Raw genomic sequence first — 71,928 nt, 5'->3', positions numbered from 1 at the left:
GTGCATTTCAATATAATTTATCTATTAAATAAAAAAAAATGTGTGAGTACTGAAGTTGAGTGCGCGCCATTCTCCTAAAGTGGCATCAACTTTGATACCAGCTAAGGTTCCTTTTTGTAATGCGTTAGCATTACGAGTGCCAAATTGTATGTGTGTGGAGTATGGGAAGCCCACCGTGCGGTTTAGGTAGAGAGAGGATGGGATAGTTTAGAAGAGCGTGTGTATATAGTAAATTATGGTGTTTTATGGGTGCCAAAATCACGACATGATTATGAGGCACGGTGTAGTGCGGAATTACGGATTAATTTTGACCATCTGGGGTTGTCTAATGTGCGCCCAAATCTAAGCAACCGGGTATTTTTGCATTTCGCCTCCATCGAAATGCGACCGTCGTGGCCGGGATTTGATCGCGCAACCTCGTGCTTAGCAGCGCAATACCAAAGCAACTAAACAAACATATATAGAGCAACCGACGGGGGAGCACTCCGGACCCCCGTCATTGGAACTTCGCTTCTCGAAGAGGTAGGACGTGTGTCGAGTGAGCACACTTGGCGATGTGGTGAACGCAGTTTGAATCATGCATCTAGGACCTCAATAAAGTGCGACGTAATTCCCTTGCATTTCTCTCAAATTTAAAGCTCAATCGCCACTCTATCTTTTTTTTCTTTCTCCAGTCTGCCGGAAACATTTAGGTTTTGGCATAGAATCATCATGGTGAATACTAACGTAGTGCTAATGCAAACGTTACTTACAGTGATGACGCGAACGTAGCTAGAAAGACTCGCATGTCGTAGGGTCCTACATACTGCCGCGAAATATTGTAAGCCCTAACGGGGTCTACGTGGTGTCACTGATATTACTAGTGAGAAAAAGGAAAAAAGAGCAGTGGCTGCCGTTCTGCACGCTGCTGACGTTGTCTTCAGAATACGGCAAAATTAGCTAATTTCAGCCTTCAGAAATGGAACCTGGTACTGCTGACTCACTGAGACAGAAGCTTACCGGTTGAAAAAAAAAAACTACGAGGCTGACAGTTGGCAGCGCCAGGTTGTGTCTAACTGAAACTGGAAGCTTATAAAGCTGGAACTAAGGGAATAATGTATGCGTGATTAGTTGACAGTGTCGTCAGGTTTCACATTAAAACTGGTACAACGCGTGGAGTCATTGTGCGGGAAGTAGTAGGCAGTCAAATGAGTGCGCATCCTCGGTTCGACCGCAAAGTTGTGCACTCCTAAAGACCTCTACTATGTGTTACACTGCGCACGTTGGTCGCGCTTGATCAACCATGCGTGATTATCTGTAGGCAGGAACAGAGCCATTTTCATGGTGACGATTCGCGTGCTGTTGCTGCTCACCGGAAGGTCGAAAGACAAAGGTTATACCAGGGTCACGGGCAGGCTGTCATATGGTGCAGCTTGTCGACGTTTTCTAAGGTTCAAGGTTATCCTCGCTTTGGCAAAGACTTCAGTGCCTGAATTCGGTTCACCTTCAGCGGGGTCGATACAAATCAAATCAGCCTTATTTCTCCAACAGAGAGGTGCAAAGGATTTCCGGGATAAAACTGCTTTAGGAAGCTTAACAGAGTCCCTGAAAACCCCTGTACGTTAGCAGGTACTGTATTTGATGGTACCTACAATTGCTAAGAAGCACGTCAGAAGGCTCGGTTTTGTGTATCGGTGTTTATGAGATCTCATCGAAAACCTTGCAGCACCACCTTAAACAGGTTGGGAGATGGAAATAGGAGGCAGCGTAAATTTTCATTTGGTTGCTGCTGGGGGTGCATAGCTTGAGGGCTCCGCGCCAGCCAATGAGAGAAGCGATCATGCAAATTCACGCATCCGTGCATCGTGCCTCAAATACGCGTTATAACTAGTCATACCATCTCTTCACTCTAAAGCATCTGAAAACACATTGTAGCTCTCAATGCATCGTTAATGTATTGCGATATTCCTTTCATTTAGCACCAGAAAGCCCGAAAAATCTGACACCGAGGAAGCTTAGCAGTACTTGATTACATTTATCTCTAACCACGGATACTACATTCGTAAAACCAAACGATTAAATGTTATTTGAGGTAAAACACATTAGTAGAGTAGATGATTAATTAACAGCTGCATGTTCTACGCTATCCCAGACTGAAAGTTCACTATAGTTTTTCACATTAAGTTTTACACGCCATCAGCGCTTTGAGGTATCGAACTCAAATTATCAAGTGGGATGCGTTGGGAATTTTGCGGTTAATCAACAATGTCGTCCGGCCAAAATGGCTACTTCCCTAATGTGACTAAAAATACAAGTGAATGATAATAATTAATATACGAGAAAGAGTTCAGGCTAACACATATGTGGTTCCCGAGAGACTATAATGGCTCTATTTGACTCTTTACTTCATCATACGGCGTCGGCAGCCTCTGCCATTTCCTATTACGACATTGCGGAGACATGGAAGGCTTCGCCTGCCACACAAGCATACAGTTTTTTTTTATCAAACGAATGTGAAAAAACGCATCATGGGTGAGGCCAATAATTAGTCCGAGCCTCCAACAAAAAGGTCTTATTGTCGACGTGAAGGCACGCGTTACTAATAATCACTTTGGGGCCTCGGCTGAGAAACAGAGTGTTAATGGCGGAAGTGCATTAAGCATAGCCTTATTATGCATGCAGTGACGGTGCTGTTATTACCAAGAACTAATGTTCCACTTGATTGTGCTGATACCAATTGGAAACAGCAGCATCAACCGACACAATGCAAACTAAGGAACGAAATAGGCGTCACATCACTTCCCTCCCAACTTCAGATCAATAGGAAAGCATCCCTCCTCCTACCGCCCTTTATATATATATATATATATATATATATATATATATATATCAACGAGAAGAAAGGGGTTAACGAAGGGGCCCGATATTTATTAGTCAAGAATTACATATGAACGAGATTTTATATATTCAAGATTTACATATAAACATAAACACAAATTTACTGTAATGCACATTAGGCAATGTTTAAAACAATTGAAAGGAATTAGGTGAAATGCGCATGACTAAGCGAAAAAAAGGGAGAACAACTCTGAGATTTTGGAGGTCGGATGACAATGCCTCGAGGGTATGGTGTTACCTACGCATTACCTGTTATGGATGTTGGCCTGCATGAAAGTAATAATTTTTTACACAAACAGGGTGGGAGTTGCCGGCTAAAAAGTTCCTAATTTTGCTATTTGACTAGGCACATCAACGATTTCAAGATATGTTATAAAGACCAACTGTTGGGCTTCGCGACAAGGTAGTACATAATCATTGCTTTCTAGGTATGGTATTTGATTGACCTGGCGATAAAATTTACTAGCTCATTATTTTACATGATTCGAAGAAATAAAGTGATCGATGTCGTACAAGTGTTGTCACACATGGCTGGAGCACGATGAGAAAGTTCTACGAAGAGATTATCGTACAGGACGCCTACTCAATGGTGACTAGAAGTGAGATATGATGCAGGTGACTGTTTACAGAAAGTTTAATTGTAGTACACTGGAGTGACGATGAATTTTATTGAATGTTTAGAATGCTGCACTTATTCATTTATAGGGCGTATGAAACGTAAACAATAAGCAAGCAACGAACAAACCTTTCTCGTTTTCCTCCTCCCCGCGTCTCCGCACACAACCACCCCCACCATTACGTACAGGAATGGTTTATGCTCAGACGTGGGCGGTGGAAGTTGGCTATTTTTCCCGCAGAACATGTGTGTGAAATATTTTACTTTTTTTTCTATACATCGCTTGTTTATTGGAGTGGTGAACAGTTCGTCTCAGATAAGTACTAGGGTCGTGGGACCGAACCCCGGCCGCGGCGGCCGCATTTCGATGGGGGCGGAATTCATGAACACCTGTGTAGTTAGATTCAGGTGCACATTAAAGAACCCTGGTGGTCGAAATTTCCGGAGTCCTCCACTACGGCGTGCCTCATAATGAGAAAGTGGTTTTGGCATGTAAAAACCCATAATTTATTTTAATTTTTTAACTAGAGTTGCTTATAACATTTGAGTTCTATAATGTAGCAAAATAAATTTAGTGATATGTGGCAGTTATATAATTCATTTGATATAATAATTTTGCGGAAGCCCGCAAGATGGATAGAAACAAGGAAAAATGAGACAGCCACCCAATCGCAGCAACTGCTACAAAGAAAAACCATACCAGTTTCTCGAAAGAAAAGCCTCTCAGTTGAAGTAAAATTCGTCCTGGTCGCGGACTCGGGCCCGGCGCAGCCGCTCTTTGTTTCCTTTGGAGCAATTGTTACGATTTGGTGGATGTCTCATTTTCCCTTCATTAATTTTACAATTCATGTACCAGTGTAAATCGGGTGTGGCCCTTGCCTTTATACTTAGGTATGTTCCCACCACGTGCCCGTCACCACATAGAAATAAATTAGCTCGGTGTTTGGCGATGAGCCTTTCTGTTATTTAGTGTAATTTAAATGCCCGGCGGAGGCAGCTGAGCAGCACTCATTTGTTATTTGCTAATAAGTTAATGAATATTGGAAGTTAGGCCTCTATAGGGCTGGCTATCCCAAAGTCCCATGTGCTATTAACAACAACAACAACAACAACAACAACAACAACAACAACAACAACAACAACAACAACAACAACAACAACAACAACAACAACAACAACAACAACAACAACAACAACAACAACAACAACAAACAACCCACAAAGAGCACCGCACACGCTATAACAGAAGTCACAAGCGTGTAAGTACTGTCACCATGGGCACGAACACAGGAAAGCATGGCCTAGTTCTTTTGTTCCAATCACCACATCACACTTGCAGAATCTCGCATCAAAACGTGCATATTACTTGTGCAATGTTTATCACCCGACTGGCCCTCGCACAAACAAGAGATGGCAGAGCACAGAGAGGCCGTTCTTGAGATAGCTGTCCACCAAGAATTCACGAAGAGCACTGACGGCACGCTCCCGCTTATCAGGGCGCGACCATGGTCCAAGCAGTTTTCTCGCTGATACAGGGCTTTCTTCGAAAATGTTCGAACGGTCACTCAGGCGACACCACTGTTGGTCATACTGTAGGCATTCTATGAGTATATTTCTCGTACACTGGACTGCAGCGCTTTTTCAGCACCTTGTCCGCAACCTGACCTTCCTTCATCTTACAGCCGTACCAAAAGCCGAATTACTGAAACGGAGAGGAAAGCTGCCTGTACTAGAGAATATGGTATTCATTTAGTACTTAGGCTTCACTGCCTTATAGGCGCAGTATAACTTCAAGCATCTAAACAGTCCAGGCAGGCCACCATGACCACCGCGAAAATGCATCTGTCTATGCCTTACGCCGCGCAGCCCGGGCCGCCTTGCGGATGATGTGGACGAATTCGTCCGTCACTTCGGCGGGAGCCACTTCGTACAGCCGGCGCAAGAGGATGTCCTTGAACCCTCCGGCTCTGTAGTAGGTCTTGGGAATGAGGTCCCGCACGGCAGATTTCATGACGTCCACGGCCTCTTGCAAATCGTCTCGCATGATGGACGCGTACAGAGTGTCCGATGACTTGCGCAGACTTCCCAGGGAGTGGTCCCTGATCGCGCTGCGCACGCTTGCAGGCAGGAGACTCAGGTCACTTCGCAGGGTCTTCGCCATAATGTCGTGGTTGGCCATGGGAGTCCTGATACGCGTGAGTAAATAGAAGATGCACTGATGAGGCTTGCCATACAGACTTTCAGACAAATAAAACAGAATTCAAGGCACTCGCTTTGATTACTAATCCACGTGGCTTTACGGTTGTGTGTTGTAACGTGAACTGGAATGGCTGTAAGATGTCCAAGCAAAAACTGTTTGCTCGAGACATATAGGGGCGTGTGCAGCAACACCACGCACATACTCACGTGTGTGCGAAGTACATTGATTTTGTTCTTGACAGTTCCGTTCGACATTTCATTTGCCTCTTCACGAGATGTGTGCACGTTTGCAGAATTGTACACTCCAAGACAGCGCACGGAAAGCGAAAGCACTGATGTAGATAACGGCATTTAAAATGTGCCCCAATCATTTTCAACACTTCTGATTGTACTTGGGCTACACGTTTGAATAATATATGAAAAATGCTTCAGTAAAACATGGGTGTTTCGTCTCGCAACCAGCACGTCATCATGTAGAGCGTAAACGTTTTCTTTATTGTTTTTCACAATGTTTAGCATCCAGCATATATATCAAGTGGCTAGACGAGTGCCTTCTCAGCAGGGTGTTCGAATGAAATGTTTTGCATTCTGGTTTTAGTTTCGATCTACCGAAAAAAGCTTCCATTCCGGTTCTGCTCCGGAACGAATAAAAGTCATCCATAGCGGTTCATAACGGTTTTGGTTCGCATGCAAAAATTTTCGAAGCAAGGTAACAATAAAAACATAGTATTTATTTTCCTCAATAAGTGAATTATGAATACTTAGAACATGCTCAGTGTCTTGAGCCGAGGCACTAATCATGATCTCAGGAGTAGCACGTCATCTAGTGTACTCGCCGAAATGCGAGGCCGCTGTTTTAATAAAACGAACACAAATGAACAATAAATCTTCGGTAACAAAGCGTTGCACCCGTAGAGAACAAAATGGTAAGCTCTTCAGTGCGCAAGCCCTGGATTTTGATCCGATGCCGATCTGCTGCTGCGCCGAGTGGCAGGAATGGATTAGAGGAGTGTTTGACCGGCTATCACTCGCAATACCCTTCCTGAGATGCGCGCTTATGCAGACACCTGAGAGACGCGCTCATTCTCACGTTGCCTGACGTCGGCTGTTTCGGATATTGCCGACTTTCTCCTTGAACCGAAAACTGATCAAAAATATTTGTTTCACTACGAAACAAAATAATAAACAACGTTTTGGTTACGTTTTCGTGTCGTTCAAAAATTTTGCTTTGTTTCGTTTTCCGTTTTTGTTTTCGTTCTGTTCCAACACACTTCTACCAAGTATGCTAGACAGGAAATAATTTGTCCCCACATTTGAGGTTCCTGTAGAGAGCTTTCGCATGTAGACCACATTCTGTAAACATGACTAGCCACACCGAAAAATTTGAAATTATAAAATCGTTCAGCGTAGTTTTGATTACAACGCAGACGCAAACAATCTAGCGGGACTAGAAGTTCAGCGAACAGAGTTAATTGGCGCTTGAAGGAATTAAAAACAAAGTACTGCACTGTGTCGTTCCAAAATGGCAGAACACCGTTAGCTCACCTGTATGCACCCGGCTCCACAGTGGTCACGTGTACTCCCCTGTCGTAGTACTGGCGGCGAAGGGAGTCCGCCAGCGATGTGGAAGCGTGCTTGGACATGCAGTAGGTCATGGAGGCCGGCATTGACATTCGTCCTGCGGCAAAGCACACGAGCATGGCATACAGGTTCAAGCCAACGTTACAGGAAGGCATGTCGACGCCGCAGACTTTCAGCCAGAGTGGGAACCGCGAAATAGTGCGGCGTGAATTTCACAGTGTGCGCAGTTACAAGAACTACTTGGTAGCTTCAGCGGTGTTGCTGTTGTACTGCACCGACGGCTAAATTACGGAGTCCAATGTCCCGAAGCAGCGCACAGTCTATGAGAGACGGCGTTAGTTCCAACTACGTGGATATGTTTAACGGGCACGCAAAGTGCGAAACACACGCGTCTTTCAGTACCACTTCATTTGGGCCTAGTTGGTACATAATTCTGAACTAAACGTAACAGCGCAAACACCTAAGACGAGCCACAAAAAGAAAGACCGTGTGTGTTTCGTGTCTTTCTTTTTGTGGCTCGTCTTATGTGTTTGCGCTGTTAGGTTTAGTTCAGAACACGCGTCTTTGACTCCACCAAAATGCGGTCGCCGAAGCAGGAAATGGAATCAGCTACTTCGCACTCTTCAGGGGAACAGCACGTAGCATCTCAGCCCCGAAGGCGAGTCACACCGATAATGATAATTGTGATAGGCCATAGTATAGGTCTACAATACGTATCACTCGCTTAACGCTTTCTGCTACGCAGTTCTTTAATGACGGCCAAATTTCGTTTTACGTGCATTTGAGCAAGAAAACTCAGGGGAAGAACATGGCGGGAATTCCCACTGCAGCTCTTGGCACAATGCCGAATGTGACCTCTATATCTAATGCTATGTTTTTTTAGACTAGCTTGGAATTAACACGGTCTCAGTACCAAGAGTGCCATTTTGGGCACTGTCAACTACAGTCATCATGGCGTTTTGAGCCAATCAGAGAAGCCGCTGCATCTCTATGGGCCGATCAGAGTTGACAAGAACGTGAATACGACATTAAGACGGAATTTGCCGGCGTTCATAGTAGCACTCCCGGTACACCAAATGGTGTGTTCCAATTATGGCTCTCTTTAAAAAGAGCATTCTGGGTACTAATAAGACAGCTTCAAGCGCATATAATGGAACGCATACGTGAAAGGTCTGCGTGACTTCACGCCAACGAGCGTCGACAAAACAAAAGCTAAGGAAAGCGTATACTATCGCTATATTTTAGCACTTTACATCAGCAAACCTACGAAAACCGCGACGTAACTTACATTAAGTACACAAAGACAGCGTAACTGTATATTTCGTTTAGCCCAGGCAATCTCCTCGTCGAGTTTTCAAGCATTCTGCTCAGCTGCGCTCTTGTTTGGGCAGGAAAGTGGCCTGCATCGTTTTCTGGTGTACTCGTAAAGCCGTCTGTTTTGCTAGCTTCGTCAGAATTGAAATGTCACTTGAGACGCCGTGCGGACCGGATTTTGTGTGGGACACTTCAGGGGGACCGTCGCTGTAAGCTTGGCTGTCTGGCTAGCCGTCTCCACAATTCGCATGTCGCCCGCACTTACCTAGAAGACTGGTGACAATGACGAGTCTGCTGCCGGGAGTCTTGCGCATGAGCGGGAGGAACGCCCTGGCGACGCGAATCACGCCGAAGGTATTCACTTCGAACACGTACTGTATGCGGCTCATGGGCTGCCACTCAATGTAGCCGAGACTTGGAACGCCGGCGTTGGCCACCACAGCCCATAGCTCTGCGAAAACGAAGGACGAGGTGGGCGGGAATCACTCACGGCCAGACAATCCAATGCCCCATGAATGAGTTCCTATTCCTTAGGAGTAGGCGTACACTCTGATTAAGGGTGACACCTTTAAAGGCAAGCGGCCCCCTTTGTCGTAATTACCTTCAAGAACCACGGGGGCTTTGAAGTTTTATTTATCTTTTGTCTCATTAGATCACGTTCGTTTAGGGTAGGCTTGATAAGTTAGTCGGTGAATATTAAAATTTGCAGCAAAACTAGCACACTGCATAGCGAGGCGTCGTGCTATGCCACGTGCTGCTCTAAGGCACCAGTTGCCACAGCTGCACATTGTTGGGCCATCCTGATTTTACTCTTATTGATGTAACCTTGATGCCGGAAATTACTTTGCGTTTGATTTAAATATTGTGGATTGTAAAGAGTGCCAAATACCGTTTAAAATGGGAAAAATGCGCGCATTCATAAATTCCCAGAGTTTAGTGAGCTAACACGACCTAAGATCAAAATGATAATTTGTGTATGAAGGCAAAGCGCGTGAAGCGCGGAGACGGAGACGCTGCAGGACGTGATTAGTGTGAAAGCAAATATTCCTATAGCTATAATACGAATAATCAAGAATAACTTGTAATTTTAAAAATCGTAATGGGGCTACTTCACTCTTTTCTCACTTTTTTAGTCAAGTTCCTTGACCCGTCAACCGTGGTAGATATGGGCCAATACTTGGAATCATAATTATAGTGCGGAAATCGATTCAGTTCATGTTCAATTGCAAAAGAATTGAAAGCTTGGTGAGTTGGAGAATATTCATTGTGCCCTTGCAGCATGAAAATTACAACCGATGACAACGACAAAGGAGCTCTACTTGTGCCCTTCCTACTTGCGCCCTTGGTCCTTTGAAACTTTACCATGAAACCATGTTCAAGCTCATGAACTTTTTCGTTGCAACAATGATTGGTAATCGACTGCGACAGCAAAATCACCAAGTACTCTATGGTAAGTACTTAAATATATCGATTTACACGGAGTTAAGATATCGAGCGCGATTGGAATTCGTGGGAAATTTGACAGAATGCAAGAAATAATTACTGAATCAGTTTGCCTTCCTGAGAGATTTCAGCGGTTGAGCATGGTGTTCAGACATAAAGCACCATCTTTACGCAAAAGAACTCAGGACGTACCTCTTTTGTCAAGGCTCATTTCCACGGCTTCTAATGCCGCCTCGACATCTTTATCTTTCGTAACGTCCATTTGCAGCACTGTTACGTTGGCCACTCCGCGAAGAATTTTGGCCCCTTCTCCAGCGGCATTTAGACACCCCGCGTAGACGAAGAAGCCTCCAGCTGCCAGTTGTTTAGCCAAGATGTGACCAAGACCGGTATCACAGCCTGTGATAGAAGCATAATAATCTCGTGATGTACTACGACATTCCTATCCTTTGTGTTTGTTACTGTTATGATTCTTTTATTCGGTACGTAACAGTAATAACTAATGCTAACCAATAAAATGCAAAAGTGCTTGTTTGTGACACTTGCCAACCCGTACTTTCTTGTTATACACATTTTACACCATCGTGCCCTTTAAACAACGCACCAACATTACTGAATAAGTTTACTGAAAAAATGAGGTCTTTTCAATACTAGCACATATTTTGCCATGTCAGTTTCAATTTCAATATATTTATGCATTCTATAATTGCATTTACCGAGGAATATATCCTACCAATTTCAGGATACCCAGGAAGCATTAGCATCGTGAGCTGAAATATTGGTAGAATTACGTTTTAAACGGGTGATAAAATACAATGAAACGAGGGTTGTTTTAAGTATACTGATTCCGTTCTTTGTAGAGCGCTTATTAATGCTACAGGAGTCGGAAGAGCTCTTAGAACATCGAGGGTGTAATACAGGATAGAAGAAACCAATGATTTTGTGCACTACCTGTTGGTTCTACACAACCATACATAGGTAGTAACGCATTGAATAAGTCACTTGGATAGCTGTACAACGAAAGAACAAATTACGGGTAACGGTAAATTCCCAGGGAGTGTGACTCTCTGTGAATCTGCTTTGCAGACTGCTTTGCAGTAAGCTACAAATGTCAAATTACTTGGCTCTAGTTTAGCTATTTTATCTATTAGTACTTATTAGCTTTGTTCGCTATTATTTTTACTTTAGCTGTCTGCGGAAGCGCCTGGTCACAGAGCGAACGGCAAAGGAAAGTATGGAAAATAGTTCGAGAGCACACACACATACATACAGTTTCGAAGGTGAGCAAACCAATTATCGCATGAAGTGTGAAATTGACAGTTCTGCATTTGCGTGAGCATACCCTAACAACTACAAAATCTTTATGTACGAACGCGGAAAGAGACAGTTTCAAAGACTCGCAGTGGCTACGACAGTGCGTACTTTTGTAAGCAGGCCGATCCAATCAGGTTGGCTCGAATCATTCATAATCAATAAACTTCGCACACTGAGCCGAAACGAGCAAAAATAATGAAATGGAGCGTAATAAATTGTATCATGAGGCACTTATACAACGGAAGGCTTGCACTAGGCGATCATAACAGGAAACCACGATTTATTTATAAGCAATGCTATCTATAAAGTTTCAGTTGGCATGGGCCGCGAAGGTAGAAGTGAGCCTTTGGCATTGGCATCAGATCACCTTTCAGTGCTCGCCTTGCGACATCATGCCGAAAGCAATAGTAACCTAAATGAAAAGTTCATTGTGCTCAAGAGTAGTTTCCGGTGTTGTGTTGAGCTTTGGGGCTACAAACTTGAAGAAAGCATCGGTTATGTCAAGGAATGACTCAAGGATGGAATACGGCGTAGGTCCGTAGCTAGGCATCACGCTGGGAAGGAAAAGGTCTGTACAGAAACTGCTGTATATTGGCAATGTCACTGTTTTCAAAGTCGTTTGGTAGAAGTATATACGAAGGCTCGTATTTGACATGCTGGCTCCCTTCTGACGATGACCGCAGAAACATAGCAGCAAAACTTGTCGCATTACCCTGTTTCTGACACAATACTCTTCCGTGCCACATTAATCTTAGCATAACAGGAAAGCGCATTCTAAAAGCGGTCTACGTGTTGGGCTCGTGATGTTAAAACGGCATTGAACGAACAAAATGAGCGAGAAAAAGCACTCACTTACCTGTGACTAGAACGCTCTTGCCATGGGGCTCGACGGATCCATTGAGGAAAAGCCTTCGAATGTGCCACACTGACCAGTACGACACAAACACTGCCAATGCTGCCAAGCCAAAGCCCGTGACGAATTCTAGCATGTGATACGGCAGTCGCCAGCCAAGCAGCCAGATAAGGGCCGCAGTTGGCACCGCAATTTGAGTGACGGTCGCCATTCTCTCTGCTAGAAGTCCGAGGATGCAGATGAGCAGTTATATAATAGTAACCTGACAAATCTGCCCAGCAGCTGTCACGCCGTAATAATAAGTAAAAGCTTCGCAACTTGGAATAAGCTGGAAAGACTAGGTCTTGAAGTTCCAGAGGAAACCTGACTGTGCTTGAAAGCTGCGATGGCCTTTTTGTCCCAAGGTAAGCACTTGTGAGTAGCTCAAGAAAACATAAAACAAACTATTTTTAGTGGCTAGCCATCTGGAGAGGCAATAATACATAGGTTTCTTGCGTCTTTAGTTAGGATAAACAGTCCGAGCAGAGTTGTAAGGGCCGACAGTTCTGTACTGCTGCCCACCAAAGTTACGAATCGTTTTTCAAAGTGCTTGCTCGTCTTTTATGTTCCTCCCGCCGGGAAAGACGTGACTATAACAGCGTCCGAAGAGATCTGAGGCTAGTAATTTGATGATATAACACGTGTGCCGTAATGGTGGTCACTCCAGCAGCCGCGTTCTCTTAAGTAGCGGAGACCATCCATGAAGTCTACTTGTCTGTTCCTAGTTGCACCACACTTTTTGAATTACGCTCTTGTAATCACCCCCTTATCTTTTTTGGAAAATCTGTTCTATTATGCGATGATGCTTTCGCTTGGTAGGTTCGCCGTCTCGAAAAGCGAGAACCCAGGATATTGTTAAGGCACTCCTTTGCTCATTGCTTTTTAAATCAGACCGTCAGCGCAAAGTCGGAACAAAAAAAAATAGAGTCTGTGGGAAGCATACGAATAATCCTGTTCACAATTTGTCCATGACAAAGAGTCCTTGAGGCAACCACGTAGCCTCGGAAGGCTCATTTGATGCAGTATTAAGGTTTCGTTCTCAAGTAGGAGGTCTCTGAGAGGCGGTATCCTTGTGGTGACCTGATAGGTTAATGACATGATAGATTCCGCGCGATATTTCGGAATCTTTATGAGTGTGTCGGACGAACGCTGCGGCTATATTTGAGTTCGGAGCTGTTGAAATTGAAACATCCGTGATGCAGATGAACGATAAGTACAGTGACTGTTCAGCATCCCATGCCAATATTTGTTCAAAAGGTCAGCGCCTTTAGCTTTAAAAACCACGACATTGATACAAATTTTCTTTATTGGCACTTAGCAACTGTTTTCTCGAACTTACTGCGCCCTTGGCACAGCCTGTACATTTTGTAAGGACTCACTGCAGAACGTCTAGCCTTCTTATGGGTTCGTTCTTTGGCTGCATAGCGTCTACATGCAGACTAAATAACAGATTAGCAATTCTATCTTCAATTTTTGCGGTCTACATGTTTCCAAACGCACTCTTTGAAGTGTGCATGCAGAAAAATATTCTACAGGGAGTGGGAGGTATTAACACACACTCTTTAGAAAGCCTACTGCTAGTCGCCTAATTACCTGGAGTAGCCGGACAGGTTATTCCCTAGGTTAACATCTACATCCCTCTTTGAAGGTGTTCACACTATCCGTTGGGAGTATATTATCCTGATTCAACCGTACCGCACTTCCTTGTTTCAAGCGCACCTTATCCACAGAAAAAGAAAAGACCGGGATCTTCTATCCCGGTGCAAGAAAATTGCTGTTTCGCTTATACAGCTAGACAGGAGCGCGATAGTAGGCGCAGTATTAAACGCAGTACGCCTTGCCATATTACGCCTGTCTTTGTATTGTTAGCAGTACGTAAGCATTCGCAGATTATCTTCGTGCTGTAGAAATCATGGCGCATATTTTGTTGCAGTGTGCCGGTTACAGCGACCAAACGACATATATTTGAGTAGAATTAACTTGCTTCCCTAAATTCACTATATCTAGGAAGCATACTAGGTCCTATGCCTTTTCTTTCAAATTAATTCAATGGTTAAGTTTTCCCCTCCTTTCAAGGAATTGACTTAAAGCTTTAACGTATCTAAATAACTAGCATAACCACTGTCTTACCTGTACATAGCATGCTCACATATTTTCTTGCTTTTTTTGCCAGCCTCCTGTTCCTAAAACCTTCCTGTCCCCGATACCCTTTTCTATGCAGAGTAGCATGCAAACGCCTACATGTAGGCTGGCAAAGTTCTCTGTATTTCACAAACGCGTTTTCTTACTCTCTGTATTTTTCCGCAGATTCACGTGAACAATCTGCGTTCAATAATAAGCCTTTCTTCAAGGTGGAATGCTGTCCATATTCTATTCATTTGTGGAGGTGTTACTTCCCTGGGGTGGACAAATGAATAGTGACCACTCACTTTGGGGAATAGTACAGATCAGTGATAGAGGCATGGCTTCTTTTTCCATCTTCTTCACTTCTGCGTCTCGCATCTGAACGCATGCTGCGTTAAAATTTCTTGAGCTTGGAGAAGGTTTGGAGATCAGCTGTAGGGCGAGGCGTATTCCAATCGGCTCTCCAGGCACTATAATCTTTTGTGCTGTAGCCTCGGCAGAAGCTTATCGGCAGAATATTATGGGCAGAAAGTCTTGCATGGTTCTGAGCTGTATCGGTTGGAGTAAACGTTTTCTGATGCGTGCGGGGCAATTTCCTTTCGAGTAAAAGATGAAGACGCCAACTTTATTCATTGTGGTGGTGGCATTTCCTGTCGTGAATTAGAAGGAGGTGGCCAATTTTTTTTTCATCCTCTTTCCTATCCGGATTTTACGTTTTACTTCTGGCTCCATTTAATTTATTGCACCTCCGTGCTCGTTTATAGGTAAATGAGCTCCAGTGAGCGGAGTCTGCCAGAAGAAGCAGCTATTTGCATTGCCGCGGTGTTCAAGCGCAGTATTTCTTTGTCCCGCAGCATGGGCGAATTGATTGAGCGGTGAGACTTGCGACTGTCATCCTGCGGGAACGGAGTTAGAACCCACTCAGGGAACTGCGCATCTTTACTTTATAACCCTCTCGCAAAGCAATTCGGAGTTCGGGTGACGCATGTCTGCGGATATGAAAAGGGTCAGGGGAACGAGCCCTTAGCAGCTAGCGTTGTAAATAGTTCCCGAGTCAAGCGTTTAGCCTGACCAGTGCCACACTTTCACGTTAAACACAGGAACTGGGCGGAGAGAAATTTTACTTCCCATTGTTTCCTCATTATAAGGACAATAAGCGACGAAGAACACAATGACAATAACCGGAGAAAAAGAAAATGGCCTGAGTACGATAACAATGGAACCTCCTGGGACGGCGACGTGGTAGGACGATGTCAAGGAGGGCCCGTCGACCGTGGGCTCAGTGAATGGACCGTATCACGTAGGCGTATCACGTAACCGTATCACGTAGTCTGTGAAAGGCTCGCTCATGTCGATTGTCGAAGCCTTTGAAGGACGGCGTATATTCGTTGAAGGCACCTGAAATTTTATGGGTGGTAGTCGTAAAGGAGGTGCTTAGAAACAGTTCATAGCCAATTCCATTTCTCTGCACCAACCCGTTGATTAAAGAAAAAGTGTCCCGTTGGCACTAAACGATGTTTCAGAACGCGCGTCCCATACCCCCCTCAGGCCCTGCTGGGCGTCTGTACATAATTATGCCTGACTGCTTCCTTCGTGAAACAAAAGTATCGATAGATTTTGAGTGGTTTGAGAAAATGAGGTAGTTAGGAATAGTTCACAACTGATTTCGCTTCTATACAAACAGCAGTTTTTTTTAAAGTGCCACGTATATGTCCCACTTACCCAAAGGTCTTTTTTTTAAAAGTGGGACTCATTTGTCCCAGTGAACGTCTAGGCTCAATAAAAAATTATATGTAGTAACTTCCCCCAAAGGAGGCCTCAATCAGACATTGAAATAATATATAATACTTTGGCAGTCCAATATATTTGAAACAAAGCTCTTTTTCATGCAGCGCTATAGAGAGGGCTGGCTGACACACCTCGACGTGATTTTTTTATATCCTATGCCTCGCTAATTTCCCTCGTCATCTGGTTTAGGAGTCGGAACAGAATCGATATGCACCCATAATGTACTGCGCACGTGCAATCTCAGGGGCGCTATAAGGTAAACCGATTCCAAGCTGTTTCGAATCTATTGGTGCAGTGAGGCGTCCAAAATTAGTCAAGCATTTTTCGGACATCTACATCACCTGTCCGTCCCGCGACAAAGACCTCCCTATCTGATATGATGTCTACACACTGATTCGGCATGATTAGAACAAACAAAGCAAAAATAATAATTTTCTATTCTACTCCTTCTTTGCCATTAGCCTACCGCTATGGTGTTTATCTCCCTTTTGTTTTTGTCCGTTGTTACCGCTAAATTTTTGACATGAATGACTACGAACTTGCCCAGTTCTCTCTTCTTGATAATAACTGCAGCTTCGTAATTCACCGGCAATAGAAATGTAAAAATTCACGGTAGTTGCGGTGTACGGGGCACGTAATTATTGCCGCGTCTATTACACGCCTATTCGCTTTCTTTCGTGTGCTTAGGATGCAACATGCACCAGGGCGCACGTTGGATTTCCGGCCACACCCACCGTATACTTATGGGACAGAGGAAACAATGTATGAGTGGACGACTGGAAGAAAATACTGGGTTACACCAGACATAGGAATATCTACTGAAATGCTGTGCCTTACAAGCCGAGCAGAATAATTATAGCCACGCAAAAAACATCCTATGTCACAGTCACAGTCACAGTCAGTACAGTTGCAGCCAGTAAAAAAGGCTGACCTGTCATAATAAATAACGATAGAAACTTGTAGGAACGCCAAAGGTGCCACCGAGAACAGGCCGAAAACAACGATTGCAACTCAAAGGAAAACCATAGGTGTCACCAGGGGAAGACACTGAGGTTGACGGCGTTCAATTATGTCGTCGTTATACCGTAGACCGCGCATCAATTTACACTTAATTTTGTCAGCGCATGAAATCTCTGCGCAACATATGTACGACGACAAAGTAATGTGCCAGAAGGGCTGGCAACTGCCGTGGAGGGGACAGACCTGCAATACACCCTCCCCTTCTTTGGGTTCGCTAGTGGGTATTAGTCATACAGGGATAACAACTCAAATAAAATATTTACGTGCCACAAAAAACGGTAGGCACCTCCCCCCACACATAAATGAAAGCTTGTGTGGAACATTAAAATACAATAGCCTCAGATAATAAACGCCATAGGGGCCTTTAAAAATTAATAGCTATTGAAACGAAGCCCTTAGGTCCTATTGAAAACATTCGTAGCCTTTTAAATTTAAGAAATACGTGCCACAAGAACAATAGCCACTTAAAAAAGACATAGGTGTCGTTCAAAACAGCGATAGCCAGTGCAAGAAAACCATGAGGTGCACCCAAAAACAGCGGTAGCGTTCAAGCGCTTCGCAAAACAACGCAAGCAGACAAGACGACAACGCCAATGGTGATGATGTCAATAACAAGCCTGCTAACGACTGCACATTGATTTACACAATGTAACATCGGCTTAAAACCTGACTGAGTCCAAATTATGCTTTTTTTGCAGAGTCTACCGAACAGGCATCAAAGTAAACATAATGAAGACTCCTGAGAAAAACCCGGTGCAGCATTTCAGAGGATATGGTGCTCTGTCGCTCATCACCAGCGAGCGTTCCATTCTCATCACCAGCATTCCATTCCATACCATTCTCATCCCCAGCGAGCGCATTTCGACGAGAGTAGAATTCAAAAACAGTCATGTGGGGTGTGTGTTGGGGGAACAGTAAAGAATTCCATGTGCTCAAAACCGATTGATCCAAAATCCTCGACTACAGCTTCTCTCGGAGCCTCTGTGTTGGAGTGGGAGGCTATGCCCCATCACTGTACAGTCAAACAACACTTGACAAATTAATGCCTAAAAATCAGCGTGCAGTAACCTAAAGAACGGTCATTTTAATACGCCCAGGTGCTCAGGTTTCGGTGCCGTCATTTATGTAGCCGGCGCAAAACGTTATTGTAGCATCGTCACAGCTTCCAGCAATAACTCAAGTGCGGAGAAGTTCTCGAAGTTTCGTTGTCACTATTTTCACGTTTGGTGTGAGCGTCTTCGTTGCGCGACATGTGTCCTTCAGCAAACACCAACCATAGCAAGAAGCAGTTCTTCAGTTTTGGAATCTTGAAATGGCAAGTCTCAAGGAAGGTAAATAGTGTCAAGCGAGAATTGTCGTCGGACAGAACGAACGCTGACACGAAGGTGGAAACTTGAAGCAATCAACAGTAATCGAACGTAAGATGCTTGCCCCGGGAGCCAACGTTCGGCAACTGGAGGATCCCTCATCATGCCCATGACGAAAACAAGTTCAGTTGTCGAAACTAGTAACGTTGGTTGAAAGGCTGGCTCCAGAGACCACCAGCATCTCTTGTTTAGGCGCTGCTTAACATGCCAATTCTCTTTCTCGAGCCTCCGATGTAGAGGTGTTTAACTACGTAACGAAGCTGAGGCGAGAGTGTGCACTGAAGTGAGACCATGCATACGCGACTTCCGGTTTTTTGTCGTGCCGGTTAGCACGTTACAGCATTTGCCATAACTTATACGCCACGTGTCGAGGAAAGTATGCTCCGCTGGGCGTCGGGACCACCTCGGACATTACCCATTGTTCTGCCTAAGTACTTGGTGACTACGTGGGTGAGGTGCCGCATGAGCGTGAAAACTGTCCTCACGTCGCACAGCCACTTGAAACGAGCGCTTTCTGAGACCTTTTGCAATATTGCTGCAACGTTACCATGACTGCAAGAGACATTAAATTGGCTGGTCCGACCAGCTGCACTGAGCAAAGCTAGACAATGTTTTTTAGGCGTTTAGTAAAGTCGGTTCGAATAAAGCCATGTCGAATAAATGCAAGGTCGTATTACAAAAATTTCGCCAGTCTCTTCGAATAGCCAGTAGCAAAAGTAGGCCTAGTGCCAAGATCTTAAATGTTGTCGCTAGGCCTGCTGAGCTGACAACATCTTAAATGTTGCCAACACAGTTCTCATTATAGAGTTGTCAATTTTTCCGTTCTATGAAACCGCAACATTTTAATTAACACGCTCGCACACACACAAAATATTGCAAAGTGTCACAATGCTGTCAATAATTTATTGCAATACTTGTCTTAAGGATTAGCGCAGTATATGAGACAACCCTTATAATACACCTGTTTTGCCAGCTTTGCTCGTCTTTGATGTAGCTCACAGTATCCTGGCAAGTGAAAAAAAACTGCATGGGCAGGAAGATGCAAGCCCGATTTGCTATTTATTTAAACCTGTCATTCGCTTTTGTTGTTGTTTTAAACGAATTCTAGGTCTAAATCATAAACGTGATCAGGGCACTCAACAGTGCATTCGTCCTAACAGATGGAAAAATCCCAATCCCAATGAGCTCAGTGACTGGTGAGAAAAACGACTTCTCTCGCCCCATGAATTTACATACACACCAGCTCAATAGACAGGGCTTCCTATCGATGTTAATACAGATACGGCCATGTAAGGCTATCTATTTACGTCATCGTGGGGGTAAACCGCGAGCCTTGACGCAAGTGCCGCAGAGCAACAAGGGCATGGGTGATCGAAGGCCAGATCTGTTAAACGCCTTTACCAGCGTGTCAGTAGTCCCATTGAAACTGATCACTGGAGATATATTAGCAGGCGGCCCCACAACACTCAAATATTTATGCAAAAGTTCTATTAACGCGATAGCGTTAAGGAGCTCGTGTCGTAGAAAAGCCGGTGTCGTCGGCGTCGTTGTCGGCGTCGGCGGCGTTGACCGTGAGCGATAAATCACGGCAGGCGCTTCATAAATAAAAAGCAACTTCCAAGATTGGCCCGGTGGGAATCGAACCAGGGTCTCCGGAGTGTGAGACGGAGACGCTACCACTCAGCCACGAGTTCGATGCTTCCAAGCGGTGCAAAATTGTCAGTTTTTTTACTGTATACTCTTGACTTGCACGGGGAAGCTTCTATGCCTTAGCACTACGCCCTTCGACATACGTTACGATTTAATTTGTCGCAAGTGCTGTTAGACAGAACGTTCATGTATCAGCAACGTCAGCATTAGTGATAAAGGGAGGTTTGCATTGACTTTCCTTTTCCAGATCCACAAGGCGAGGTCAGGCGATTTTCTCGGCGGAAGTCGCGTTCCAGTAACGGTGCAGTAACGGCTCTTCCAAGTGGCAGAGAAAGCCTGGGACCGAGTTAATTGTTTTTCTTGCGCCTTTCTGAAACTGTTGACAGTAACGATATCATATGCGAGCGCCAACCACGATATGTAAATGCGCTAGCTTGCAGCGCGCGTGAAGGACGAAGCCGACTTATGCTGACTATGCAGATGACCTAAGATATAAACTGCTCCGGGAGAAGCTACGTCGTCACCAGAAAAAGTAAAAAAGAACACAAAATACAAAAACAAAAGATAAAGAACTTGTATCTGATCTATTTTTGCTTTCGCACAAGGCCACGCAGTAACTGGTATCGGAGAAAGCAACCCTGACAGAAAAGTGCGAGGGATATAAGAACTATGCAAAAGGATAGCCAAGTGGCTGGAGCGATAAATGCCTTCGTTATGCGTTCCACTGGCCGTAAATAGCTCTCCTCTGCTTCGTCGAAGCTGAAGCCTAAGTGATTTAATTAGCGCACGAATTCTGAAACATTTGTCTGCACGACAAGGTCATGTTAAAAGAAGGGCCTTTAGTGTTGCTTCGCTGACATCTACTGTTGATGCGGCCATGAGTGCTCTATTACGGGTGATACAGCTTGTGAGAGACATACATGAGTTGATCATACCATTACATCAATTTATCCTTTCTCTTTCTCGTCTTATGTTTCCCTCGCCTTCGTTTGCTGCTGCTGCCTCTATTGTGGTGATTGTAGCTTTGTCCTGGACACGTCATAGAACTCTTCATCTAAAACGCATAATTCTAAAACGCATAATTCTAAACGCATAATTCAAACGCATCTAAACAAATTGCATAATTGCATACCAGTATGGAGTTCATTACCCCTCAAATAAGGATACCACAAAATGTTCTACCATTCTTCATGCTCACCTAGAGATATACTTTTTAATCATTTGAGGGGATTGTTTGCATATTTTACTTAAGTGTCAATATGTCATGTTTTATCCATCTTTACATATTTCTTGGCATACCTAATAGGTAAATTACACACTTGAGATATATTTGTTATGTAAATCATAATAATGAACGTAATTAAAACGCTAGTCGTATGCTTGGCTACCTACGTCACAACTTTTTCAACGTACCTACTAATTTGAAACTTTTGTCATATAAAACATTAATACGACCCAAACTCGAATACGCGACTCCGGTATGGGACCCTGCTCATGGAAACCTAATCACTGACCTCGACATGGTTTAAAATAACTCAGTACGTTTTATTCTTGCTAACTACAACCGCACAGCGAGTATAACTAATATGAAATCTAATCTTTACCTCCCATCGTTGGCATCTCTCAGAAAAGTGTCTCGTATTGCCCTCGTCCACTAGTTGTACCATCATCATACTCCACGAGATCACCTCATCCTCCATCCCATTTATGTATCCCGTCGCATTGATCATCAGTACAAAGTTGGCATTTTGTCATGCAACACTAAAAGTTTTTCACAATCATTCCGGCCGCGAACCACACGTGACTGGAGCCATCTTCCCACCGAAGTTGTAGGCCTTATTAATTATGAACAGTTACGTGAAGCCTTAGAATATTGTGTATACAGGTGCCATATAAACACTCATGTAACCAACTGTATTTGTCTTCTTCATTCTTTTGTATTTGCTACTCCCCCTCTGCAATGCCCTTGGCCCTGAGGGATTTAATAAATGAAATGAAAGAAACTGTGGTTGTAAGCATTTTTTGTAGATATACTGGTTCACATGTCTGTGCTTTAATAATTGTTTAGTATCTTCAATGTCGTTTGTACATAGTTCTTTTTGTTAGGTATATTAAATGTATTTCGATAACATTTGTGCTGTTCACTTGCCCCCACATTTGTAACTTCAAGCCCTCTCTTTAAAATTATTCTACTTGTGTAATTGTAGGAGGTCTCTCTGCTGGTTTTCTGTAAACTCTTGGACCTCCTCCTTTGGTGAGTTTCTACAATGTATACTTAGCTCCACCATGCTTCTTGAAGTAAACTGGACATATGACCGTGGCGGACACTGAGACGCGCATAACCAGCTCACTATTGCATCCTCGCAGATAGAAACCGTTAAGAAAGGCAGTCGAACTCTCGTGCTAACCCTCCGGGCATTTATAGTGCGAGAAGTTCTGCGGCCACAGCACGACACAGCAATGACTAAGCGAAGGTCATCACACTCTTTTTGGGTTTGGTTAGCTTAACAGAGACGTAAAATGTGTATATAAGTGGGAAATGACATACTTCGGGCGTCAAAGACGGAGGCTCGTGACGCTCCAACGGCACCCGACAGCTTTCTAGGTGGGACATGGCTTAGCATTCAGGGCATAGTGACAGGCCATAAAATTATCCTTTCAATCGTTTATTTCTCCACAGCAGCCTCCTCGTAAAGCCTCGGATCATGTCCACTTTCTTCATTGAAAACTTTCAAACTTTTCCATTTTACGGCGGTCACTTCGTTCCATTTGTCGGGTTTCGGCCTCTCTTTTCTGACATTTTTGCTCCTGCGCCTTTTCCGCCGCCATGACTCTCTCAGCATAAATGACTTAAAACGTCATCATCTTTCCGATAGGTCTTTCTTTCTAAACTTTTGAGAATGCCCTGAAATGCTTGTAAAATACGACTTGCAATACATTCAAGAAGCTCCTTTCCCCAATAGGTCCCTGCTTAGCTGAACGGCGCTGTTACGAGAAGGAGTGAACCTGAATTACTTTAGAATTTCAGCTTAAGTGAAATGATGAAAAAAATAGAGTACCCAAAATACTGTCGAGCGTCAAGAGCATTCTACTGCAGAAATTTTTAACACATTTTATCATGCACCGAACGCGAATAGGTGACTGGTTGCGTGAAATGCAAGCACTACATCATGAAAGCTGTACAGTGTCATCGACGTTACCTGATAATGTCGGTGTAGCCATCATGGGTGGAAGTCGCGACGTGGACGGCAGGGCGTGACGCTTCAGCGTTTATGCTGTCTACCGAACAATGCAACATTGACAAGCCTAAAAGGCCAACTCAAGCGACACAAAAACTCCATAATTTACTCTGCGAAAACAACAGCAGGAAATCTTCTTTATGACAAGCGGAACTTTTTACCATGGGCAGGAAGGAGGGTGTGACGCTTCAGGATTGACGCGCTCAGGCTCTGGAGGTAATGTTGAGCCCAACCACCTTGCAGCTACGCAGATAAAAACTCATACGAACTCAGTTGATGCACATGACTTTGTTTCTGAACCGTGCTGAAGGATTCATGTATTGCAGATTCCTGAGGTGTCTTTTCATGAGGATACGTTACATATACGGTATACAACGCAAGAACAGATGAGTGATTTGATCTACAGACTCATTCCGTTCCCTTCAAAGTCTGCATGGTAGTGCGAAATATCGACCGAAGATGGGTGTGATTCGGCTGCTCTTCTAAAGAAGCCGGGGATTGTAACGTCAATAACACCACCGTCTTCAAATGGGGGGCGATTAACTTTAAGGTATTGGACGTGGCGCGGTCGATAACACTCGGAACTTTCTCTCGAAGCCGATTGAAAAATGCCTCGGCACACGTTCACGCCTCAACCATAGCGTACGGCAAGACTCCACTTTTTCCTTCTACCCTTTGGGATTTCGCCGCGTATCACGAGTGTACAGAGGGAAGGTGAAACGTGGACGTAGACGAGACATGGACAAGTTCCGTCCCGCGCAATATGAATCCAACTATAACTACCGTCTACGCATGTGTGCGATGCTGCTCAGGGGACCAGCACACACAACTCGCCTGCGATTCCTTTGTATGCTACCCCGTTAACACCGAAGCAGCTTTCCCCACTTGAGTTTGGGATCATTGTCATTTCGAACTTCAAGGCAACCCCGAAACGCATATCGACACTGCATCAAGGAGAGAAGCAAACCTTGGCCTGAGTCACAAATAAGACAGGAAAGGAAGCGTAATCAGCAATCCCCGAAGTGGAAGGACATCGCAGCGGAGCATCGATGTTCACTTTCATTTATCTATTCGATTACGTGTTTGGGGTGGCTTTTGCTGCTGCTGCTGCTGCTGCTGCTGCTGCTGCTGCTGCTGCTACTGCTGCTCAGAGCATCACGTTTAATTCTGGGGTTCTTACGTGCCGAAACCGCGATCTGATTATGAGGAGGCGCGCCGTAGCGGAGGAGTCCGGAATAATTAGGGCAGCCTGGTGACCTTTATGGCGCACCCAAATCTAAGTGCACGTCCCCAGCCGCTCGCTGTGTTGCTGCAACGTACAGTCGTGAGCACTATGACAGAGCACGCCGAATTTGTTTTCAAGAAACGATTACTCGCGATGTGTGGATTCAAACCTGACATCTTAAACCAAGTAGTTTTCCCGCGGGACATTTCATTTCACCGACTGCTTTTATGCGAGGCCCGTCTGCTTAGCCACTACAAACTCTTGAAGGCGATTTCAGTGCTTGCTTTCGTATTGCTTGAGGGGTACTCAAAGAGATTGAGCTATGTTTCAGTAAGCCGATAAATAATCAAATGATTGGTATTTCCTTTGCTTTTGTGGAGACACTTTTATAATGCTGCGTGGTGTTAGTGCTGCGGCTGTCCAGTAAAGGTGCGAATGTTCTGGGCATAATCAAAATTTATGGCAGTGCCCCTGCTAGACTTACTACAATGATGTATTTTATTTTCTAGCATAGGGAGGTACAGTTTTCCAGACGCATTCCGTGGCTGTTCATAGACGTTGTCGGACTTGTTCAACGAACCTTCCGAATGTGCTTCTCAGCGCCATTGCTTATGATGTGAGACAATATCTTTACTCTGAAAACAATGAAGTATTCGCAAGTCTTTTTCTCCTGCTTAAATCCCTATTTTCGTGAGCGCTTGCACTTCCAGATATCTGACTTGCTCTGTTGGTTAGCGTGACCATACTCTGGGGACGTAGGAGAGGCTAAGAACACTAAGAAAACGTAGTCAAACACGTGACAACCTTTTACACTTGCACAAAAGAGCTGTCAGCACTTCCTTCGTTCTTTTGTTGCTGTCGTCACTGTCTAAATTATTACGCCCTCTTTCGTCCTTACAGGGGGATAACGTGACGAAGACGATGGGACCAGAGCCAATTGCAATCTATAGTTCTTTCAAACCCCGCCCTCCACCCCCTCCTGCAAGAAAACCGGATTAACCGTTCGTGTTTTTCAACACCAATATCATCACGATAGATCAACAGACCCTCTCACCCATACACTGTTACGCCAGTTCTCTTCCACTCCGTCTGGCTGCCGGCGTTCGCTCACGCCGAATCGTTACGCGTATGCGTAGTCGAAGGGCCAAGGTCGCTCCCTGCACCCCCCTTTCCTCCCCGCCCCCCTTAAGTTTTCGCTCGCCGTTCGACGCGCATTCGCTAACTGTGAACTTGCTTTCTTACTCGCATGTTCGCGAACCTTCGCTCGGGGTTGCTACCCTCGCAATGGCGACCTTGACGTTTCCTATGGACAAAAACTGCCGAAGTTGCCCCGACGAAGGACTTTCTCGCCGGCGTGAAGGAGCAGTTCGCCGGGGTGCCAAGGAGTCGATGCCACTTGCGACTTCGGAACACCGGTGAGAGTGAGCGTACTCGTGGTGCTTGGGAAGCGACGAGGACCAGGCTCGAAGGCATGCAGTCCGCGCTTATCGTGACCGCTACGCTGATACTCCCCGTGTACCTGCTGTGCGCGCGAGTGCCTCTGCTGAACGATGCGGCCGTTTTCCTCGGCTCGTGGATACTGACGCTCGTGGCCAGCTACTGGCTGGCATGCTTCCTCTGGAACAAGACGCTGAGGAGATCCGTCGACACGGCAGGCAAGGCGGTGTTGGTGACGGGTGAGCGGCTCTTGGCATCAGCTTTTTTCTTGTTGTCGTTGTTCTTGTCGTGTAGTGCACTGAGATTCTTTTGTAGCCTCGCGAAACCTGCTGTACAGTGTAATGAGCGTTGCTTACAAACAATCTTCAAGATTAACTCGTAAGCTCTTACGTAATATTCGTATTGGAAATAAAGCGACATTCTTGCAAGACTGTACGGAAGCGGTTTATTCGTATTCGTTGCCGTTTTGTTCCGAGAAAGTTGATGCTAATTTGATGTATACCATTTTAAGGTAATCGCAAATAGAATCAGGAACACCTTAGACTTCTGTCAACCAAAGGACCAGGCAGGATTCCGTAAAGGCTACTCAACAATAGACCATATTCACACTATCAATCAAGTGATAGAGAAATGTGCAGAATATAACCAACCCTTATATATAGCTTTCATTGATTACGAGAAAGCATTTGATTCAGTCGAAACCTCAGCAGTCATGGAGGCATTACGGAATCAGGGTGTAGATGAGCCATATGTAAAAATACTGGAAGATATCTATAGCGGCTCCACAGCCACCGTCGTCCTCCACAAAGAAAGCAACAAAATCCCTGTAATTAAAGGCGTCAGACAGGGAGATACGATATCTCCAATGCTATTCACAGCATGTTTACAGGAGGTATTCAGAGGCCTCGAGTGGGAAGAATTGGGGATAAAAGTTGATGGAGAATACCTTAGCAACTTGCGATTCGCTGATGATATTGCCTTGCTTAGTAACTCAGGAGACCAATTGCAATGCATGCTCACTGACTTGGAGAGGCAAAGCAGAAGGGTGGGTCTGAAAATTAATCTGCAGAAAACTAAAGTATTGTTTAACAACCTCGGAAGAGTACAGCAGTTTACGATAGGTAGCGAAGCACTGGAAGTGAATACATGGAAGTGAAGTAAGGGAATACATCTACTTAGGGCAGGTAGTGACCACGGATCCGGATCATGAGACTGAAATAACCAGAAGAATAAGAATGGGTTGGGGTGCGTTTGGCAGACATTCTCAAATCATGAACAGCAGGTTGCCACTATCCCTCAAAAGGAAAGTGTATAACAGCTGTGTGTTACCACTACTGACATATGGGGCAGAAACCTGGAGGCTTACGAAAAGGGTTCTGCTGAAATTGAGGACGACGCAACGAGCTATGGAAAGAAGAATGATGGGTGTAACGTTAAGGGATAAGAAAAGAGCAGATTGGGTGAGGCAACAAACGCGGGTAAACGACATGTTAGTTGAAATCAAGAAAAAGAAATGGGCATGGGCCGGACATGTAATGAGGAGGGAAGATAACCGATGGTCACTAAGGGTTACGGACTTGATTCCAAGGGAAGGGAAGCGTAGCAGGGGGCGGCAGTAAGTTAGGTGGGCGGAGGACATTAAGACGTTTGTAGGGACAACATGGCCACAATTGGTACATGACCGGGGTAGTTGGAAAAGTATGGGAGAGGCCTTTGCCCTGCAGTGGGCGTAACTAGGCTGCTGCTGCTGCTGATGATGATGATTTTGACATAACAGGTGACGAAAAGCACTTCGTGAGGATTGTTTGGAATGCCGCGAGGTGACGTCAAAAGGCTTCAAAGAATGTGCATTACCAAGACTCATAAACTGTCAGCAATTCATCTCAAACGTCTGGCGCATCACGTCTTGCTTTTTGGATGTCCTATTGTTTCGCCCAATATGCCGCACCTTACCTTACCACTCTCGTCATACATTGTCCTTTCTTTGGGCGTAGTTCCGCACACCGGGCAGCCACTTAGTCTGGAGTCTCCGACTACAGCGGCCCTCGCATATCTTTGTTTAAAATATTTAATCCATCGTTTATGTACTTGAATTACCTAGGTCTTCGATGGAATATAGAGCTAACAGTAAGTAGACCTTTGCACTGACAGCAAACATAAACAAAAGATAATATTTAAATCTTTTACTTTCTTTGACTGTAGCGCATTATGAGTTTTGTCATGCAAGTGATTCCGAATTTTTTGCGTGTAAGCTCTTCCAGGAAGTTTTGCGGAAAATAACCTTAGTTAGAATTCAGTTGGATTCATAGAGCATAAAATGCCGTTTTCGTGTTGCTTAAGAGCTCGCATTTTACCGTCGTGGAATTTATCGTCATTGTGATCGCCAGTCCTAAAACTCTGACGGCGCAACCAAAAAGAATGAAAAGATGAAAGTCCGTTTACGTGAAGCCTCTGCGCAATGCCACTGAGTCTTAATTGTCCATTTGTTGGCGTTGGCCTGAAATTTCCCGTGCGTTTGTTTTTAGCTCCTGCAGGTTCCTTCTCTTTCTCCGTCTTGTCATTTTGTACTCGGGTATGACTTGGATGTTTTGACCCCTCTACATAGCGGCATAAAACGCTCTAGTGTGAGGTGTAATACTCCCAAAAATAGCCCTTTCAATCGCGGGCAAATATGCTATGTCACATCGCACTACGTTATCACGCCAACGCTGGCAAAGGCTGAGCAACCTGTCAGTCTGGATCCCGGGCGCTGGAAAGATAAAGGCTCTGTTTTACGAACCTCCCTCTTCCATGCGGATATCCACAGAAAATGCGCCCGTAACACCGGAAGACATGTAGCACACGCAAGCAAATTAGAGGGGAAAGGATTCTATGGGCACCGTCCAAGCTCTGCTGAGGCTGGTGAGAGGGCAGCACTTTCCCCCAACAAGCCTTCATTGTTACCTCAAGTTACGCAACCAGTCTCCACTCCACTACGACAGCGACAGTGGCGCCCCGCTTTGGTGGCGACACACACTACGAAATTGATTCCCATAGTATGGCCAACCACGAGATGGCGCCTCCTTTCAAATTCATAAAGAAATGGCTTTAAAGCGGAAGAGAGGGGGAGGGAGAGAGAGAGAGAAGCGGAGACACCCAAAGTTCTCACAGATTATTGCAAACGTCTTCTAGTTTGTGGTATAAGGATCTGATAGAATGCTATGGCACCGCACGGTTCAGCGTCAACGTTCCGGTTTCCGTGGCCGCGTTACAGTGTGGGCACATTGCGCAAACAGTGGCATGCCAAACCTTGGGCGATCTCTGGAAAATTTTATGGCGCTTCGCATAATCGCTAGCCAGTAGCTGCTTTTATTAGCATCAATGAATGAATGAATAAACGAATACATCAATCAGTCAGTCAATCGATCAATAATATACTATAGAGACAGTAACTTCACGGACGCTTCTGCAAAGGGAAAAGCTCAATATTTGCTCGAAATCTGAAATCGATTATCGGAGTTAGTATTCTTTTAGTGATGTCAAGCCTTCCCCTTACGTAAGCAAGCCACCGCTGTATGCCACCATCTGAGCTTGAGAGCGAAAGGAGCTAGCAAAGCGGCGCGTAGATCACTCGCTTCGCCTTTTTACTGGGCGGGAAAATTGTAATGCGTTATCGCGTCCATCCGCTGTCACCGCGGCGCCGGCGGCGCGGACGCGATAACATCAGCGGAAGACCGGCGAGCGCGCGCGTTTTAAGAGGGAACCTTGCCGTTCGGCGCCCCCCTTTCGCCGGCAACTTCGCCAAGGAGCTTTGGTCGTCGGCCCCGAGTGCGGCCAGCCTTAGGGGACGACGACGATCATGCCGCTTGGGACCGCGTACCGCATCATACACACTACGGCTTGCAGTGTTGTGTTACGGTAAAATCGGCCCGGGGGTGAAATGGGCAGGAGTGTACGGCCACGTCATCCCCCCCTCTCTCTCTTTATATATATATATATATATATATATATATATATATATATATATATATATATATATATATATATATATATTGTTGAACGGTATGCAGTGTTGAGCCATTGTATACGAAGGTGCTGCCTTTGACGGTTTTTTTTTCTTCTGTCTTTACTTCATTCCAAGCAACCTCACGCCTTGCCCTTGCAAGAACGAGTTGCGTCGAGATCTACGAGAGTTTAGTTTGGCGATACGGTTACCGCTTCGAGAAAGTAATATCAGGCCATATCGGAGCCGTACTTATACTCACTTGAAGAAAGCTGCTGTCTTTCCATCTCGCGCTGTGCTAAAAAAGCACTTAACAGGTTCCAGCCACTGCCATTCTTACAGGCCAAGCGTTACTGTGGCAAGCCAGCTCAGTGGAAGCCTGGAAGGTTGAGGAAAGTTAAAGAAAAGGAAAAATTTCCATCCACCCTACTGTTGCAGGAAGCTAAAAAAGATCAATGTGGTGTTTTTTCCACATGAAGCTTCGTAGTTCAAGAAAAAAATTCAGTACAAATCTTTCTTCAGTGGCGAAGATTTCTTTTTTTTGCTAAACCAGCATGTGTTTTCTCTGTAGCTTCTTGCTACAGTGGGGCGGACGACAATTTTTACCTTTCACGAGTGTGAAATTGGAAAAGTTAAGCGTAGCAGAGAAAAATTAAACAGTGAATGCACGGCTTCACAGACGCAACACCCCAAGGGAGTAGTGGCAGTCACGTTTGCACGAGTAACGGCTTGTCCTATCTTTACCGTCATTTTCCTAATCCAATCAAGAGGATTCATGCAAGAGTACGACAGTTTTCCTTATGTACTCTCCTATGTTGCATAATCACACTCTAAAGAGGTTCTCTTACTCCGTTTGTGTTCAAACGGAGGAAACTTGCAGCGTCGTTGAGCATGTGAACTCCGAAGAGCGGAAATTAAATATGAGACAAGCAGTGACTTCGCGAAAAAAGAAATGTTGCCAGAACTCTCTTTACACCTACACAGCGTTTTGCTGATGAAGTGCTTGAACTAACAAAAAGAAAGCAAGTGTGTGACTTATACAGTAGTTTTCACGGTTTGAGTTGGAGCTGGGAGATTGCCTGAGGAACATTCGTGTTACGGATTAAAGTTGTACATCCGGTTTAGGTTTTTTAAATTGCTCAGTAGGCCGTGATCACTATACCCAAGTAAGGTTTAGCGAAAGCCTTGGCTCTACTATTTAATACAGAAACACCCTTGTAGCACGGAGGTGTTCTTACCTAAAGGAACTAATTAATCATTGCTATTAAAACTAACGTTTAAAAATGAAATAGAGGATAACTCTGCTGAGCGGAGGCGTTGAGGAATATTGAAAGCAATAAGAAAACATGGATCATCTTACGCAATTTCCGAACCAGAAATATAAGTAATAGTCTTGTAGCCAGCACCTGCTAGAGAGTAAACAAAAAAGAAAAAGAAAAGAGACAAAGTAAGCAACTTATTTTGCCCTTGTCAGCGTAAGTAATCTCGACAGGCTGTAGTGAAAGGTACGGTATTCAGAAGGCCGTAAGCGCAGCTTGTTATAAATGATCAAGTCATGGCGGTGAACTTTCCACAGGATTTCGTGCGTCGATGCGCCTCCAGATATCGTAGGCCAGCGTTTGGCACAAGCAATCGAGGACCTCAGTCTAAGGTATTCGGATTACCGTCAGATAAAGGACCTTGATAAGACCTTTGCGAGTCAATGTGAGCGCCCAGAAACAGGTTATCTCGGCATCGCAAATCACAAATTGAAAGTCAGAGTGCGAACACAGGGTTATGCGAAGGACTCTCTGTGCTGTGAATGCACGAGCAGCCTGGTTAGGGTAAGCAATCCAGATGTAAAGTTAAGCTGGCCTGACTCGAAGAAAGCCGGCGTGGCTAGACACAAGGTGAAACAGTGAAACTAGCTGTCATTGAAGCGGTCTGGCATCCGCCTGTTCGACCTCCCGATGTTATGGAGAAAATTCTGGATCGGTGTTCACCGGATTCCGCTGACAAGTTAGCAGAGGTTGAATCTTGAGTAAAATAAGGATTGTCCAAGAAAGAATACAGAATTAAAGCAGGTATTCTGAGAGAACTAGCATAACGAAATGGACGTAGGGGATAGTGAAGAAACGTAAGCTAACGAATATTGCGCTGTAACGGTTCTCTACATCCTGGCGTATTATTATACAGCGCAGGAAGTGTGAATGGAACCGAGGAACTCAGATTTACTTAAATACCTTCCACCGACATAAATATGAGCTGGCAAATGTGTAGAGAGTAAATTAAAAGCTTTGTTGGTATGACGAAGACTAAATGTAACGCTCCTCTGTGATTTATTTGCAGATCAAATAAGAGGGTATGCAGAAAGTTCATAATATTGCGTTGTTGTCTGGTTACAAAAATGAAAGGAGTTATAAGAACTGCGAAACGCGCGTAGTCGATTTAACAGGTACCATACACAGAAACGTAAATAATATAGATAACTCAACATTTGAACGAATGAGTGAGCTTACCGATAACAAATTAGGTAAATGAATAAGCGAATAAATTATTGACGAATCAATCATCGGCTAGCTAATCCGCTCGATTACTGAATGACTGAATGAACGAATCTCTGTTTCAGGCTGCGACACAGGCTTCGGCCACCATGCAGCCAAACGCTTTGCCGACGTCGGCTTCACCGTGTTCGCCGGCTGCCTGAATGCCGCCAGTGATGGCGCCCAAGATCTCGCCAAAAGGGCAAACGTTCGCGTTCTTCAGCTGGACATCACCAAGGACGAACAGGTGGAGAAGGCCCTGGAGGCGGTTAGGACAGAACTTGGATCAAACGGTGAGGTAGTTTGGCGAAGTGGTCGTCGCTTATCAGTCAATAGTTATCAGTGTCATTGTAGTTATTTGCCAACTGTTACCGATGCCGCTGTAGACAACCGTTCGGCGAGAAAACTTTTCTTCCTTAGGGCAGCAGCTCTTGTCCCGAGGAAGACGAGGCTTCTTGTAGAAATGTTGGCTCTAGCGGCATTCTTTGTTCACCCACTGTGGACCACTTGCCAGAAATAAGGTCCACAAGCACTTGGCTACCCGATTTTAGCTGTAAAGAATTTCCCCGTTGAGTACCCTTAACCTTCGGCAATGCTCTCACCAATTGGAAGACAAGACCACTGAGAATGAATAGACTTACATAGACTGCATATATATGCAATTTTTTCAAGTGGATCAAAGTCCTAGCTGCGTCACAAGCGCGTGATGGAAATTAACATCGCAGATAACGAAGGATCCTGGCATACAGCATGCATTTAGTAGTGGAATTGTAGAGACTAAAGAACTGGGGTTGCCATATGTCACTCTATGTGTTATGCTCCACTGAAACGATGCGATGACCAAAGGACAATTTATCGGCGTGTTCCCGGTTGCACAAATTTATTCTTAGAGTTAGCAGAAGTGACGAAAAAATAGCGCTGTGAACTCTGTCGGTTTTGTGTGCTCAAGCCTCTTTCTAAACCACTTTTCCCCCAGATGATGACGATTTTTTGGTATCTCCTTTGAAACTGCGCGGTGCCAAATAGTGACCTAGTCTGCTTGAGTTAATCACGTATGCTACACATGTTTTTCATCCCTACGCACCCGCTACCAACGCCACCCGGTGAGTGGCTGAGAGAAAAGGTGTAAAAAAATGGCAGGAGTAGTGAAAAAAAAAGACAGACAGAAAACTTGCTTATTTACTGCGTGAGGTTGGTCTGCTGTTTTGTTGGTTTGCTTATCTATTTGCTCCGCTCACTTGCAGTGCTTTGGGCAGTGCTTGCCAACGCTGGAATACCTGCTGTTGGGCCCGTCGAATGGAATTCTATGGAGAGGATCAAACAAGTGTTCGAGGTCAACGTCTTCGGGCATGTGAGAGTAGCCAAGGCGTTCCTGCCTTTGCTGAAGAAGTCAAAAGGTCGTCTAGTCTTCGTCACCAGTGGTCTTTGTAAGTGAAGCAGAGTCAATATGTTATGTTCTTATTTCATACTACAGATATGTTACAGATCTAAGGAGATAAAATACAGAAATTCATAACATAGGTTCAAAGGTAGCAAGTAAAAGCAACTAAAGAAGTATAGTTATAGTAGTTTATGCGGTAGATATGCTACGTATAGTAGTCTGCATACTACAGGTTCGCAGTTCCCAGGAATCAGTTTCTGAAAAGCTAAGGTTATCAGAAACTTCAGTAACAAGTACTCCCTTGATCGTTTTTTTTTTGCTGTTCACTGCATTTGGGTTCTCGTTTCTTTGATCACCTGCTTCTTGATACGCTCGCTTATATATATCTTCAAGTATGCAGGGCTTGTGCTTTTGGTCAGCAGTCATGTCTTCAATTTCAAGGGTGTCAACGTCTCCCTAGATGTCAGAGTGATTATTTTCGTATATTGTATTGTTTTCTTCAATTGCTTGTTGCTATACGGCTCTGCACTTATCCCACACTTTACCGAGCGCCTTGTAGCACCGTCAACATTGACAATCAATCGAAGCGCATCGCTACCAGTTATTCACCACTGTGTGTGTCCTTATTCGTTTTCTCATTTTCTTGTGTCATTTCTGGTTCCTTATTAGCCATCAAATGCTGAGGAAAAGTCGACGGCAAAGGTTTCCAGCATCATAAATTTCATAGAATGAATGAATTTGGTTTTTTTTAGAATTTCTTACCATTACTAGAAGGAACTATGGCGCTGCGATTGTTCTGCCACCATGCAAATAACGGATATGTCATATATGCGTGCTTGGGGCTTCAGACATTCTTGTGGCTTTGTTCATTAGGCTTTATGTTGGCCTAAATTTCAAAGCACTTTATACTTTATACTAAAGCACTTTATTTTTTATACTAATAAAACTCCGCAAGCACGCATAATCGCTGCTAATTGCAGTGGTTACACTTGTCCATGCGTCCGTGGCACAACGGTTTCAATATGGGGATTTCGTTCTAGAGGTCCTGCGTTTGAGTCTAGCCCTCGGACAAGTCTAATTATGCTAATTTCATTACTTATAACGCAGTACCTGCTTAAAAATGATCCCTTTACAAAGTCACGAAGCCATTTAAAGCAAGAAAGACAAAGTTTAGGCAAATACATGTATTATTCACCATTGCCGTGCTGGCTGAACTGCTCTGCTTGCAGTTCCCATAGACACTAGCGCCACACTCTGGTAACCGAATCAAACTATGATTTGTTTGCTACGTCGAACTGAATCGAATGCACATAAAAGGATTGCACATAAAAGCTGCTCCTAATGCAGCCTGAGGAACCTGCAGACCTTTTCAAATCCCTCAGTTAACCGCGTGGAATATGTCATGACCCAACTGTGTATGTAAATCTACTTAGACATTCGGTGCTGTGCACGATGGCCCTAGTTTCACGCTCGCCTGACTTTGCTCGTGGTTTTGTTGTCACACCGCAGGTCGAGCAACCATACCAGGGATGACTGTGTATTGTATGAGCAAGCACGCCATGCTGTCACTAGTGGACGGCCTCCGTAGGGAATGTGAAGACGATGGCGTGGACGTTGCAGCCGTAGAACCGACAGCGTACAGGTGAGTCTGTGATTAGAACGCTCGTTCACTCGTTTGTTGAGGGCACATACAATATAGCGGAGCGTTAGTTCATTTTCGTGCACTGTGATAGCAGAAGTGCATTTTAGCGGTGCATACAACCTGATGGTTACAATATGTATCGCATGAATGTAGGTATCACGAAGTGAGGTAAACAGGAGAACCCACTTATTTGGCGACAGCGCTCCCTTTTCGATGCGGCGCGGGAGCAGCTTTGCCACTTGTTTTACAGATGGCGACACTCGGCATTTTTCCGTGCCAACATTTGGTGCGTTTGCTTCGCTGTGGCCAACCGTAGTCGCTGCGTTCGCCGTGTCGGTCGTCTGCTTCAGCTGCCGCTACTAACGTATGCGCTGTGCGCCGTTTGCGTCATATCAGTGTGCACAAACCTTTTTCGTCTGCTTCAGTTCATGTTGCAGGCACTCACGTGTTAACGTTTGCTTGCAACGATCACCCATGCGAAATGTTCTCGCTCGACAACTGCTAAGTGAATTTAAATGCGTTTGCGGCGCAATCTGGCTCCTTTTCAGAACCTCGCAAACTAGTCGCGTGAAGCCCGCGCTGTTCAGCTATAAATTACAAACGAAGCATCAAGTACGCCTAGGTTCTTGCTAGATTTTGTGCATGCATATGATGGAATAATATTTGAATAAAAGTACAAGTTACTAACGTGGCAGGGAGCAGCATTAAAAAAAAAGAAAACGGGGCTACAAAAGTGCTATGATCGGAAACTTTACCATCATCTGCATTCCGCCTGGCAGTAAGGTTGTTAGGAACATAGGAGCAGTTCTTAGGAACACTCTTGCTCCACTCATTGAACAACCTTTGGATCATAGGTGACCCGCCGAGAAAATGTTTGTTTAGCATAACCGCACGGTCATCCGAGAGTGAAACGGTTATTGACTTCGCTAATCCCCCATCGAAAGAGCTTAACAATCTAAAACCATTAAATGTGCGGCGAAAAATCACCTTCGAGTTCAACAACTCGCAGGAAAACCAACCTGGGCTAGCTCAAGACTGAAGCCATGACAAATAACAAAACGTTGCGCGACAACTGCGTAGCATGAGAGCCGCTCGAGACAAATCAGTATAAACTGAAAGCAAACGATTTAAGTCTGCAACACTTATTAAGCAATGCAAAGAGCCTTTTTGCAATCAGACTGACATGCAACTTGGTTATTTTCTTGTCGCCGGCTTGTACTCTGCAGTGCACCCCTCTTCGGCCGCGTAATAGCAGCTTGTCAAGCTCTGACTGTTTATTATGAAATCACGACGCCCCGTGCTCCGCTTATTGGTGCTAGCACTCTGAAGGAAAAGAAGGGATACGCACTAGGGCGAAGCTCTATTTACAGGGCTGATTTAGAGGGCCTGACGACATTCGGCAGGCGCTGAGTTCGAGGGGGTTCGCTGCATCGTTAAGGGAACCGACCAAACCCATTGTTGACATAGAGTTGGCTTTCCTGAACAACTTACTCCGCGTTATGAACAGACGTGTTGCGATATGCTATCTGTTTGCCTTGGTATTGGGCCCGCAAATTTTTTGTTCAGCTGTTTCGAAACGAAGATGCTACGAGCGATGGTTTGCTGCAGAGGAGTAACGCGGTCAGAATATCTCTCCGGTTTATCGACGACTGAAAGCAATCGAATGATCGTTTCAGAGATTCGTAGTGTATTATCTAATAGTTTGTGGCAAATGAGAATCATCATCGTCATCATCATCTTCATCATCATCGTCATAATCAGCCTATTATATATCCACTGCAGGACGAAGGCCTCTCCCTGCGATCTCCAATTACCCCTGTTCTGCGCCAACAAATTCCAAATTGCACCCGAAAATTTCCTAATTTCGTCGCACCACCTAGTCTTCTGCCGTCCTCTACTGCGTTTCCCTTCTCTTGGCACCCATTCTGCCATCTTAATGGTCCAACGGTTATCTAATCTGCACATTACATGACCTGCCCAGCGAATGAGAATGAGAAATGCGAATGAAAACTCTGCAGTAATTGCGCATTGATTACCGAACCCATGATGGTTTCGCATTTAGTCGTAAAATGTCAATTTACGCGTGAGAAATTGAGGCATATGAGCCCGTGACATATGATACGGCTAAAACTTGCCGCAGAACCTATCTACTATTATTGTCAGTATCACGCGAGAGCGCCCCATTCTCACCGCACAAATACTTTGTTCAACTTCCATCACAGCTGACTGCACGGAGCTTGATGGCACGCCCGTTTGGCTTTGTCGCTTTTGCGGATAAACGCATGGCGGATCTCCGGTGACCTTCTATCCCTCCACGGAGAAGCTGCGCACGTGCGTCTGTATCGTGACAGCACGACAGCGATGGCGTTCTTTCGCTTTACTGGCACCTGTATTCTACGGGCATTCTTAAATGTTGGCGTGAAACTGTTGACGTGGCCATAATTTGGTTGACGTTTGCTGGTTGGTGACCCGCAATAATAGCAAAAAAGAATGCTGGCGTGGTGCCGAGTATAGATACTGGCTTACCGCGCTCCCACCATGGGTTCGATTTCTTACAGAAGCTAGAGGGATCCGGTCAATTTAAACGCCAAATATATACTTGGTCATCAGCGCAGAGTCCGCGGGAAATGCCCGCCGCCTCACCAACAGCTTAGCAGGGAAGAGGCCACCGATTGGCGCAAAATACAGACCTATTGCCCCATCTGAAAATGCTAAACGTCATGTATCCCACCCGCTATAGGGACAACTGCCCTTAATGCAGTGGCATGCCCACCCTAATACATGCAACCTTGGAGTGGACGAAGTGCCCTCATAGGCCAAATGGCAATAACGCAATGGAGCAGTGGGAAGCACAGCTAGCCTGTTCCGACTTGGCAGCACAAAAGTCCTTAATTAGCCAGGTCAGGCAGGCGGCAGAGGCCAGTGGGGCACTGGACTGGGGGACTCCGTCCATCCCTCCTTAAAATTTTTTCTTGTCAAATTAAGTTTGTATATATAAGTACAGCAGCTAGATCTTCATTTCTTTACGGGGCCATCTTATCCAGGCCACATAGGCAGGCCAAAGTAGTGTAGGGCATATAATGTCCTGCAATAATTACTAGAGGAAACTCTGGCGCTGTCATCGTTCAGCCACCACGGGAATGCTGAGAATACACGCGTCTGTCTGATCTTCGAGCTTGTGGCTTCAGACATTTTTGCGATTATGGTTATTATGCTTTATCTGCTTTCACTGTTTTACCTTTCATAGGAATCTATACTTTTCTAAGTGCAGAAGACTCTGCGAATGCACAAAACCACTACCAATTGCAGCAGTTCAACCTGTCGAGCTGGCCGAATCGAAACGCACCGTGCCTCTCAACGTGGTGCCTTGCCCGAGATAAATTCATAAGAGCGTTCTATGGCTCTAGTCTGTACACGCGTCCGTTTCGTAATGGTTGAAATATCGGGCTTCTGTGCTAGAGGTACTGTGCTTTTATCCTGTCGTCGGTCAGTTTTAATAATGGTTTCTTAATTATTTATGACACAGTAGTTTGTTGAAAATTATGAGTTTACAAAGTCACAAAGCCGTTCTTCCCTTTGTAAAGTAATGCACCCTCGCATGTCAAAGCCCTTGTGCCTGTTCGCATTTGTGCTTCTATCTTTCTGTGTGTTCTCGCTCGTGCTGCACATTGCGTTCCATTTGGACTTTTGCGTGCATGGATGCTGGCACACACACACACACACGCACGCACGCACGCACGCACACACACACGCACACACATACACACACACATACACACACACACGCACACACGCACCACACACACAGTGTGTAACATCGATACGCTTATTCAGTATTGGCGTCACCTTGTACTAGAATTTATATAACGATATGCACGTGTTCTTGTGCCTTGTCACAGGACAAACATGCTCGAGAACATCGCCTGCCCGAAGTACGTCGAGGCGGACCTGAAGCTCCTGTCCGAGGAGGCCCGGAGTCTAATTCCGGAGGACAGCGTGGGCGGTTGGGCGAAGTTTCTGGGCGGCATGTTCGACATACTGACGCGCGATAATCCCATGGAAGTTGTGGACCAGATGACTTTCGCGGTCATGGACACAAGGCCCCGGCCTTGCTATCGGTCCATGACTCTGCCGGACAAGTTCTATCTGCTTTTTGTCAAGCTGTTCCCCGACGAAGTGTTGGACGTCTTTTTCACGCTGTTTCGGGCAGCGGCCCAGTTCGTGAAGTAGAACAGTGCGGTGACCAGTAGACCAACCGTGCCACGTTGTAATAGTCATAAGTGGTTTTATCTTCAAGACTTACAGATTGATGGAAATACGCCAGTGACCCACCGTGGTGGGGAAATGACTATGGTGTACCGCTCTTAACTAGAAGGCCACGGACATGTACGCGCCAGCGGCAGGAGCATTCCCATGAGGGCGACATGCAAAACCCCTTGTGTAATTATTTTCAGGCACATGTAAACGTTGCTGGCCGAATTTCTACGACTTGAATTTGATAATTCCCTTCTCCAAGATGGAACAGTTACGCTACGTTAGCCAGACTGCATGGCAGCCTGAACATAACTTGCGTGAAATCCGCATGAGGGCGACATACAAAACGCCTTGTGTAATTATTTTCAGGCACATGTAAACCTTGCTGGCCGAATTTCTACGACTTGAATTTGATAATTTGGACGAACTTATGTGGAATGTTCGCTTGGTCAACTTACACAAAGTAAATTGAATCAACTTCAGGATTACTACTTTGGGGCACATGTTGAGCGGTAAAATGGAGCAAACTAGTGTTCAATGCTCATAGACTTAGTAGGCATACCGTGTAACTAGCATAACTTCGGATTTATTGGACCCCAAGCTGAGGGATGAAATACGTTGGCGTTCTATTTTTTTCCCAGATAGCCAGCTTTGCGCAATTTGGACGAACTTATGTGGCATGCAAGCGTACTTGGTTGGCACATTACGGGGACAAATGTCACCTAACTGGTGGTGCCTAAGGTCCTCAATACCGACACGTTCTAATCTCTTGAATGCGACGTGTGCTAAGCAAATAGTAATAAGCAAATAGAAAGCAACGAATTTCAGGTAATATATAGCTAATCAGCTATTGTACTGCCGCTTGGAATGTGTGCCTAGCGGCGGGAGTAATTCATTTTAGATATATACAGTGCCTTTAAGACTCTCGAAAAAGTAAACAGGAGAGGGAGAACGCAGGTCTTTGGCCAATCCTACTGGGAAAAATTACAGGTCCGAGGGCGTAAGATGATACCATCAGACAGACGGCTTGCTTATCACTAGCGACGAAATGTTCGTAGTATGACAGAGAAAATTTACCTTTGTCATTTCGGGGGAAGTATGAAATCTGTAGGGTAATACAAGATGCGCAATGCATTAAGAAAAGCTGATTGCTGTGCATACACGTGGTGTATTTCACTGTAAAATAAAAAAAATACTGTCCGTGTTAACCACCCTGTGAACAACATACACGTGATGAGTATAGTGACTGACCGTAGCCTCTTATACACCTTATGCACTGACATTAGCTTGTAATCGGTCAGTTTCACAAGTAAAATTGGTCGAAGCCCAATGTTTCTCGGTTCATGTTCTCTGTTTTTGTTTCCTAAAACCACTGAATAGCTCCCATACGGCTATGTTTCCAACTTTCTGCGGTTACTTAAAAATTATGTTGCGAAAATCATAATCAGTTTATTTTCTTGGGGCATAGTAATATGCTTTAAAATTACTTGAAGATTCCGTTAAAAAATCTTGGGCTACTTGCACGAAGCGCTTTATCATTAGGTAAATTTGCCAGCGACAGTAAGTGGCAGTAGGTTGCTCCGTGGTAGTTACAGGTCCTGCGAGAACACGATGTTGTGGAGAGACAAATGTTCGACGCTTGAACGGGACTCTTTAGGTTTGCCACTCGGCAACCCGCTCTCACGCAACAAACTATAATAAACTTGGAGCTTTGAGTCAGTGGGGAAGAATTGGCCTACAAATAGTGCAAGCTGTGACGTGCACAAGGCTCAATTACACGAGACCATGGGAAATCTTCAAATAGGAGTGCAAGTCTGTCTAATTTATTCCGTGTCATGCTAGAACTGAATCTGGATAATCGTGCCAATTGGTTTGCGTTCATCATCCGCTTTGCTTCCCTCGAGATTAAATGCCCCTATTTAGGTTGCCATGAGGAACTTTTCAACATGGCGATTATACCGAGTCAAAGTTGTTCATGACACATTTTGAAATGCAATTTCTGTAGTTTTATCTAAATGTGGTGTCGAATTTTGAGAAGCATAGCACAGATTGTCAGCAAACTATAAAAGTGTTTCGAGACAGCGTAGTCCATGCCGGTTAAACTGTGCAGTTATTTATATTTTTATTCAGGTGGAGAAAGCCTCTACTGACCACATTGCTCTTGACCACATTGTAGGATGAACATACCTCAGCTGCATAATTTGATGCACAGGAACTTGAACTTGGGTACCAGATTTTTAATCACCTGTTATCTTTACACACCAAATTTGAACCTTGGATCAGGTTGTATTTCATGACCAGAGTTTTAGAGCACATGAGCACATTAAACGTCTATTCCTGTCGTCCGTGTTTGATGAGCTGCGAAACTGAGGCCTTGAGACGGTTTGTTCTTTCCTTGGACATTTCAAGATATGGTACTTAAGGACATCTTAATTTTAACATTAATAAAAGCGCTGATGTTCCGTTTTCGTCTGTGTAGCTTTCTTAATGCATAAAATCTGCCGAGGAGACAGCTCAATGAGAAGCCAGTCTCAGCCTCGCAGCGATGCGGAGTCAAGGAAATTCACCTTTCGGCTATGAAGCTATATGAGGCACATGGGTTTCACTGCTGATGTAGCTTGCAAAAGCAAAAACAATTAAGTACATCTGAATATCTAGACGAGCATACAATGCTATCTTCTGACGGTGTGTGGTAACTTGTGAAGGTGTGCCCCAAATAAAAAAAAATGCCTGGATTTCGGCAGTTATATAATATGTTGTGCACGTGGAACTGAAAGTGACAGTATGAAAGAACACATTCTAATATTCATCCTTTGTAAATATAGTTTCCAGTATTTAGACATAGAATATAGGTTTAATAGATAGAAGATACTTTCTATCTTCTTTAAACAAACATATGGAAGTCTAAAAGTTGTGGTAGCACTTTTTGGAGTGATGTTTGTTGCATGCGATATATATATTGTACAGCATTTACTTGTGGTTTCTGAACTAACAATTATGTTACTGATTGCATTTGTAAAATGCCACACCTGTGATAGTAAAGACGTACAATAAACAATTACTATTGAAGCATAAAAAATTATTTCAGGTTTCATTTTTTCTTTACTTTCGGAATCGTAGAAATTTCTTGCGCTTGTAGCTTGTGTTATTGATGCAATAATATGATATGATACAATATGATACAATAAAAGCTAACAATGGAATTTGTCAATTTTACTCTCGAAAATACATCATTAAAAACTTGTTATTTGCCGGCGAATTTGCTCTGGGAACGACGTCATCACGCAAGACCTGTTATTTTTTCCTGCACGGCAGCGTTTCTACGTTTACAGCGAATCCGTTTATGGCTAGGGTTCCGGGAAATTTCATGTGTGCGAGCAAAAACTATCATCATTAGCAATAGCTTGTGTCACTGCTCGCGCGTTCGTCATCGTCTTCTTCCACAGCTGGCTCGTTGGCGCCCCTCGCCGTAACGGCATGAACGCGGTCGTGCTACTGATCCAGCATTCGTCATCATCGCCGTCTTCTACAGCTAGCTCCGTGGCGACTCATCATGTCAGCTGTCATCTGCGAAGGCGCTGATGGCACTGGCCCACTACCAGTCGGTTCTTTGCCTCAATATATCCCTCGCGCCTTCGCAGTCGTCTTCCTCCAAAGCTGGCTCCGATGCCACTTCATCATGTTTCCATGCAGCCCCTTGCTCTGCGAAGGTGCTTACGGCGCTGACCCACTGCCAGTCGGTGCGGTGATTTCAGTCTCAAGTTCTCTGCTTCAACATATCGCGAAAGGAAAATACGAATGTACGACGGCGAATCAGAAAGTATTTGCCACTATATTGTTATTAGCTTAATTGCAGCTGTAAATGCGAAGTCAACATATTCATTCCCAGCGGCGGACCTTTCTTGGACCGGCCCGGCCTTAACTGCCGGTCGCTCCGCGGCACCGCGCTGCTGTCAGTTGTTGTGGTTTACGCGTCCACGGCGTACGAGCAATGAAGTGTGATTAGTTTTCTAATGAGCAAGGGATGAACGCCGATCGAAATTCATAGGGAAATGCAGCCCACGTATGGGGAAAGGTGCCTCGCTTTGAGACGTGTGAGGTTGTGGCGTTGATTCGCGTGCAATGATGAAGCCAAGATAACATTCCAACGATGGTTCCACAGTGAGCCGGATGAATTCTACCACAGGGACATCTCAGATTTAGTGCTGCGATAAGACTGGTGGGGGAACTATGGGGGAAAATAGTGTAAGGTACTTAGAATAATACGTATTTTTGTAATTGCCTGTATGTACCTTATTTTGGATGATAAAAAATAGAGGAAAAAACTTTCTGATTCGTCCTCATATATAAACAATGTGTAAAACGAATGCACAACACGAATGCACACGAATGTATAAAAATGAATGTGTGTGCCTACCTTCTGTCACGATGACCACCGACAAAGTCAATAAATGTGTGTGCACCATTGTTCAAAATTGTGTGTCACCACTTTGTCGTTTGCTAGAGTTTCGCTGGTCCTCTACCTTCGCAGAGGAGAACGGTTCACGAGTTTTTCTTGGGATGGTAACTTTCCATCACAGAAATTCTTCTGTAGGAGGCCTGTAGAGTTGAGAAATCGGATTTATGAGACTTTGACAAGCCGTTCTTGAAAATTTCATTTTTAAGTATTTTAGGGTTTTCATACCTCACCAACGCATTGATTCGGGCTTGCTGGTCTGTCATACTGGGAGCCTTACGAGCTCCAACAAGAAAGGTAGAGACAAAGAAAAGGCAATTCACAGCGCTAACTTCCAACTGTTTGCTTCGGAGGGCACATGTCTTTTTATGGACTTTCTACGCACGCCCACGAAGGTGGGACCTCATGCAAATTGCGGCGCGCTTACATGACCTGCAGGCGGACCGCGTTTTGCATGATGCCAGTAAATAATGATATCGTAATTTTGTGCCTGTCAATTTTTTTTGTTGCTCTGAAAATTACTTTATTACATAAAAATTTGTTGTTATTTTGTGAAGCATTTGTTTAGCTCACTAAGACCAATATTTTTGTGATTCACGTGTTTAACGTTAATTTTGCAATACCTACATTTCATAGTACTGTGAATGATATGTCATAGTGTTGGATCTTTTGATCATTCAAATAGACAGCTGCATTGCACGGCAAATAAACTGCCTGCCATTGGGAATATGTCTTCAGATTGAACTGGTAATGACAAAATTGTGCGTCATATGGATGAATACGAACATGCTAGTGTCCCATCAAGAGAGAGTTATATATTAAATTTGGCTTTGAGATTAATGCAAGAAGGACATGTGGCGTCGTTTCTTGGCGAAACGGTACAACCAATCCGTCTACGACCACGTAACCAAAAAATCCGAACAAGGAGAGCTATTTTGCTTAGATAGAATATTGTATTACCTGCAGTTCTATTTCATGCCTTTCCGCTAACATGCGCATGTCGAAAAATGCAAATGAACAGATTCACAATGGACGGAGTGGTGTAGCAATTCCCTGCCTCCGAGTTTGTCATCGCGTCCAGTAATCACTGCTGTCGGCGTTCGTGCACAGTTTTAAGAAGTGACTATGCAGATTGAAAAGTTATGTTTTAAATATGTCTACTCGCTTTCCTGAGAAACTGCTGCCTGCTTAGACAATTTGAATGGTAGGTTTTCTGTTGCGCTAGAAAGTAGACATGCAGTTCCTTTTAAGAACCCCAAGCATTAAAGAATAATCTGTGGCGTTCCACTGTTCGTCGTCTTTCATAGGCTCAGTGTTGGCCTGGGGCACCAATCAATCAATCAATCAATCAATCAATCAATCAATCAATCAATCAATCAATCAATCAATCAATCAATCAATCAATCAATCAATCAATCAATCAATCAATCAATCAATCAATTGCCTACAATCGCCCTCTCTAGCGATTGGCTCGGCCAAGTTTTTGTCATTAGTAAGCGTCACGCATTTAGGAATAAGTAAGCAACTTGCAATGAACTGAGGAGAAAGAAGTCGAGGTTGGTATGAAGGAATGTATTCATCCATTACCTCATTCAGAATTTATAAAATTTTTTCAGGTGTTTTTTTCTATTTAGATAATGCCGACCGATTCATGGCCGATCCCCCGTAGTCGGTTGAGCCATACTTCTAGGCACCAAACCAAGCCAAACCGAAACCCTTGGTCCCCATGTTCGCTGAACGATAACGATACGCAAATATATCATGGGTACGGCTCACTTCGGCCCAGGAGTAGCAAAACATCGTCAAGGACAAAGATACGAGGCTTGCCGGCGAGGCCTCCAACGTTGCGCGCTGTGGGACAGTGTATTTTTGCTAGCAATTTTGCTGCACTGAAGACTCACCTAATGTTGTTAAGTTTCACTTAGCTTTCTCTCTTTGCTACTCAGTGTGTATGTGATTGATGGGCTATGTTTTGAAGCACCCCTAACCTACCTAAGATAGAAGGAAGAATGCTATTTGCTCTGTCCATGGCAGTGTCAAGAATTTCAGCGAATTCACTGGAGGGAAAAAAAGAGGTTTTGCTGCAAGCTCGCCTACTTATTTACATTAAGCGATGATTATTCACTTGTGACGTGATTCTATGATATATATACCAAGAGATGAAGAAGGAGAGAGGGGGGTTAAACGATACCATGCCTGGTTAGGTACCGTGCTGTTGGGGAAGTGAAAAAGGAGAAATTCAAGGAAACAGAAATGTTCTTCCGCAATCATATGGCCTGGCCATGTATAACCTCGCGTATACCTAGTAATATTGCATGAGTGTCGACCGCACGTGGGATATCGGCGTGTTGTAGCAGCGAGAAATGACCAAATCAGCAGTAGAGCACGCAAGCACAAAAACAACTACTCAATGCGAACGTCATCTGCTTCGCCAATGTCTGCAGGCGTGCAGAAACGCTACTGTTGTAATTTTTGAGGCTCCATTGTCCATGCTCTTGAGAACATCTGGCACGCGCTGGTAAGTTTATTGTATTTAAGTTTTTAATTTCCTGGCACATCGGCTCTGGTCGGGTGATACGAAAAAAAGAAAGAAGCAAGAAGCGCATTGCTAATGAATCCTCTCAGCCGTGCTCACGTTCTGATTTATAATTTTTTTTTTGCTAACACGAGCTCAAACTGTGCTGTCGAGTTCTGGCATCACCGGTAACCTATTGAAGAGAGCAGTGTACCTTGCAATGAGGAGTGCTTCGTGCACTTGCACATAATATCACCGATCCCACCAATTCTCGCCATTATAGTGCACTGACATGCCGTGTGGTTGATGCTCGCACGATATTAGTGAATAAATGGGAGGCTACAGCCACCTGCATTACTGACGTCATAGGTCTAGCCGGATGTGGTTTGCGGGTAGTAGTGAGCCATGCAGCCAGACGAATAACGACCCCTCAAATCATTGGTAATGCTGGTTTCTTGAGTGTGTTGTGACTGTCTTGACTTGTATGGGTGGTTCTCATTATCCCGGAAATGCGTTTCGACAGAAGCACAACGTAACTTCAAACAAATTTTGCTCTTTTTCAAACAAAACAGCTAAAAGTTAAAGCATCGTTGGCTATCTCATAGGTGCACGGTAGAGATCTTACCTGCGGCTAGAGATTGCAAGTGCAAAGAACCTCTCAGTAGTTCGGACTGATTCATGTGATAAAAAGAAATTTGAGGGCCAGAGATGCGCTTTGCAGTGTCACGAGGTTTCGTCTTGAGATGTGAATGTAACGCGAAGAAGGATAAGTAAGTGAACACTGATTTGAACAGCTTTGAGTGAACAGCTTTGGGGACATGACTTGTTTTTTTCTTCAGAATCGTGAATCCATTCAATGTCCTTGACGACCGCTTTACATAGCGCCTATATATATGCTAAACATAAAAAGGGACGCCTTTTTGCGTTCACGTATAATGTTATGCTCAATATTCAAATGAACGAAAAACATTTTGGTTGCCGCAACTGGGACGTGTCTGTAGCTCGACTCGTTGCGACGAGAGTAGAAAAACTGGGCTGGATCTTATCGGCACTTAAACTCGTATCATCTAAAGCAGTGTTCCTTGTCTCTACGAAAAAAAAAGAACGAAGAATAAGCATTGTAGGCAACGTTTACTTAATAATTATGCCAGATGCTTAACTTCACAAAGACACCGTGATATTGAAAGTATATTGCGCTGTGAGATTACATTTTGATTACGAAAGAAGCCCGCCGATAAATTAAGGAGTGACCTTGTTCAATTCAAACGTCTTTCTCAAGCTTATGGCGAGGTAAAAGGGCGGGTGCACTTAATCGAAGGCTGCCGAAGGGTGCGTCTTGTCTTAAGTATCAATCAAGTAGATGGCCAGGAAAAAAACCGGCATAGACGTTTCGTTTGCCGTGCATTACTGCTTGGAATCGTGAGATTTCTAGTCCTCTACACACTGCCAGTTTTACAGATCGGATCTTGAATGTCAAACCCACCGTCCGCAAACCAAAGGACACTTGTTCGCCGTTCTCAAAGTAATATCGTTCCAGGGGCTGAGGGATATTGTGACCTATATATCCACTAGCGCTGTTTTGGTTGCTTTTCTCGCAGAACGTAGCTTACTCAACATAAATGTTTCGGTCTCAAAGCATGCGGACGTTGCTGCAGTCAGAGATTCGCGCTCAGTCTAGGCAACTTGTTCGGTGCGTGGTGGAAGTCGTATCAGTAGAGAGAGCTTTTTTGAGCTGATGCCTGGCTGGTAGACACAAACCTGGACGTTGCTGGACAGACGACGGAAAACCACTGTCAGAAGTGGCCTGAGAACAAGTAGGGCCTGCCTTCAGTTGTCTTTCTAGAATTTATTCTAGAAGAGTTCTGCGGAGGGCGATCGAGGGTCTAAGTCCAGAAGCTTTGGAACAGACTACTTACTGTGACAAAAGGTAAGATTCATCAATGCAATTTCAAAATAGGGAAAGGAAAATGAGGTTCATATTTTGTGTCAAAACAAAGAGTTCAGGACGACGGGAGGAGGGATGCGAACGTCGAGTGATTGAGTGCTCCAGTCCAACTGTCCCGACTTGTCCCGGCACCGGTCCGGCATATTTGCTCTGTTCGTATTACTCGTGCTGGCGTCCGCGCTGTTCCCCATGTCGAACGTGGGCTAACTAGTTCAGCTTGAAAGAGTTGTGCTGATGATGCCTTTTGTTTCATTACCTGCTGCGCAGCCATGAATTGAACTTGAAATAGTCTGTGGAGCGTCATTCTCTTTCGAGGCAGTCCGTTTACCATGCTGTATTTAAACACCAAGTTGAAGCTGTTCATGAGGCATGCTTTATGGCCTGCTTGGCGCAGGTATGCCACGTCACAAATTTAGGCATTCATTGATCATCTCCACTGCAGTTTGGGGTGACAATTTACGTATGTTCTATGGAACACACACTCATAGAACCCATATCATGTAGTTTACGTTCCTTGCGTTTTCTTGTACCGTTCGAAACCGGCAGCAACCTAACAATTTAATTACAGCTCGGGTAAATATTAACCTTCCTTAATTATGCTGAACGCAAGTAATTTTTCTTGTTCTGTGTGTTTCAAATAAATTCAAAATAGTCGTCAGTGTGAGTTCCGTTTACTTCTTTAATGCTACAGACACAACGTCAATAAAATGATGTGACTAACTAGATAACGCTGTACAATGCAGTTTTTGGAAAGTGAACAGCCGGAAAACTTTCAAACTAAAAAATATTGTGATTTGCTTCCATTCAAAGCAACCCTTTGCAGTCAGTAACTGCTACTGTCACTTGACGTTGCTGTAGAAAACGCGATCGGCGATATGACTCGATAATCTCACATGTGAGACCACATCCAAAACTCACGCATTTGTCCAAAGTTCTTGCCACAATGCATTTACTGGAATGAATTTAGTCGGGTGATGCTGAAACATAGTGCTACGACTTGACGCACAGGTCGGCAGAGCACGCATTCACACTCACTCACCAATATCTTTGTGCACATCACACTTTTGTGCGCTCACACTTATCGGTACTAACTCACGTTCCTATTCTAGCTGCCTCATATCCACCGACAGTTACTCGCTTTTAATAGTCGTAACATGATGTTGGACTGCAGCACTAAGTGACACGGTAAGGTACTAGAAGCAGACAGGACGAGTGCTTCTAGTCTCTGTCCGTGTTACTTCGCACTACAATCCACGATCATGTTACCGTACCAACTCGCCCAACTTTCTATCCTTTAGTACTCGCTTCCATTTATGCTTACCGGCCCCCACTTGCGTTTATGATCACGTACACTCTCACTAGCGCTCACTCACACGTGTCAGTCGCATAAGTCAGCAATGACGTCAATTATTACACTGCAGTGCGGCCTCATTGCTTTCATTGAAGCTGCGATCGTTTCCCTTGGACAGTGCGGTGCTGGTCACTTCTATTCCTGCTAAAAAGCTTTTGCACTAAAACTTCCACAGGACTAGATATGAAGACAAGGTGGATCCTGTTCTTCATGCTCGTTGCCCCTCTCTGGGAATTGTGGAAGCGCTGGTCGTTCCTGACACAGTGCTCGACCTATTTCGGCTCAGTTTGCCTGGTGGTGCTAGCGAGCTTCTGGATGGCTCAGTTCCTCTGGTCCAAGGCCTTCAGGAAGCTCATTGAAGGCGACGGAAAAGCTGTTCTGGTGACCGGTAAGAAACTATACCTGCGTAGATGCATTCACGGTTTATTTTAGGTCCGCAAATGATTATCATACCCGTTAAATTGGTTATCGATGACTTGAAGATTACAGTACAAACGGCTACAAGGATAAAAGAAAAAATGGCTGTGGCTTAGCTAAGGTTAAGCCCAGGATGCGAAGCATACTAGCCTTTATTTTAACGCGACAGCGTTAAGGAGCTCGTGTCGCAGAAAAGCCGGTGTCGTCGGCGTCGGCTCAGGCGTGCGGCGCTTGCTCAGGCGCACATTTCGTTGTCGCGCCGAACGCTGCGTTGCTCGACGCGCACCGCGTCCGATGCGGGGCGCGACGCCGCGAGCGCCGGCGGGAGTTGGAGCGCCGGTTCTCCTCTGTCGTGACGTCACGGTGTCACGTGATTTCATGGTCACCGCCGCGCCTGAGGAGCTGGGTTGAGCCCTCGTAATATGCTTCGCATAACGTCGGCTCAGGCGTGCGGCGCTTGCTCAGGCGCACATTTCGTTGTCGCGCCGAACGCTGCGTTGCTCGACGCGCACCGCGTCCGATGCGGGGCGCGACGCCGCGAGCGACGGCGGGAGTTGGAGCGCCGGTTCTCCTCTGTCGTGACGTCACGGTGTCACGTGATTTCATGGTCACCGCCGCGCCTGAGGAGCTGGGTTGAGCCCTCGTAATATGCTTCGCATAAAAAGCGCTCATATCCATTGTAACCGTTATCGTACTTGTATGCTGTAGCCTAAAAGTAAGTGTGGCCCCATTTTCCTACACAGATAATTACAAGCTATGATAATATCGAAAATAGTCAATCTACTCTTTACTGTCTACGTACATGTCTGTTTGCTATGCTGTCTATAAATATTATTTGTGAACTATCGCAAAACTGAGCCGAATCTCGTCTTCGTTCACCCTCATTTGAGCGGTTCATGGTGACTGTCTATGTACGCTAGAGCCCTGTTTTTTTGAGTCCCTAACATAGACTATGCTTAATCTGCTATACTTCACTTGCTTGCGCCGTTTTCATATCGTAACCGAGTGCCCTGCGTGCAATACCAAATATTGGAATAGCTGTAAGCATTCCCTTCTCCTCACGTATGTTTTCGTTCACACAACGATCTACTGTTAAGAATATCCCGACGAGATATTTGTTGCCGACATTTTCAAAACCACACTAAAAATCAATCATTTAGTCTTTAAGTGCAAGTGTAATCTAGGGAAGCGAGTTTCTGTGGTATTTTGAGGATTACTGCACCGCCCGGATTACATTTATTGTTGGCACAAAAATTACAGAAGGGTATGTTTTTGCACTTTCGGTCCAGGTCGAGCCAAATGTACTTATCGCGTTCATGGTGAAGCTGTACCATTGTGTTAATGGACTCTTGTAATGATAATCAGACACGCTTGTTTTCCAGAAGACTTTGGGTATTTCTAGGAGTGGCAATCATCTTTTAACTTTTGCCATTAACAGTCACACTCGCGGAGACGTAAGATACTATTGCTACTAATTTAGAAAAAAATCCGTATTTACAGATATCTCTCGTTACTAGAGCACTGCTTACAAAAGAAAGTTGTCAAAACTTATTATTGCAAAGGAAATCAGGTTATTACGTTGGTTCCACATCGTTTGGGACCATAAGTGAATTACCATGGTTGTACCGGTCGCCAGACAAGATTGGAAATACGTTTCCCAGAAAATTGATTGGTTTTAGGCCGATTAAGGGAAATGAAACTTTCAAAGTGGTTCTCCAAGAGGAAATTTCTTCCTTGTGACTTGGAGGAAGGGAGAATAAAAGTCTAAGAAGAACTTGGACAAGGCAAACAAAGTTGAATGCATGAACAAACAAAACAACACAGCTATGTGCATCACGATTTCTATTCCTGATTGGCCTTTCTGAAAACACAATTCTGCAAAACAAAATGTCAATCTGTTAATAATTTCCGGTCATTTCCCCTCCGCCCACTATAGTAAACCGATTGAAAGCCACGACCTCATATATTTGATGTAACATAGTGGCTGGCTCCACGAAGCCGAACTTAAAATGAGAGACCGCTCTTTTCAAGGCACTTAGCTGTTTTCTTGATGTGCAAGTACGTGTTGACTGCTTCTTATCTTGCTGTCTATATCACCTTTCTATTCCGCTGTTGATCTTTCCCAGCATCAGGCAGCCAGCCGCACAAGATCTCATTTAGCATTCATGACTTCTCGTTTTATTTTCTTTCACGGTGTCTGAGAACACCAAGTGCAAAAGCAACCCAGTGAAAGAAAAGCGCATTATAATTAGCTTGCTCTTTCCGTTTGTTGTTCGTGTTGTCTTGTGCCATTTGCTAGTCATTACAAACCAGCCAGCCCTGCAAAACGTTTTGACCTCAACTGACCACAAGCTTTACTGCCGCGAACGATAATGTCGGAGCTTCTTGCTTTAAAGGGTGGTGGGGAGGGAAATTCCGATCCGGTGGGCCCCCTCGATTACGCGAAATGTTTTCTTTTTCATTCATGCCTGTGTAGGACATACTAGTTCTGAAGTTCAACAGAATGAAAGCCCTGCAATATGTATGGCACTGTTGCAATAAAATTTCTTTTTCGCCCATGCAAGGCTCAGGTTCAGAGAAAACTTGGTGCCAATCGATTCCATTGTTGAAGTATATGTGAAGCACTGAAATGCCTTTCTTGACGCGCCGATTTAAATCTGGGGCAGCGGTAAAAACACTTTGAATAGGATTTCCCGCACGTAAACATTTTGTAATACCGAACGCATCGTATATACTATATGCTCAGTACCTCACCAGCTATCCTAAAAATTATGATTCAAGTTGGGGAACCTAAAGCATATCCTAAGGTAGCGTGTTCTAAACGCTGGAACGAGGTTTGAGCATCAGGACCTCATCGAGGACCTCATCGGAATGCCGATTCCTTGGCAGAACACATTCGCATATACAAACATATATACAAAAAAAAAACAAGCAACTGCCGCGTTGCCCATGCCTGTCTGAGTCTACATTAGGCATGCTGTCGTACTATCAATTATACCGAAGCGGCAAAGATGTGCCGCCCGAAAAAGTGCGTGCCCAGAAAAGGAATGGCCACTCGGTCACTTTCACCTCAGGCCATTGACACAGCCGAAGCGAAAGTGGCCCAGTAGAAAAAATATTTACGCCCGTTATCGGATCATTTAAGGTAATCTACCACGAAACTTTGCGCTTTTGCTTTAAACCTTGTGCATGCTAAACTTGTTGCCGTCGCCGTCAAGGACCCATGCGTGAGTTGACCGTCAAGTCACGTAGCGGTTCCCGCGCAAAAACCCAGCAATCGCTGTTGTTTACTGCCGACTGTGTCAATTCTTCGCGGTTTTTACAAGATAACGGAGTTGGAATTTCGCCTGCTTGTTTACGTATGGTCGCTCGCTTGAAGCAACACGAGCGAATCTACCAATTGTACATTGGTTTGTTATTGAGAATAGCTAGGGCCCTTCTTAACGGGATTCAGTTGTCATAAGTTTGTTGGGTTGAGGTGCGTAACTAATGAGCAGTGTAATCAGGACAAATGTGTGGTGATTGCATCGCAGCAGAAATAAAGCTGTTTATTTTTAAATCCTACTAGTGAATCTGAAGATTTCAGCCCTTTTATGAACCTCAAATATAGTAAAGCTCTTGGCATTGATGATATCCAAATAAAGCCGATAAAGTATGTCTTAGAATACATCCCTGCAGCTTTAACGCATATGTTTAATTTAGCTTTACAGTCTTGGTTGTTGAATCTGGGGCGCATCTTCATTGAAAATTAAGAGGAGTAGGGTAACTGTATTTTATAAAGGAGGCAACAGAAACGAAGAGTCAAATTACAGACCTATCTCAATCATTCCTGTATTTTCCGAAGGGTTGGAAAAGATTATTTTTTCTCGCGTGTCAAATTTTTTCGACAGACAAAACATTCTATCATGTGCTCAGTTCAGCTTTCGTGAAGGCAGGTCAAAGGAAACTGCTTTGCTCACACTCAAGGAACTTGCACTAAAGACAAAGAAAAATATCTCTTCACTTTGACACTCTTTATTTATTTATTTATTTATTTATTTATGTATTTATTTATTTATTTATACACACTGCAGCCTCAGTGAGGCTATTGCAGGAGTGGGATGAACAATAAACATACGAACATTTATAAACAAGCTTGCGTGAATTGTTTCAGTGGTATTGAACGAATGTTGTCCGGTAATGAATTCCAGACTTAAATTGTCGATGGAAAACAATGCTGCGTGTAAAGGAATCAGTGCGAGCAAAAAAGGTTGAGATATTTAGAGCATGGTGACTCCTCGTACATGAGGGTTTCGAAAAAGTCAAATAGTTATCTAGAGAGGAGATAACTATCTGACATTGATTTCAGCAAGGCATTTAGTTGCGTAAATAATAAAATTTTGCTATGGAAATTATCACAGAATGGCGTTAGAGGTACTCCATTAACATTACTTGATTCTGACCTTACTGATCGAAAAGAATCAGTACAAATAAAACACGAGAAGTCATGTTTTCTTCCTTTACGAAATGACGTGCCACAAGGGAGCATACTAGATCCTATGTAGGCGTTAAAATGTAATGTAGGCGTTTTTAACGCCTACATTAACGACATTACTAATATTCATACAACTGTAACATTTATGGGGGATGCCGTTGACACTACTCTTTTCATTATTGGTCCGAATTCATAAGAGAAAAAAGGGCAGATTTATTGATGTACTCACGAAGCTATCTGAATGGAGAATCGCTAATTGCCTAAAAATAAACCCTACTAAAGCTAATGTTATTTCGCGCAAAAAATAAAGCTCTTACTAGTAATCAAACTTTAGTGTGCTGGTAAAGAACTGCAAATTGTTGATGAACATAAAATATTAGGCGTCACTTTTTCTTCGCACCTTACTGGTGCTCATTGGCGGTGCTCATCGAAGCAACATGTCTGGATTGCTGCGCAGGTCCTTTCTTTTTTGCCGTTGCCTTCAAACTTCAGCGGACATGATCTGCCTGGTTCGTTTGGACATGCGCTGTGGATTCCTTGATCTTCGGGCACGTGGAAACGTCGGCTCCAGCCAAAAGCCTTCGTGTCTGTTATCACTGCCGAAAGTGGAACGTCGCGTATTGGCCTCACATCTGTGTGAGGTCCACGCAAGGCACTATAAAAGGCGCAGATTCTTTGCATCTTAGAGGACACGGCAGCGCTCATCGAAGCGACATGTTTCACCAAGTCTGGATCACTCTGCAGGTTATATCGCAGTTTGTTTACTACTGCTCGTACGAATTCCTGTACTCTTGTCATGCTGCCGTTGCCTCGAAGATGGCTGTTGGACTGTTCTCCTACTCTTGCTTTGTGGTGACGTAGGAAGCAACCCCGGTCCCACCGTTGCGGAGAAACTAGCTGTCATTCTTGACGTAATTAAAGAGATAAAAGATGCGGGCAAGATACGCGATGCTACCCTTTCAGAACTGAACCAGAAGGTTACAAGATTGGACAAAGTCTTGGAATTAGCTAAAGCGAACGCATTGAAAATACAAAAAAAAACTGGAGGAAACGGTACGACATTTGGAAGAAGTTTTCTTCACTCAAAATAAAAAGCTTGTTGACTTCGAAGACCCAGCTCGTAGAAACACACTTTTAGTTATCATTATTAAAGAATCACCTGAGGAAGAAAGACAGGATCTTAATAAAGTTGTTCCTAAAGTTTTCCAAGAAAAGCTTAGCGTTAGTGCCAGTTCCGTGGAAAGTATTCATAAGACTGGTAGGCCGTGAAAGAATAAGATAAGACCTGTTATTGTGAGCCTGTACAACTATAAGGAAAATATATACCTGTTTAAAAATTACTCGAAACCTAAGGGTATCGGCATATCAATTCCCGGCGATTATTCTAAAAAAACCTTGCAAATAAGAAAGAAATTGTGGCAGTCTCGATTAGAAGGCAGTCTTTCAAATGATCAAGTGAAACTTGTTCACGACAAGGTGTTTGTGATCGGTGACGTCTATGCATGGGACAAAGCCAAGAACTGTAAAGTATTGCTCCGTAAGAGTACTAAATCATAAGACTGACACTATTGTACGAAAGAGGAGCCTGTACAGAAGGTTCTTCGTATTGTTTGTTTGAATGGCCAAAGTGTGTGCAATAAATTAGAACTGCTTGGACGCATTTCGCTGTAATGTGACCCTCACATAGCCGTTATCCCAGAAACGTGGCTTCACGCTAATGTCCCAGATAACGGTGTATTCCCACCTTCATATTGTTGTTATAGGAACGATCGCGAAACAAAAGGAGGTGGTATTGCAGTTCTTGTAAAATGCGGGCTTTCATCCTTTGCGCTGCCAGAAGTTGATAACAGTCTCGGAAGCGTTTTTTTTACAAAGTCCAATTCAGCAGCAACACTGTCATTATTGCAAGAGTTTACAGGTCACCTGGATCCACTCCAGAATTCTTTTTAGAGCTCTACAATTATTTAGAAAAATACCGCGATCAAAATATAATTGTCGCTGAAGGTATTCACCTTCCTTGTATTAGCTTGTATTAGCTGTGTTATTCACCTTCGTTGTATTCCTTGTATTATACACCTTCCTTGTATGCCTAGTTTCTTAGCCGCTTATATTTTTAGAAACTAGGCATTGATGCCCAAAATACATAACAATCATTTGAAAAATCTCGTCATAGGCATCAACACTTTATTGAAGCTATTTTCGCTCTTACGAATGTTTATAAGTATTCATTCTTTCCCCGATGCAATCATAGATTGGAATGCATTGCCGCATGATTCTCTCCTATTTGCCCCTGATGAGTGATTTGGACCATCAGAATGCTTTGTCTGTGATGTGCTATGTTGTTAACGTTGAGCGTTGTTTCTCTTCTTTTATGGCTTTTTCTTATGCGTGCATATATCTCGTTCAGTTTCTATAAGCATGCATCGTCCATTTTTAGTGTCTTTTTGTCAATACGCATGCTCTTTTTCAAGGCAGAATACTTTTGTACTTTTTGTTTTCTGACTCTCCGGCTTGGACCGTATTCGGTTCTCACTATAAAAAATATAAAAGAAATATTTGGAATAAGCATATTGAAAATATCTGTAAAAGACTGCCTGCTATCACAGGTGTTTGCCTCGAAGTCGGTGTCTTCTTCCACCTAAAGCAAAACTTAACATTTATTATGCCTCATTTTCCCCCATTTAGGTTACTGTAGCTTAGTGTGGGCGACTACAGGAAAGACAAATATTATGAAAATCCTTTCTTTCTAAAAGATGATTCGGCACAATGACAACATGAGTTTTCTGGAGGCAACGCGGCCAGCTTTCTGAAGGCGTAAAATTATCAAAATAGAATTTTTCTGCTATTTTCACCTTCTATCGGTGTTTTATTTCTCAAATACTGCCTTCAAAAATTCCCTGTTGTATACTGCATCTTTGACACCAAAATTTATTTCTCTCAATAAAAAAAATAGTGATACGTGGTATGTTCCGCGTTTTGGTAATGAATATAGCTTACAGTCATTAAAGCATATTCTACCATACATTTTAAATAAATATCTAGGTACACATACTTCTTCATGCAAGGAACTACGAATGCATTTTGTAAACATGTGATCACTGATGGTTTTATCGTTTTTCAGAGTCAATTGTGTTACCGTTTTTCTAACCATTACACACATACGCTTCTATCTTCTGAAGTATCTAATATGTTTTCTTTTAGTCTCTGTTATCCAGTTTCTATATCAGGGCGAATCCTGTTAGCTTTTTCTAACCCTTACACACATATATTTCTTTTTTCTGATGTATCAAACATGTTTTTCCTTATCTCTACATTATTTTCGCTCTTGTTATTGTGGATTTATGTAAGTAAATAATTTGTACTGAGTGTCTAACAATGTTACTACTTTTGATGCAACCATCATGTGTGCCTTGTAACCGTGACCGTCGGCCCAGTCAAGCTGCTTTTCCAACTGCTTTGAGTCTAGGGCGTCCACCAGAACTCTTGTATTTCTGGAAATAAATGTGTATTGTATTGTATCGATATTAAGAATGTCGACACAAATTCCAATAATAAAGCTTTCAAAGTGCAGAGCCTGGTGAAGTATGTCGCAGGGAAAAAACTGCATTGTTTCCTTACACCCGTAAAAATGTTTCATTTGGTGTTCGTGCATCTAGCTCAAGTATAAAAAACAAAGAGAGCAATACAAACACCCGGGCCCGAGGTTCTCGCCTGTTTTGAGTAAAGCACCACACTGAAGCTTTTGGAATACAGGATTTCCAATAAATTTACAGATTTTTTTATTGTATAGCGAGGAAGCTTTGTAGTATGAACATGGTTGTACATTTTTTTTGGTTTTGCTAGATTGATCTAATAGTGTTTGTTTAGTGCACAGGCATGCATGGCACGCCTGATAGGCTCGCCTATCGAAACCTCGGCCAGCCTGTCTGAGGCGCTTTACCCGGTTCACCAAATGTTTATCCTACGCAAGGTCTTAGAGTATTTAGACGACACATGGTACCAGAGCTAGTGCGGTGAAACTGGATGTTTAGACTGTTTTTCGTTTGTACGTAATACCTACTCATTCAAGAATCGACAGAATAAGCTGAAAGCGGAAGGTGCTCCTTGAGTACTCGGTGGAGGACCCGTAACGTGAAAAGTGGCATTTACCCGATAAACTAAAGTGAAAGCATTACAGGCTAAATCTACTGAACTGCTCATGGGTGACAGAACACAGTTCAGCGAACCCGTGAGTGAAACAATGCATCGTTTTGTTATAATTTCTATAGTCACGATTGTACAAATTAATGCGAACGTGATCCCTTGGGAGGCTGAATATAATGAGACATGCAGAACCAGTTTGATAAGTGCGTTGGTTTCGGTTACTTCAACTCACACTGCCATAATCACTAGTCAAAGGGAGCGATGTCTTACTCACTTTCAACAAACTCTCACCTAAACATATTACTTGTACCTTCTTCTAAGCCTTTAATTACACACGAATTTGATTTGGATCACAGGTTGCGACACGGGCTTTGGAAACTTGCTAGCAGAGCGGCTGGCCCACGAAAGTTTCTTCGTGTACGCCGGCTGCCTGGATGCCAATGGTGACGGTGCTCGCGAATTGTCGAAGAATGCGAGCATCCGAGTTCTGCAAATGGATGTCACGAATGAAGACCAAATCGAGGCTGCGCTCGTCTCAATCAAGAACACTCTTGGGACTAGAGGTGAGCTAAGAGCCTGTGCTGAACTCTTAGTGGGGCATAGACAAAGGGGGGAGTGGTCCCATTGAGACCCAGCCCACATCATCCTACATTTTTTACGGCTGTCATCTATACGTGACGAATGTAAAGCGGCGCTTGTTTGCTACGCATAGAACTCTCTGATGAACCACCGAGAATAGTGTCTTCACATGTAGCGCTATCCATCCAATAGCATATGAAGGTGCAGTTTCTCTGCCCGAGGTGTTGTTTTAAACACAGCAGTGGAAGGGCCGATGAATCTGTGGTGCAGTTTAGTAAAACACTCTGGGTATTGGAGCAAAAATAACAAAGAAAAAGAATCGTAAACGCATTACCTAGGTGGTCAATAATATACCTTAAAGCCCCGTAGTTTGCTACCACAAACCCCAGATGCTAAAGGGGCCATGGTAACAAATTTTCGAGCGTAATTTATGCATTGAATATTGAAGCATATGCGTCTGACAGCCAGCTGGCAAAATTCTAGCACATTCGATGCAGTAGAACATTATATTGCGATTTCTTTTGTGTCGCATTTGAACCGTACAGCAGCTAGGCAAAGTCAAGTGGGGACGACATGATTTGACGTCCCCGGGAACGGCTCCGCAGAGTATTGGAAGTCGGTCTCGAAGGCTGTGTTTTTGTGCAGTAAAAATATCGGAACTTACTGCCAGCGCGGTGAAGCATCATGGCCACCATACGCTGCTTTGTTTTTGAATGTGTGCTTGTGTGACATGCTGCTGCTACTTGTAATGCATGTGAAGGCGTTGCGGGCACAATTCAACAGCGATGCCATTGCCTTGCCGCGTTGTTCGGTGCAGAGCGTGCGAGGAAAAACATCTGATGTGGTTTCGTATTGTTTGAAAGCAGACGACACAGCGGTAGCCCTGCATTTCCTGATGTCACACAGTCTATGCGAAAAGGGCGGTCGCTGCTTGTGGCAGTGGTTTAGAGGTAACGATTTCAAATTTTGAGTTAGAAGGTTCGCTGATAAGTCAGTTTTTTTTGTGTGTAAACACATTGGGCCCTCTACTCTCAAATACAATTTTAAGCTAAGGACATTCAGATCACCGTGGTAATGGCCGCTTCATGGGCCGAAAATTAGCACAACAGAAATTTCAGAATAACGAGTTGTGTTGCACCAGCGACTACCCTGTTGTAAACGACATCCTCTTAAATTTCATTCATGCAGCTTGCTAAAGAATGTTAGCGTGAACTGCTCTCATGATTTACTTATGCTTTGTGCAAGTCTTGGCATAGCTCAGCTCATGTTCAGTGGCCTTGCTTACTGCGTGCCAACGATTACAATGCTAATGAATAGCTAACGTATCCGAGGACAGAAATAAATCACAAAAAATAAGAATATTAATATACGGAATTCTAATCAAGCAGCAGTGTAAATGTTTAAAGAAAGGAGAGTTTGCTTAATGAAGAGTTCTTAAATCTTGTATTCCCGTGCTTCGCGCAGTCCTTTGGGCTGTAGTTGCAAATGCAGGCGTACCTAGTCACGGGCTACTCGAGTGGGAGAGCATGGCATCAATACGAAAGGTGTTCGAGGTCAACGTGTTCGGTGTGGTAAGCGTGTCAAAGAAATTTCTACCACTGCTTAGGAGGTCCAAGGGTCGCCTCGTTGTCGTCTCCAGCGTTCTAGGTGAGTTTTACACCGTTCAGCACTCAGTGATCATGTGGTCAAGTGGTGACGCTGCTGTGAGTGTGTGTTGAGTGGAGCAATACTTATGAAGCGGGCGCTACTTATAAACTACCATGAAAAAAAAATGATTGTAATGTGCGATAGCATGCCAACCTTAGTAATTATTCACACCTGTTACCATGTCTGTATGTAGAACTTGTCTGACACGCGTAAAAGCTTCAGAAAGGTTAACGCGGAAGACAGGAGAGCAAGCTACCGCAGCAACGAAGCTAAAGAATAACATTTGGTTAACTAGTAATGATCTTGCCATTAGGAATTGTTTGTAATCGGAAAAAAATTATACAGAGCTCTGCAATTATATCGCGATGACCGGCTATGCTGTGACATTCCAACGTCACCGTTTGATGTGTCCATGACTTATTAGAATATCTTGAAGTGAGATTGAAAAGGTTTGTGGGGTGCAACTTGTGCCGTTATTTACAGGGCCTGGCATCTACTGCAATAGGAATTCCATGGCAACATTATACAATGAGAGGCTCTGCCTTTCGGTATAGTCCGGAACAAATTTTTTTCACGTTGTCGTAGAAAAACAAACCGTATTGTATTTAGTATGTGCCGAAGACAAGGTAAAGTTAAAGAAAAGTAAATTATGTGGCAGGCTATGTTTTTCGAGGGTCACACGGGTGTCTAAACTAACAAAACAGAAGCCTCAACTTGATGCACAAGTCGAGAGTGTTGACCTTCGCTTAAACGGGACGTTATCCGCAGGTCGCGGCACAGTTCCTGCGGGCGTATCTTATTGCATGAGTAAGCACGCCGTCATCTCACTGGCTGATGGACTGCGCCGGGAGTGCCTCGGCAAAGGCGTTGACGTCTGTACCATCGAACCTACAGCGTACAGGTAAACTCGCGTTATATTTTTCGGGGTGCCAGTCTACCGAACGCCACATCGTATCCGTGGGCCAATGTGAAGTGTTCTTTGGGCAAAAAGTTATCACACCAGTGGCTTCGGGCTGGACAAGGTAACAGGCCCCCGTAAACTCGCATGGTTGGCCGTGTCCTTGCCTTTGGCGCTGCAAGAACTTTCTTTGTCAGCAATGAACCAAGTATTCCAGACTATGCTAATTCTGATCTGACCTGCGCCATTTCCTTCTTTTTGGTTATGCACCCGACAGGACACGGATCGTGGCGGACGTGGGATCTGTGAAGATGATCCGCGACGACCTGAGTCGGCTACCTGGCGAGGTTCTGGACGACTACAGCGAGCGTGAGATACAAGAATGGATGAATACGGCCGAGATTCTTTTCAAGTGGATGGCCCGCGAGGACCCCAATGAAGTGGTCGAACAGATGGTGCGTGCCGTCAGGGAGTCCGAGCCAAAGCCGTACTATGCAGCCTGGGGGCCCTTCGATCCCATCTTCTACTTTGTGCTTCGGGAAGCACCCGCTGAGTTTGTTGACGCTCTGAGTTTTGCGGTGCGCAAGATGGGCGGATTAAGGAAATAGATTCGGGAGCGAGCTGACTGAGTCGTGGCTGGACTACAGTGCACTTTGAAGACGCCGATCATTTCATGTCGCACTTCAGTGTATTCTTCATGCAGTGCCGCCGAAACGGACTGTTCTAATGGCAGACACGAAAGGATGGCGAGTATGAAACAGGCTGTTGGGCAGTTTATGTTGCGTAGATGGCTTCTATGAACATGTTTTCGTATTCGTATTTGGAAAAATGATTACTATTATGTTAGTTAAGTAGTGGAATGTACAGTTCATTTTGGGAAGTATATTCTAGCACTTTCCCCGTGCGGAGCCCCATCTACTACGCAAATGTGTTCGAGAGGTTGAAAATTTCGAAAGTTATTTGGTAACCTAAATCCCAATCAATAATTTTTATTTTGAAAGTGCTGGTTTCAGTGCGTTTACGAGGGAAGATTTCTATTAATGTACTGTGGAGAATACAAATAAAAAACACCAGGAAGCTGAGATATCCTAGAGAACAGAGTAATTGGCCAGGACCACTGATTATGGCTGCAAGTATATGTTTACTCATGAATGAGCAAATTTTACAGGAAGCTGTATTTTTTGCATGAGCTATGCTTTTTTGCATAATCAATATTGGTGCAGATGAGGTACGAAAATGAGAATGCAAGCAATGTTTACAATAAAGATTGCGTGAGGCCTACCACGTTCGAGGTGCTAATAACAATAGAGAGAACAAATAATCATCGGAAGAGTACGAATGTTTTCTTTTCGATTTGCAGTGAAATCACGAAGACTATGCAACGCAAGAATTAGAATAATACCAATGTCACTAAATTGACTGGCTTATATATTGAAGGTATGAATCAGTCAATCCAGGATGATGTTATCAAATTTAAATGAAACTTGCACAAGCTAGGGCTGTGAGCAATAAGCTCCGTCGTTTCAAGCAACGTGTCAAGTTTCTTTCAATGATTCGGACTCCTTTGCAAGTTCTTTGGAATTAAAATGTCGTTTTGCAAGATCAAAAATATACCCGTAATCACATGGCGCGCCAGATATGACACGGCAATTCTTGTTCATAAATTTGCCGCCACCAAGCGTTTCGTTAGAAACTTGAGGTTGGTTTTGGCATAGTTGCTTGAGTAAAGGCTTGCCAAATTTTTCATAAAACTAAATATAAAAGACATGCAAAAGGGGGTTAATAAAGGTTTAGAGCTAGTCAGCATGGAGTACGCTGTGAAACACGGCAATATTAGGCACTCATGCTGGTTTAAATAGCATACCCATGGGCGCATAAAAACACAACCACACAAGGACAGATTCACAAGATGAACTTATGTGATTGTGCTACGCGAGGAGAATCCTGCGATAAAATATGCAACAACTACAACAACGAGCCTACGAAGAACTTCCGGTAAATCACTAGTTACATAGTGGGAGGCACCAATACCGCGGAGCTACTCATCACTTATCGCCGTCTGTGTTTGGATGTTTCAGGAGTGACATTCTGAGCACAAATATACATTTTCCACGCGATGAATGCAATCATGGAGACAGTAGAGAAAAATGAAATAATGGAGGACTGCCGGAACCGACATCACTGTCAAGAACGTAGAGGGACACACGAGTCCGAATACTTAGGATAACTGCTGTTTGTTAATGCAATAGCTTCATGTAAGCCTGGTGTGCTAGAGTTCGGTGCTGCGGCACGTTCGCGGAGGACTGTGGCTTTTATAATACTGTGGTTAGTTCAGCAAAATTTGTCCAGAAAAACAACAACTGACGCGTTTAAAAGTGGGGTACTTTTTTTAATACTTGTGATGCTATTACCGGTCGATTGAATGTTGGGTCATCATCAGGAACTAAAATCAGTCTTCTCATAAGATTGGCAGATCGCTCTCCCGTAGCTCGCTCTGTTAATTTTTAGAGGCACTCCACTTACCTTCGGTGCACCACGAACCTATGCACGCAAATCTGTGAGCGTTTACATGCAGGTATATATAAAAAAAGAAGATGACTCATGGTTGACGAGAAGATCCCAGTTGGCTGTGTGGGATGTGCAGTCTTGTATATTGAGAAATGCACACCGAAGTACACTGTGCCAGTACTATCACTCATCTGTCACTTTGGCTCCTGGCCCGACTACGAGGCACAATTAAATGTTTTTTTTTTCTTGCGAGCTGTTTTCTGCAAACTTTTGTCTGCGACTGCACAGTGCAAGGGAAGCACATGAGTTGGGAGCACACAAGTTCATAGCCACAAAACACGCGTGCACTTGTGTAAAGCTTTATATGATTGAAAATTGCAGTCAGGGCAACATAAAGTGTCATTATTGCGAAGGTGAGGGGAGGACGTGCAAGCGCTTTGAGTCTTTAGAAGACTTCGATGGACCAGACCTCAGCGCTCCACCGCGATTCCTGGGCGCATATAATATAACCAGGTGCCGTCGGTGTCTACTCGAATGCACAGGTGGAAACGACTATTCTTCAAACAACTCCTCGATGCAGGAATGGCCTAGCAACCTTGCATGGCCATCGCAACTCCAGCAATTCATGCGACACCTAGCGGCAGTAGGGAGAAACGAAATACGGAGGTCCAGTCGCCGTGTGTGCCGTAGAGGCTGCTGTCGCGGACGGAAGAACGAAGCTGCTAGCAAAGAAAAAGCGAACGGCCAAGCAGTTCTGCTGTGTTCCTCGGTGCGTGCCAGCGAGATGGAAGGACAGCGATATTTCCGTTCACGCACTTCTCTCCGAGTGGAAAGGCTGAAGCCGCAGAACTAGGTGGATCGCTAACCTCCGCATCGGCAAGGCTGTGACGCTTACAGTGACTGTTTGCTCACGGCATTTCGCACGGGATAATTTCTCCTTACCAGGTGAGACACTATTGTGAACTTGTGAACTCGACCCTAATGCATGACCATTGTGCGTGGCCATTATACATGTCGCTGTGTCACCTTATGTAAACACGTTTCGCATTGCGGGCACTGGCGATTGGGCTATGCATTATTTGCTGCATATGTTAGCCGCAACGCGAAATTCGAGCACAGGTTCGAGACCTGTCACAGCGGTTTCTCCGAGGAACGTCTCTTCTGCACTCGTTAACCGCATTGGCTGTAATTAGAGCTCATGTTCGAAGCTTCACAGCGGTTTCTGCGAGCAACGTCACCTCTGCGCTCGTTGGCTACACCCGGCTGTAACTCGGGAGGCTTTTGATGCCCAGCACGTTTCGCGCAACTTATACGGGCGTCGGAGATTCAAATGTTTACGAATGATGTACTAGCAAGTTCGGGAAGTGTTGAGTGTAAACGTGCCACGTATGTGGCATGCTAAAGCGGAATAAATATCATGCGTGGTGCGGACGTACTTGCAGCACAGGCGCACTGCACGCGGGCACTTCCCAGCGCGACTGATTACGAATTTGCCACTTGCACTTGAGAATCTCCGACGTGCTCAAGAGTGGCCATATGACACTGGTATTTCGCACCGACGGCGAGCCTATCACGTTCATTGCAGAAGTTTGCCACTTACGCGACAGCCACATGCCAATTTTACACGCGTTTGCTAGTTTCGAGGAAAATTTACGGCGTCCGCCGTCTACTGACGTGTCGCATATGTATGTGCAGTATTAGTACCTAAGCTAGCTTTATCTGTGTTATTAAATCATCCCCAAGTCAGTGGCAAAACTACTCCGGTCATGTGGTGGTGTTTGCACCTGTGTACTTTGCGTTATGAGCAGCTTTCAACTACGTTTTGCAGATGCTACATTCGGTGTACAACGTTGCATAGCCTTGCACACTCAAACCGTGCTTCATTTCCTTGCAAATGTTTTTTTATAAATATTGTGGCCTTGTTTCTGAGGTAAAAAGAAAAAAATTCTGGGTGCAGCCCATATTGAGGCACAATAAAGCATAAACAATTCATTTATTTTTTCAGATGTAGCATGTCAAAGAGAGCGGCTGAAAAAAATGCAGTACCAACTGAAAACCTGCCAAGGACGTCATGTTATGATGAGAACAAGGATGCTCATATGAAAGAGCTTCCACTGGCAAGACTTTGCCGACGTGTGTATCGGTCAGCCAGAGTAAGTTAATTTGACTACATGGTGCAGCACTTATATGCTTATGGTACATACACCATGTCTACAAGCATGCAATAGATGTCAACACCTTTTAATGCATTACAGAATGAATCAAGCAAAGAAACTGCTGCTTCCCCATTAGAAGCAAAGGTGTTGCCCCATGCACCTGTCAGCACGACCACCATGGTAAATTGGCTGCCTGCAACTTGTGCACACATTGCTTCACCACTAATTCCTTGGGATTAAACTCTGACATTGCAGCACGATCTCCCATCCCCTGACCGCAACAGCATGGACCAAATAAGTGACAAAGGAAATATGGTAATTTCTTTTTGTATATGTATGTGTTGTGGTAGCTGTCTTTACCTAGACGGTGGCATGCTTTCTGGATTTACATCGTAAAAGCATTGTAGCACGTGGTGTGTGATGGGTGCACATTAATTGCAACTTGTGCACACATTGCTTAACCACTGGTTTCTTGAACTGAACTCTTATCTGACATTGCAGGACGATTTCCCACCCCCTAACAGCATGGACCAAAGCCTTGCAAACACCATAAGGGACAAGGACATAGCAAATATGGCAATTTATTTTTTCTATATATTTGTGATGTGGTAGCTGTCTTTACCTAGCCGGCAGCATGTCTTCTGGATTAACTTCGTGAAAGGATTGTGGTGTGTGATGGGTGCAAATTAACTGATGCAAAAAGCCTGGCTTTCCTACTTCCAACATTGAATTTAATACATTGACGTGCATTATTGGAATGACAAAAAGAAGCTGCATTTCGCGTCAGATATGTCAGACATTACAACTCTTGCTTTTGTTTTGTGACAGGAATGTGCTTGCCAACCTGGCCTCCGGACATTAATGGCAGAGTACTCAAGAGAAGAAAAAGACGTGGCAAATTTCCTACTAGAAATGGCTTCACGGACAAGGCTTACAGAAAGCAAGGCTGCCCAAGTGACATCGGGTACTTTTCCACAGAAGTTTGTGAACACGATAAATAGTAGCAACGTAACTACATTCACAGGCCTGCCATCATTCGATGTTCTGAATGCTCGTGTGACGTGCTACACAAAAATTCATCCACTTTCAGGACGGCACCAGTTATGTGTAAAAACAATTGCATTGACATTGGTGAAATTGAAGCATATTTCCACTGCATTCTTGAGTCACCTTTTTAACTGTTCTCTAACTACATGTAGCAACATAATTGCAGAGACTGCTCAGTTGATGTGTGAAATTTTAAAAGTAACTGTGGCTGTGCCACCAAAAGATGAATTCCAGTGGCACGTTTGCAGATTCGGCATTAGGTGATTCACCTGAAGTCGTGCCATGGCTGGCGATATTGCAAGTAGCCTGTATTGCATAGAGGCATTTGTGCGTGTGACCTTGGCTCCATCAAAGCATGGCGGTCTTCTGTTTGGAAATCCAGCATTTTTTATGCCACTCAGCCTCTTCATACTTTTCAGACACGGTCGTTGCCATGTGATCTACATGCTGCACTTGTTTGCATTGGCCAAACCTGCAGACTTCAACTTCAACACACTTTTTGTAAATTAGCAATGCACATTCTTTTGCAACTTGTATTCTTCATTGAAGTGCTGATTTACACTACGCATTCTGATGCAAGTTTTCATCTTATGGTATTCCGAGATATTTGCAGTTCACTTATGATCTGTGTGCATAGAGTTGTGGTTATTCTTCAATGGCTGTTTGTTGTCCTTTTCCTTACTTGTATTTTTTCACAAAATAAACCACATGCACTCAATATTTTGTTCACTGTACTTGCCTCATACGTTTTACTCAAGCCCATTTTTGTTGCACTTTTTAACATATGAGGGTATATCTGGCCAAACAGAACATGAGAAGTAACATGGAACAGTGTCAAACCTGCATACGACGAGTATTTAGAAAGTTTGGCCACCAGAGTTGAGTACTCTGAAAGAATGGTTTGATTCAAATGACCCCAGCTGGTATATGTACCATAATTTATGCTTCTTCCCAGTTTGTTGAATACAGTGCAAATGGCTGTCCTGGGAAGCATAACTAAACCACTGGTAATACAACATGGGGAGACACTTGTGCAGACTTAACATCAGTGAATGATAATTATTGACCTCCAGAGAGCATATAGAGCTGTCCTTACTATCAACATATCAATAAATGGAAAGTAAGTGACATAAAAGTTTAACATGCACTTAAAGCACTTAACAAACACTTAAAGGGGCACTGAAACACTTCCGACTGATCATAGTTACCTCACTACAAAAGGACACCGCCTGCTGCAAAAATTTTTCGAATCATTGAACTGTAAGCGGAATTAGTAGTTATTGCACTGATGCATTGCTTTCTCCTTTCGCCTCAGCTAGTGTGCTGGAAGCTACACGGTGCATGGCAAGGTAGCAAGGTCCTGGTCAAGTTTTTTTTTCTTTTTAACACATTGCTACTTGTGGTTCAGGCATGTGTGGCACTCTCTAAACGCGAGATGGACGCCTGGAGCTACATCACTTACAGAGACCAATAAATACACACGGCTGTCTGATCGTCCTGCGAACAGAGCTTGTGGTGGTCGTGGTATCTATATTATGCGGCATGCCAGTTTCAGGGCCCCTTTAAGAAGGGCACTAACAAAGACAACAAAAGTTGGTTTCATGAGTTCTGCCTGAGTCGCCACTGATATCACGCAGTTGCTCGAGCACAAATTGTGAAACAATAACGTATGAGCCATAGGAAACGAACAGTCATGTCGGCAAAAAAAAAAGAAAAAAAGCAGGATATGTATTGCGATAGGTAACCCCAAGCGCCACAGCACAAGGTGAAGCTAAGTTGCAGTTCGGCACATAATAGGATCTCTTCTGCTTACAACGGTGCACGCACATGAACATTTCACTTTACTACGATCTTTGCAATATGAACAGCATTGAAACGCAATGTAGAGATGAAACATTAAAGGGACTGACAACTACACCAAATGTTCCAGGATAAGGTGCCAGGAGAAACAGCCGAGATGTGCTTGCACTTTTGCGACAATCCAGCAGTGCACGAACACTTTGCCTCCACGATCGATGGGTCCCGGAATGCGTCGGCGATTCTCACCACAATCTCGTGCGGGTCCGCTGTCGCGCCGGAGGTTTGCACACACGCGCGACCACTTCTACTTAATTACTCACTGTACCACTGGTACCGACTAAAATGAGGTGCTCGGCGTCCACTACCCGTTCTCCCCCCACAAAACAGCGCGAATTAACATCGCAGTGCAACAAACTTAAAGTTTTCACCAAGGAAAGCGTACGCGGGGACCTCCGTAAAGCCGCCATACTGCACAGTGTAGCCAGACCGGAACAGGCTTCGCAGCGCCCCCTAATGTTGATTTGAGTTGCGAATTCGAGGAGGTCGTTGGACCTCTTTGGCGATATTTAATGCCGGGGCCGCTGCCGATCTCGGAGACCATGATTGTTGAAACGAAGTGACTTTTTCAGCCGAGGGGCGGCGTTGCGGCTTGCGCAGCGAAAAAAAAAAATCCAGTGCCAAGTCGTGACTCGAGGGGTGAGATGCGCCAGTTGATAAGAAATGAGCCACGTAATTGTAGTGGTCGGAGTGCGCAAAACGGTGTCGGCTGGGCTTGCGCTAATTTGAGCGCACCTACTTCAGCTTACGCACCGCTCCCCTCTTTCGAATTCTTACCTGCACCTAAACTGGTCCGCGCACGCTAATGCGCCCGGAATGTTTATCTTGAAGGGCAGTGTGCGATTGTCGGAAGGAGAATGTAAATCTTACATAAGGTGTCCCAGTTCTGTTGAACAGAAAGTCGCAGCGTGAATTCAAGGGAGCTAAAGAACATAGTATATGCGTTGCATAGCGCGATTATTTCATGCAGTAACACTTGTACAAAAATAACGTGTAATTTCGAATCGAATGTGTAATTAGTTTTATTTCTGCACAACTTAGAACAAAAACGTTTCATAGAAAAACGATTCGTGGAAACATGCTAATCCAAAGTATTCCTATTGAGTCGTGCGCCTGGTCTTTCTCATTCATTCCGCATTGGAATGGCCGACAGCCCTACTTGTGACACCTGCGGCTGCGAGGAGACGATTGAACACACCTCCTTTGTGACTGTCCACGTTACAAAGTGCGAAGAAAAGTGCTCGTGACCGCTCTCGCAAAACTGGACAATCGCCCCTTTACAGAGGAAAAAGCTCTAGGATATTGGTCCAGACGCGCTCGACACTCAAAGCCTTAAGGGCTTTGTTGAAGCTTTTAAGGACATGCGAATTGTGCGACCGCCTTTGAATGTTGTAGCGCGTAGTTTCGCGTTACTGTGTGAATTTTCTTTTTTCCATTTCTTTCCTCTTCTTCTTCTTTCTCCTTTTATTCCCTTTACGCCTTTCCCCACCAAAGGGTAGCCAGCCGGTACTTACACAGTGGCTAACCTCCCTGTCTTTCCTCTCCTTTGTCCCTTCCTCCTCTCCTCCTCACGGGGCGGAACAGTTCGGGCCTGTTGCTGATCTATTCTGATACTGGTGGATACCGTCCATTTGACTGGAAGCATCACTTAAAAAAAAGAGGGAACGTGTATTCTTTTTAATGCTGTTACAGATGTTGAAATTTTATCTCATTTCAGCAAATATCCCGCGCATTTTCTACGATTCTTACCATGTACTGTTGCCGATTGCGGCCTCGCACTTTAGAGGTTGACGGGCTTGTGGAGGTTCCCATGCATCCTTTCTTCTTCTTCCTCGGCCATCTCGAGAGTAGAAAATAAAGTGAATTCTATTTAATATTGGTCAAAATTTGCAATTTACTATGCCTATTACAAGGGAGAGTTCAGGGCTGGGCTAATGTAAACCACTCTATTCCGATTATTTTTCATTTCGCGTTTTGTCAGTGGTACGAGGTGTGCTGCGTCAGCGTTGCAACTCCAACCGGCCAGTCGTGAGCGATTAGTGACAAGAAAGCATAAAACTGAGCGAAA

General features: G+C 44.3%; 3 protein-coding genes across 3 annotated transcripts; 2 read left to right on the top strand and 1 right to left on the bottom strand.

Moving 5' to 3' along the window:
- Positions 1–5,339: 5,339 nt before the first annotated feature.
- On the bottom strand, positions 5,340–12,408 carry LOC135912214 (retinol dehydrogenase 7-like). Its single transcript, XM_065444592.2, has 5 exons — positions 12,201–12,408; positions 10,223–10,429; positions 8,853–9,038; positions 7,238–7,370; positions 5,340–5,679 (listed from the first exon to the last, which is right to left on the bottom strand). Exons 1-5 carry the CDS (start codon positions 12,406–12,408, stop codon positions 5,340–5,342), a joined length of 1,074 nt encoding a protein of 357 aa, XP_065300664.2.
- Positions 12,409–25,874: 13,466 nt separating this feature from the next.
- LOC135912262 (D-beta-hydroxybutyrate dehydrogenase, mitochondrial-like) lies at positions 25,875–42,330 on the top strand. Its single transcript, XM_065444672.2, has 5 exons — positions 25,875–26,325; positions 32,677–32,883; positions 33,835–34,017; positions 35,481–35,613; positions 39,513–42,330. The coding sequence occupies exons 1-5, from the start codon at positions 26,121–26,123 to the stop codon at positions 39,841–39,843; spliced, it is 1,059 nt and encodes a 352-aa protein (XP_065300744.2). The 5' UTR covers positions 25,875–26,120; the 3' UTR covers positions 39,844–42,330.
- Positions 42,331–49,152: 6,822 nt separating this feature from the next.
- Positions 49,153–63,290, top strand: LOC135912233 (dehydrogenase/reductase SDR family member 9-like). Its single transcript, XM_065444610.2, has 6 exons — positions 49,153–49,177; positions 50,310–50,522; positions 59,525–59,731; positions 61,212–61,394; positions 62,163–62,295; positions 62,570–63,290. The coding sequence occupies exons 1-6, from the start codon at positions 49,153–49,155 to the stop codon at positions 62,898–62,900; spliced, it is 1,092 nt and encodes a 363-aa protein (XP_065300682.2). The 3' UTR covers positions 62,901–63,290.
- Positions 63,291–71,928: the final 8,638 nt, after the last annotated feature.

Source organism: Dermacentor albipictus, chromosome 10 (assembly GCF_038994185.2).
Source record: "Dermacentor albipictus isolate Rhodes 1998 colony chromosome 10, USDA_Dalb.pri_finalv2, whole genome shotgun sequence".
In the NCBI taxonomy this organism is placed as follows: Eukaryota; Metazoa; Arthropoda; class Arachnida; order Ixodida; family Ixodidae; genus Dermacentor; species Dermacentor albipictus.
The sequence above is the reverse complement of the archived record's forward strand: the minus strand, read 5'-3'. Positions and strand labels throughout refer to the sequence as shown.

Bases quoted from the DNA above. Each gene is read 5' to 3' on its own strand.
- LOC135912214 (XM_065444592.2), bottom strand. From the start codon at position 12,408: ATGGCGACCGTCACTCAAATTGCGGTGCCAACTGCGGCCCTTATCTGG. The intron at 10,430-12,200 runs GTAAGTGAGTGC...CTTCTATCACAG, and splicing joins CAAGAGCGTTCTAGTCACAG to GCTGTGATACCGGTCTTGGT. The intron at 9,039-10,222 runs GTACGTCCTGAG...TCGTTTTCGCAG, and splicing joins AATGAGCCTTGACAAAAGAG to AGCTATGGGCTGTGGTGGCC.
- LOC135912262 (XM_065444672.2), top strand. From the start codon at position 26,121: ATGCAGTCCGCGCTTATCGTGACCGCTACGCTGATACTCCCCGTGTAC. The intron at 34,018-35,480 runs GTAAGTGAAGCA...GTCACACCGCAG, and splicing joins CTTCGTCACCAGTGGTCTTT to GTCGAGCAACCATACCAGGG. The intron at 35,614-39,512 runs GTGAGTCTGTGA...GCCTTGTCACAG, and splicing joins GTAGAACCGACAGCGTACAG to GACAAACATGCTCGAGAACA.
- LOC135912233 (XM_065444610.2), top strand. From the start codon at position 49,153: ATGCTTTATGGCCTGCTTGGCGCAG. The intron at 49,178-50,309 runs GTATGCCACGTC...AAACTTCCACAG, and splicing joins TTATGGCCTGCTTGGCGCAG to GACTAGATATGAAGACAAGG. The intron at 61,395-62,162 runs GTGAGTTTTACA...CGTTATCCGCAG, and splicing joins TGTCGTCTCCAGCGTTCTAG to GTCGCGGCACAGTTCCTGCG.